Here is a 72,089-nt window from a genome sequence, read left to right on the forward strand (position 1 = left end):
ATAGTTTTTAATTTTTTTAATTTTTCTGAATGAAAGCAAAAATGTCGGAAATATCAGTTTAGATTTGTTCGAATTGGTCAGCTTTGGCACAAATTATGGCCTACACCACGTAGTGGTAATTATACCCTACACCACATGATGGTATAGGTAGTATATCTTTGTGCATTTGTTTGTAACATGGAGAAGGGAGCGAGATGGGCCCATACTTCTGAGGATCTTCATAGAATCACTTGCTGAGTCGATTTATGCATATCAGTCCGTCTGTCCGTCCGACCGACCGACCGTCCATGTATTTTTGTAAACAAAATTCAAGTCGCATTGAAATAAAATTAAAATTTTCCAAACAATCAGGCATGTCACAGAATGTAAAATCGTTCAAGAGTGAAAACGAAAACGGTTTTAGCTTCTCTAAAAAACGGAAAACGCAAAAATTTTGCGTTTTGATATCACTTTCAAAAAGCGGGGTGAAATTGAAATGTTTAGTGATTTTAACGTAAAAAATAAACAGAAGACACATACATTTAACAGAAAATATTCAGGCATGTCACAGAATGTAAAATCGTTCAAGAGTGAAAACGAAAACGGTTTTAGCTTCTCTAAAAAACGGAAAACGCAAAAATTTTGCGTTTTGATATCACTTTCAAAAAGCAGGGTGAAATTGAAATGTTTAGTGATTTTAACGTAAAAAATAAACAGAAGACACATACATTTAACAGAAAATATTGTATTAACCAAATTCTCTTAGAATGAACATGTTTTTGGAATTTATTTTACAAAAAATCTATTATTTTTCTAATCCATGATGAAAACGCAAAAAAATATGCAGAAATGAACGGCAGACTTGTATTGTTGAATTATTGCCATATGTGTTGAAGAAGAAGGTGTAGAAATGTACAACTGACAGACCAAAAAGCAAGAAAGGGGAAAAACAAAAAAACAATTAATTGTTTGGTTTGAGACAGAGCGCTTCAGTCAATCGGGCAAAAATGTAAGTATTTACATACATATTTCTAAATTTTCGTCAAAAACTGTTTATTTAATTTATTTTATACTTTAGGGGCAAACACCGAAACGTTAAACAGGACAAAATTTTTATCAATTTTATGGATAAACATCACGATATTGCCAGGGGCTATGTAAAAGGTGATAAGGTTGTTGTTGATTCCCTATGGACAGAATTGACAGCTTTGCTGAATAGTTCAGGTCCACCAAGTAAAACCTGTAAAGAATGGAAGAAAGTTTGGTCAGATTGGAAAGGAAATGTTAAGGCGAAGATGTGCCATAATAAAAAGGACTTGCGAGGAACTGGTGGTGGTGATATCAATCAATATGTTTTCAATGAACACGAGAACAGTTTAATCAGAATTTGCGGATTGTATAAAAGTGTCGATGGAGTTGGTGGTGCAGTAAGCTTTGCGGATTTTGTAAGTGAATTAGACCTCAGTTGTTCTGAAAAAGAAAACTTTGATTCGTCATCATCTACACATATTCCAAGAACTCGAAAATCAAGTCAATTAGTTTTAAGTGAATCTGAAAACGAAGAGCTTAATTTTTCACCCTCAACTTCAAAACAGACCACTTCGATTTTAAATAAAAAAGATAGACCAAGATCATGCATTCCAGCTGCTTTTAAAAATGTTTCTACATTGGCAATTGATCCAAGAACACCAACATTGGAAGAAAACCGTTCGCGAACACCTATTCAAAAACGACTTAGAAATAAAAGCTTATCGTGTTCTCCGCCATCTACACCAATAAGACAAGTGTCGGGCAGCCTAACAAAAGCAAAACCCACGCCTGCAGTAAAAAGACCCCGGGCAAGAACTCCCTCAAAGCAAGATCTAAATGCGCTTTTAGTTGAGGAAAATTCTCATTTACAAAACTTGGAAAAAATTTGTAAAATTCTAGAAGATAACAGTAAGGAAATGAAAAAACAAACTGAAAAGTTGGACAGACTTTGTAACATCCTGGAAAAAAAGTATGTGGAAGAGCAGTTACATAATATTGAAATGCAAAAGAGAATGCGTGAACGGAACGAAATGAAACTCAAAATAGTTGAACTTGAAACTCTTAAATATGCTATAGAACAGGAAAAAGCAAATACGACTCGTTCTTAACTTTACATTATTTTACACAATGGACTAAAAACAATCTGTTTTTTGTTTTATAAAATGTTTTTTTTTATTATTTAAATGAATTGAAATAAAAAATGCATTAGTTCATTTGACTAGCAATATTATTTCTAATACGTTTGGCTACGTTGTACATATTTATTTCAGGGTAGATGTCCACAATATTTTGGTCGTTTTCAGAATTTTCCTCATTTGTAACAGGTATCTCGTCTTCTCGCAAGCATTGAAGCCCCTGGCATTTTTACTTTTGGTGTTTATATTATAAAAAAACAATTTAAACTCCTTTTTTAATTGTCAATAATTTGTTTACGACTTTTTTTTTCATGGAGTTACCATATTTTTATTTCAAAAATGTGAAATGATTTTTTTTCCGGATTAGTCAAATCGTACGAGTGCTGAAGAAGCAAAAGCAAATCGTAACGATTTGGAAAAGGTGAAATAAATCGATTTCGTAAAACTTCTGTGACATGCCTGATTGTATTAACCAAATTCTCTTAGAATGAACATGTTTTTGGAATTTATTTTACAAAAAATTTTTCTAATCCATGATGAAAAATAATAAAAAGGACTTGCGAGGAACTGGTGGTGGTGATATCAATCAATATGTTTTCAGTGAACACGAGAACAGTTTAATCAGAATTTGCGGATTGTATAAAAGTGTCGATGGAGTTGGTGGTGCAGTAAGCTTTGCGGATTTTGTAAGCGAATTAGACCTCAGCTGTTCTGAAAAAGAAAACTTTGATTCGTCATCATCTACACATATTCCAAGAACTCGAAAATCAAGTCAATTAGTTTTAAGTGAATCTGAAAACGAAGAGCTTAATTTTTCACCCTCAACTTCAAAGCAGACCACTTCGATTTTAAATAAAAAAGATAGACCAAGATCATGCATTCCAGCTGCTTTTAAAAATGTTTCTACATTGGCAATTGATCCAAGAACACCAACATTGGAAGAAAACCGTTCGCGAACACCTATTCAAAAACGACTTAGAAATAAAAGCTTATCGTGTTCTCCGCCATCTACACCAATAAGACAAGTGTCGGGCAGCCTAACAAAAGCAAAACCCACGCCTGCAGTAAAAAGACCCCGGGCAAGAACTCCCTCAAAGCAAGATCTAAATGCGCTTTTAGTTGAGGAAAATTCTCATTTACAAAACTTGGAAAAAATTTGTAAAATTCTAGAAGGTAACAGTAAGGAAATGAAAAAACAAACTGAAAAGTTGGACAGACTTTGTAACATCCTGGAAAAAAGTATGTGGAAGAGCAGTTACATAATATTGAAATGCAAAAGAGAATGCGTGAACGGAACGAAATGAAAGTCAAAATAGTTGAACTTGAAACTCTTAAATAAGCTGTAGAACAGGAAATAGCAAATACGACTCGTTCTTAACTTTACATTATTTTACACAATGGACTAAAAATGGTGGATCCTTACTCTGCATTTGAGTGAGATAAAGGATCTGATGCGTTCCTCAATGTCCGGCGACGAATTTTTTCAGTAGACCGCTGATTTATTCATTACATCATCATTTACAGCAAGTATTGAAGCCCCTGGCATTTTTACTTTTGGTGTTTATATTATAAAAAACAATTCAAACTCCTTTTTTAATTGTCAATAATTTGTTTACGATTTTTTTTTTCATGGAGTTACCATATTTTTATTTCAAAAATGTGAAATGATTTTTTTCCGGATTAGTCAAAACGTTCGAGTGCTGAAGAAGCAAAAGCAAATCGTAACGATTTGGATAAGGTGAAATAAATCGATTTCGTAAAACTTCTGTGACATGCCTGAATATTTATTTGGCTCAAGGACGAACCCTATTGAAATTGGTGAAAACCAATCCAATTTGGATATAGGTCCAATATATATCTTAATTAATTGTACACCAAATGACCAATATCAGTCCAAATAACCTAAATTTTGACACATTCGACCGAATTCAGTCTAGAAGCAAGTACATTAAATTTGGAGAAAATCTGTTCAGATATAGCTATAGCTCCAATATATATGTTCCATTCGATTCGAGGTTTTAAGCCCCTCACACGTGTAATATGCACTCCACAAGAATGATATTTTATAGAGATCGGATCAGATTCGGATATGGCTCTCATATATATCTTCAACTGATTTCGGGTTAATGTGCTATATCAGCCCAAATGGACTGAATTTTGGCATTTCCGACTTAAGAAAAATGTACTTTGGTGAAAATCGGTTCAGATATAGCTATAGCTCCCGATTTGGGGGTTTAAGTCCCTCACATGTGAAATATGCACACTAGAACAGTAATCTTTGTTACCAGATATAAGATACAGCTAAGAAAGTATAAAATTTCGGCAAGATCGGTTTCGATTTGGATATAGCCCCCATATCTTTATCCGATTTCAGTTTTTTTTGTGGCCCAAATAGACTGAATTCTGACACATCCGACGGAATTCAGCCTAAAAGCTTCATGTTCTGGTTTAAATCGGTTCAGATATAGGCATATATCTCATAGATTTTTTTGGTGATTATTAAATCATTATATTTTTATACCCTACAACACCATGTGTTGGGGTTATTATAAGTTTGATTGGGCCAAAATTTATGTAACACCTAGAAATATTGATTTCCCACATAGGAAAGTATATATGGATCTTCCTATCTCGCCGAACTGAGTTGATCTAGCAATGTATGTCCGTCTGTCCATGTTAATTTGTAATCACTCTACAGGTCGCAATTATAGTCCGATCCTCACGAAATTGAAAATGGAGGTGGGCTAGGGTCAGAATAGAACCCTATTGCTTTTGGAGATGATCGCATAATATTTAGGTATTGAAATGGACAAAAACTGAAAAATTTCCTGATTTTGCAATTGCTCTACAGGTCGCAATTATAGACCAATCAAACCAGAAGTTAGCATGGGGCTAGAGCTTAGGGCTGGGCAGAAGCCTTCTAATTTTGATGGTCATCGGGTAATATTTAGTGGGTGAAATAGGCCACAACATTTATGTTAAATAAAAGTCAAAATTTCCATTAAACCGCAAATATTTTTAATACGGGCGAAATCACAAATAGACGAACAGGTGAATTCTGACCGTTACGTAGATGCCGATAGTAAATATATCGGTTGTATATAGCGAAATATATACAATGTGTATATACAAAGGAAGGGGATGTTAGCTATAATGCATATATCTCAAGAATGGCTGAACCGATTTTGACAAATTTTGTCAATTCAGAATGCCCTCTTGGCATAGAAGTATAAAATCTAAAAAAATCGCATAAAAGATGTCAATAATGATGTTAATATAGGTTTTGTAGTATTTTGTGACATTTTTTATTTTTTCATATTTTTTATCGCATGCGATTTTTTTCGATTTGACTTATAATATTGAGGTGTACATTTTGTTATATTTTTTCACCTTACAACACAGGTTGGGGCTATTATATACAGATTGCAATTATCTTCCGATTATCACGAAAATTTTCACAAGGGTAGGGTAAGGCTCAGAAGGGCTAGGCCTAGTTTTTTCAAAGATACCCGCAATATATTTAGGGGTTGAAATGGACCAACAACTAAAAATGTTCCTGATTTTGCATCCGTTATAAAGTATACAAATGGACACGAAATCTCGCATGAAATCAGAGTTTAGGACGGCGGGTGGAATGAACCACTATTTTTGTGTGAAAAAATACCAACAATACTTACAGGCGATATCCGAAATACACAAAATGCGAGTTTCTGGCTTTTTTATGCTGATTTCGTTGACAAATATAGCCAAATATCGTAGACAAGCAAATCATATAGATGAGTGTAAATTTGGAATACAGAGAGGACTCTTACTTTTGGAGATGATCGCAAAATATTCAGGGGTTCAATGAACCAAAAATTAAAAAAAAATCCTGATTACACAATTGAAGCCAATAAACACGCCTGAGAAGAGAGTTAAGGACAGGGAAGAAGTCTAGCATTTTGGATGACCACTGGATTATATTTAGCTATAAAATGGACCACAACTAACAGCACGATGATGTGCGTAAATATTGGGCAAATATTCCTGGTCAAAATGCTAAGGGTAATATGTGGACAGTGCTCCGTGACATAATTTCAAAAGCGAAATCTTCCAAAATGGATTTGGACATAAGGGGGCTTCAAATATATTGTAGTGTTGTAGGGTATCACATGGTCGGCCCCGCACGACTATAGCCTTTGCTTACTTGTTTATTTAATTACTACATTTTTTAAGGTTCAGCCATCATTTTTCAGACTTTAGACATTGTTTAAGTTCTTCCATGGTGGAAAATTCGACTCGAACGAACTAGACATCATTTCTAAGTTTTTATTTAAAGAAATGAAATACAGGTACTACTTAAAAATTGGCATTTTCAATTTAATCATATTTTCCACCCATTGATGACTAATATCCCCAATTTTGTTCAGTGGTTTCAAAAGGGTTAAACAGAATCTGCTTACAAAATGAAATGAAAAATTTCCGGTTTTATGTATTTTGTATTTGACCAAATATTTCTTGTTTCATGTATGAATGGCTTCTTGATCATACCGACCGACCGACAGACAGACGGACATACAAGCCGTTATTGCCATTCCATACGTACGCATATATAGAGACACTCGTTCACAGGCCACAAAATGTTCGTCAGAAGTTAATGATGATCATCACATCACTGGGATGCTGATTGCGTTCTTTTACTTGATCAATAATCTTTAGGGTACCTCTCTGTATTGGAGTTCACTTGGGTATTTCTGATACAAGTGAGTGATTCAGTGTGTGTGTGTGTGTCTGTCTGTTTTTTGGTTTTGTTATTAATCTACCTTAAACAGCTCCGCCCCTACCTCACTCATACTCCATGTTCCCATCATGGTAATGGCGTTCAATGGTGTGGTGTTGAGTTATTTATATATGTATGTGTTTGTGTGATTACATACATAGGTATTGGTATGAGGAGCCCTATTAAATTGGTTCAATGTATTGGTGTTTGTATTAAGATTTTGGTTAACAATTAATGATCATACGCACTAAACTGGCGCGAGAAAATTTGTTTTTTTTTTTTCTTTCTTTTTTCTTTTACAACTGTAATTTGAATTATTCAATGGAATTGAAATGAAATGTATGTATTTTAGGGAACATGCATACATACGTAATTTGAATTTAAAAAACAACGATAACTTTTTCTCTCATAATTGAAAAATTGAGCAATAAGTTATAGCTTGGAGAAGTTTATCAAAACACATAAATGCATACATACATAGGCACATAGGTCCAAATGCCTTTGTTTAGGAAATATATATATGTGTAATTCAGTGAAAACGGAAGCAATCAATATAAATGAATGAAAAATAATTTCACTTTGATATTTGAAGCCTATTACCTCGGTTTTTGGGTACATATTTTTTAATGATTTACATATAAACAGCATGAAAGGGCATTATAGCTATAAAACCAAATTACATAGAGATCTATGTTGTATGTAAACTGTAATTTGTGCAAAATCAGCTTAAACAAGTAAAAAAGCTGTAAATTCGACCGGGCCGAACTTTGAATACACCCCACCTTTTGGAACGAATTGAAAAATTTTCCAAAAAATAAAATTCTTAAAAAATTCTGTTAAAATTTTAAAAATACCAAATATAGCCGTCTATTGGGGTCTATACGACGTGGACCTACATAGGCATTGTTTGTCATAAGCCATTACCATATTCAAAGTCGAAACTTGAAATAAACGTTGAATAATTTAGCTAAAATCATCAAAATATCGCATATAGGGAGGTACCGTTATATCGGAGCTGTGCGAAGACCTGGACCTGCATGTCACAGGCCGTAGCATCCATTACGAACTTCAAATACCACATCTCAAACAATTTCGATGGATATTGTACACAAAATCGTCAAAATACCGAATATAGGGAGGTACTGATATATGGGGCCTATACCTGGACCTGGACCTACATAGATTGTAGTTCTCATAACGAACTCCAAATACATAATTTGAAACAACTCTGGTAAATAATGACGCTAAAATCATCAAAATGCCGAATATTGGGAGGTACCCTTATATGGGGGCTATAGGAAGACGTGGACCTGCACAAACAATTTTCTGTCTTAAGGTGTAGTATTCATTTCGAACTTCAAATATCAAATTTGAAAAAATACCGTTAAATAATGTCGCTAAAATCATCAAAATACTGAATATAGGGAGGTACCCTTATATGGGGGCTACTCGAAGACGTGGACCTACATGACCCATTTACGAACTTAACCTGCCTACTGGAAAAATAAACATGTGTACAAAATTTTAGCCATCTATCTCAATTCATTCGAAAGATAGCGTTATTACAACAGATAGACGGACAGACAGACAGACGGACAGACAGACGGACATCGCTAAATCGACTTAGAATTTTACGCTGATCAAGAATATATATACTTTTTTGGGTCTGACATGAGTATTTCGAGGAGTTACAAACGGAATGACAAAATTAATATACCCTCTATAGGGTATAAAAATGTAAAAGTAGGGTTACAGTCATGCTGGAACTACTATGACAACACTACAGGGTTAGATGAACAAAACTGCAACCAACTTCAGAGTGCTGTCATTTCTAGGCCACTAAGCCATCGACAGCTACTAAAATTATTCCAGTGACAGCTCATTATATTGTTTACTAGAGTAGAAAAGCATTTTGGTGAGAATTTTCCAGAAAAAAAGTTATTCGTGATGGTATTCCAGAGTGATGGTGTGATTTCTCTATATATTTGGCTGGAAAACCACAAGTGGCTATCGTTAGAGCACTGCAACATTTAAATGTGAATAAATCTTTTGTGTCTCGTACCATCGCTTGGTACCGTGATACTGGTAGCGTAGCCCGACGTCAAGGAAGTTGACAAGTAAAGTCGCTTCTTTGATCGAAACCCGCGTCGCAGTGGCCGAAAAATGACTCGTGAGCTGAACATATCGCAATATTCCATTCGGCAACTATTTAAAAATGAGCTCGGGGTAAAGCCATTGAAATTCCAAAAAGTGCAAGAACGTACATCGCAACAGAAAGAAAATAGACTCAAAAGTGCAAAAGAGTTGCTTCGCTTGGCCGAAAGTGGTGAACTGCCGAATTTGGTTTTCTTCGATGAGAAAAGATTTGTTGTCCATCAGTTTGTAAACAAACAAAATGATCGTGTTTTCTTGCTAAAGAGGTCAGCTGAAAATGTGCACCTTCGGTTGGCCACCAGAACTCGAGCGCCTGGAAAGCAAGGTTGGCAGTAAAAAATACCAAAGTGTGACGGTTTCATTGGCCGTTTGAAGGCCATAATTCGTGCCAAAGGTGACCAATTCGAACAAATCTGAACTTATTCTAAAATTTGATGCTATTTCCGATATTTTTTTATTTTTATTCAATAAAATTAAAAAAAAAAGTAACAATTATGGCGTTTGACTTTGTTGCAGTTTCTACATCTCACCATGTATATTTACTTTCAAAAAGCCATGTAAACAATTGTCTGTTAGAGTTTTTATACCCTCAGTCATATGGCTAGAGAGGGTATATATCATTTGATACTGGCAAAACATGCCTCAAATTAGGGTTTTAGACCCTAGATCTCTATGGACCAAATCCGCTATAAATGGGTTATATGATCCCACGTGTAGGTATGCCTCTTTTCCAACACTTCTTCTTGATTATCGGTATCTAGATGTTTTCAGCTACAAATTCAAACGAATCTCTATTGTAATCGCGATCTTTTTCGAATGAATTGAGATCGAGGGTTAAAATGCTGCATATGTGTAATTTCGGGCCACGTTTTTGTATAGTTCTCATATAACGGTACCTTCCGATATTCGGTATTTTGATTATTTTAGCCGCATTATTCACCGGAATTGTTTCCAATTTTGTATTTGAAGTTCGTGATGGGTACTACATGATACAGACCCTATATATATATATATATATATATATATATATATATAACCCCGTCGTATAACCCCCATATAAAGGTACCTCCATTTGTTTCGGTATTTTGATAATATTAGCGGCATTTTTGAATTACTGGAATTTTTGAATTTCGTATTTAAAGTTCGCAATCAATAATACAGCCTATGGTAGAAAATTACTTATGCAGGTCAACGTCTTCGTACAGCTCCCAAAATTTTCCAGTTTCTTCCAAATAATGGATGGCATTAAAAGTTCGGCCGACTAAACTTAGCAGCTTTTTTAACAAAATTATTCGTAATGTGATGTTTGACGTTCTCATAGGACCCAAATCCTGTTTCTTAAATATCTGTAAATATTTGAGAATATTTTTGAATTGCGTAGTTTGCCAGCAAATAAATTCCATTTAAATAAAAAATAGCATCTACAGTTATATGCTAAGGGTCTGATATTTCCTTACTGCCTAAATAATTGTTGTACAATTTGAGCGCTATAGCGTTGTTACAAATTCCAGGTCCAGCTTTAATATATTTCCCACACATTTATTTCCTATTTAGCCCCTTTTTCAAGGTTTTAGGTTATTTCCGTAGTGGAATGAAATAAAATATACGTCTTTGGCGCTCTTAAAACCAACAAACTTCCGAATATTCGAAAATACTTGGGCATCAATTTCCTCGGAGTATTTTTTGCCGACCCAAAAAACAAGCACCCGAATTCTAATTGGTAAAACATAGCTTGTTTTGGCGTAAGCGCTATGGACATAACGGTATTCATTACAACCAACCTCAAACAACTTGTAATAGCCTAATTTAGCATTGAGCAACTAAGAGGAGCATCATTAGGATTTGTGGTCTCTGTCTAACAAAAGCAATGATCACATCATCAACAGAGAGAGTTGGTAGCTATTCATTTCTAGTTGAGCAAAATGAGCACAATTCACTCTTGAGTTGGAATTTCTCTGGGTTTATCCAATGAGGGCTCAATTGATTGGAAACATTGAACAAAAATGAATGATCATCAAAATGAATGAATGCTTGAGTGGGATTGAGTGAATTTGGGTTGGGATTCACTCGAAGGCAGAGATTTGCAATGGCATGGCATTTGTGAGTGTGTGTGTGCTGTAAGGTGTTCAGTCTCAAAAGAGTGTTTTAAGCCAATAACCGACTGAAGGAATATGGTAAAAGGTAGAGAGAAGATGTGTCTGTGTGTGTGTGTGTGTGTGATTGAAGCCAAAATGTTGGGAAGATAACAGTAATAGAGCCAGCTAGCCAGCCAGCCAGCTAATACACAGACAATAAACAATAGCAGCCAACGGCAGCAGAAGCAACAGCACCACCACCACCGGTAGGATAAACACACGGCAAAAAGGCACAAAATTGTCTGTGTTGTGCGTACACCAACGGGGTTCTCGAAAGCACCCTCATACCCTAGTGTCATTTGTCAATCAATAAGCAAACGCAACGGTAGTCAGAGTCGCAGTCGTCGCCGTCGTTGTTCTGCGAGTGTTAGTGGCATAGAATAGAACTAAGAAGACATGTTAGATTAACGAAAATTAAAATTTGCAAAAAAATAAAAATTGAAATTTTATCAAAAGAAATAGTGCGATTAAATGAAAAAATACATGAAATGTATGGCCATTGAAAAATTGGAAAATAAATAATGGATTTGAAAGTTAATTAAATTTATAATCGATAAGAAAAAAATCCATTACAAAAACCCGATTGTGAAAAGTGAGTGATTTTGTCAAAAAAATATTTAAAAAAATTAAAACAAAAATATCCTCAAAAATGGAATTTGAACAGCGTGTACCCTGCATTGAAGGTACCACCGACATGTCCTGTGATAAATGTCACATTTGTGCCAATAACAACAAGAAATACCACCTGTCCTCGTGTGCAACGCCCAGTTACACCTCAAGCCAGACCAGCCATAGCGAGAGCATCAGCATGAGCGATATGGAATTTAATAAAACCTTTCATTGGTTGCCAAACGTTAATTGTGGATTAAGTTCAGCATCTTCAACGCCAGCATCCTCATCATCGTATTTTACCTTGCGTCGCATTTGCATGCTATTGCTTGTGGCCAGCCTCTTCTCGTGTGCCGCCGGTTGTGGTCCCGGTCGGGGTATTGGTGGTCCACGTCGTCGAAGAAAATTAACACCTTTGGTGTTCAAACAGCATGTGCCAAACATGTCGGAACAGACCCTGGGAGCATCGGGCGTCAGCGAGGGTGCCATACGCCGAGACTCGCCAAAATTCAAGAAATTGGAATTTAATAATAATCGTGATATCATCTTTAAGGATGAAGAGGGAACCGGTGTCGATCATGTTATGACAAGGGTAAGTTGAAACCATATTTTTTTTTGAAATTAAGAAGCAAGGTGGCCCAATCAAAAAGTTAAAATAAATTGTTTTAGAAAATTCCCTGAAAAAACTGAGTCTATTTTATGGTCCAATAATGAGATATATCTCCATTATGGATCAAAAATCATAATCTTGGACCCATTAGAAAAAAATGAAGAAGTAAAAAAATTGCAACTTATTTTTTAGCGACCTCACCTTATCTTATCTTTGATTGCTGAGATATATCCCAGGGTACTGCAAGATAAATATCACAACACTTGAACTTAATCGATTGCAGCGCCCGATAAGACTATTAGATAATATAGAAAATGCTTTTTTTATCTAAAGCCTTAGCATAATGATTGGTTGGCACATTTTCGATTCGTGAGAGGTCTGCTGTCGTATTTATTTATTCTTTCATTGAGGGGCATTAAACTTTATGGGGTTAATATTTTTTTTCATTTCATTTATTAGTAAACAATATGGGTATTTATTTGTATTTGTTTACATTCGAGTAGTTGGAAATGGGAGATAATAAAATGAAAAAATGGCATTACAGTGGTTGATGAGTGATTGAACTTGTTACGGAGCTAAGCATGGGGGGATGGAGGAAACTTGGAAATTTAAAAAAAAAAACGTTAAGAGTTTTTGAGGTTCCAAAATTTAACAAATCGAAAAAAATCTTTGCAGGGCCAAAATCTTAATTTAATTTCGAAATGTTTATAACCTCTCATGGACCATAAAAAATAATCTTCCAATTTTCATACCATGCCCTTGATCTCTAAAATACAAAAATATGCCCCTGTACGGCGCGTGGCTGGATATTGACTTACATTTAATGCAAAAATATATCCTTGAAATTATCACAAGACCCATTAATGGTGATAAACCTGTAGTAAATATTAAAAAAAAAAAAAAAAAAAAACAAAATTCTTAACTCCGAAAGACCAAAAGGACACTTTTAAAATCAAGGTTACCGAAGGGAATTTTCTCTTCTGGTAGCTCATAATTTTTTTGTCAAGGTTAAAAGTCACACGACTCGAAATTGTAGAACTGTAAAAGAAAGTAGTATTGAAATACATTCAAACGTTGCATTTAACGAATGACCTCGAATGTCTCTCTTGTAATGCCAAGGACAAGGCCATAAACAAGGATCTTAGTTTTGAGTGACAAAACGTTTTGTTTAACGTGACAATAGGAGTAGTTTTAATGGTTATGTTTTGAATTACTGTGCGATTGAAGGACAAGAACGGTCGGTCGGATGGTATCCTTTAGGAAGAAAAGTTTCAGGCATGTGAGGCAAATTAGAAAAATATTTGAAAATATTTTGTGAGAAGAGTTATGTTTTGGAATTTCCGACAAAGGATTATAAATGTGTATATTTTATATTTTACAGCATTAGAAAAGTCCAAAAGATGTATAATTGTTGCCATGAAGTTTCTCATGAACCTCTCTATTAAAGAGATCTAAATTAAAGTAGCAAATCTGGGTCTATTTCCAGTGGGTTTGAAAATATTAGATAGATGCAAACGTTTAATTAATTTTGATTTTAGGATTTAAATTTAACAGATTTTGAGGACTCATCTCTCCGTTTCCTGGGTTTATGTGAACCAAAGTCTTTTCCCGGCACATGTCCCTAACCCAGATTTTGAGAGGGTTTCCTCATGAAACCCTACTTTAATTCTTATAATTTTAAGGCTCCTTCAATTCCCCTAATCGTATTCTTCATAGCAAATCCTGGGAAAGGAGTAACATTTCTCCCAACCCATCTCGCTCATTTCACCCCCACCACCCCTGCTTCACCTCCTCTTTAATACCCCTTTTTCTTTTCCTCTTTGTTGTTCCGAATTTTACTACCTCTTAACCTTACCTTGCCAAGGAAAATTCCATCTCTCACTAATGCCTTCTAAAATCATCCAAAACATTTTGGATAACATTTAAACATGGAATTGAAAGTAATTCGATATTTATTAACAACATTTAACTTGAGTGTTGTTCGATTCAATCGTTAAAATCTAACGGGTCACAAATGCATACATTTTGAAGAATTTCAAAATCTCCCAAAAAGTTTCAAAATTCTAACCCAAAGAATTGAAACCCAAAATCAAAAAAGCATAACATTTTAGAATATGACACCAATTTTGTGGGTGATTCAAAAGGGAACGGTTGGGAGGGAGACTAATCTGAAAATATCAATTTTTTTTAATTGAAGAAGATAAGCTTTGTGAAGCTGTCAATTTTAATTTGTTGATAAATACTCATTTTTGACATCGTTTGTGTCAGTTTTGTATCAATCACATCATATATTAACGAATAAACTTGGGAATCTTGAAGGCCAGATGAGGGCGAAGGAGGAGAGCGAATAGCTGGCGTTAAGTTGGGATTTGTGTGAATTTTATGAAAGAAGCCTGAAGTAGATGTCGCGATAAGTTTGATGTCTGACTTTGTGGCTTCCCATTGTTTCTTTTGTGTTTTGTTTATTGTTTGGAGTTTATAATTAAATATTTATCAGCAAGAAGCTGAAATGTCAATTAAATGTCAAAATAAATTATTTTTGGCAAGCAAATATCCATATAGAGGAGGATACATGAGAGCAACATGTCTCAGGATTTTTTTTGTTTGGAGAAAATCGAGAGTGAAAAAAAAATTTACAAAAAAAAAAAAAAATAAATAAATAAAAAACCTGCAAAAATCTAAAAATGATTAAAGGGATTGAATATCATTTTCAAAAAATTTTCGCAAAAATGTGAAATATATTCAATCCTTTCCATCATACGAAAAAAAGAAAAATAAAAAAAATAGAAGTAAAGCTCTAACAAAAAGTATGGTCAATGTGATGTCTTCCCCTCCCCCCTATGACTCATTGGCAAAATTTCGATTTGTGAATTGTTTATGCCTCAAAAAACCAATAATGCTCCTCGAATAAAAAGCAAATTGTTTAAAATTAATTTTCCTACAGAAGCCCGTTTTTGTTTGTTTTTCTTAGCGTATAATTGAAATAGGATGAGAAAAGCAAGCAAGCACAAGAGGAAATAATCATTGATCTGATGATTCTAAACAAAAATAAACATTTCTTATTTCAAGTGAATTCAATGATGGACATCAAAGCTTCCTGATGGTCAGTAAACAAATAATGGGCAAAGAGTAGGAAAAAGAAGCTCTTTTTTAATTTTAAACAAAAAATATTTCAGATCGGGGGAGAAAGAGGAAAACAAGTCCCCGTTCCGCAATGGATTTTGTGTACATAACGAGGAATTGAGCTCTATTTGACTTGAAGATCAATTATTCAAATGATTCATAGCTAGGCCTCTCATAAAGTTTTATTTATTTGCTCTTGACCCAATGTTGCCATTATTCTTTTCCTTTAGAAAATCGAAACAAGAGATGTTGCTTTACTCCATAAAAAATAAAACAAACAAAAACGTTAATCATTTATTGGTCTTTGTGTTGAAATTAAATGCTTGTCTCAAACACCAGAAAAATGTTATGGTTTTTTCTATTTATTTTTCTTGTCATCGTTTTGCATTTAGTCAAATTCTGTGGCCATTAAATGTAAAGTTTGTGGCAAAATTGGACAAAAGCATAACAAAAATAATTTCCATCTCTCAGGTTACAAAATACCCTGCCCCAGAACGAGTAGCAAAGCACCTGCAGTTTATAGAACAATAAACTTAAATCTCAGCCGTTGCTTTGGGGTTGCTTTCGAGCCTAAATTACTAAAGTGAATACTGTCATTCAGTCAATTAATCAGTGGTTAAGAGGTAATCAGATATTTTAGATCCTTTGTTGTTTTGGACTTTAGGATAATGAGTTGCTTTAACGGAAGCGAAAACTTATGAAAACGGAAGAAATCAAGGCACCTTTTTGGTATTAATTTCCAAAAACAAAAGAGAGAAGAAAAAACGAAACAAAAACGAAAATCAGGTTAATTGTAAACTTCTGCTCCCTTTCACCCTTAGCCTTCTCAAAAAAAAAAAAAAATAAAAAAAGAGAGAAGGCCTCACAAAACTGCTGTAATGAATTTGTGTTAAGCTCTTTACATGTCATCATTGGTGACCCTTGAGTTTATGACTATGAAAACACTTAAGGGGGTGATGATAAACTTCTCCCTTTTCACCTCGCTCCCCTCCCTCTGTCCTCCTCCTCCACCCATAACCATTAATATTTCTCAATTTCTCCATAATCGAAACCAGAGAGGTTTTCAAAACAAAACACGATCGTTTTATGTTTTTTAACACCCTTCAACCCCTCTCTCGCACTTGAAGTCCTTTTTTCGCTCTCTCTCTCTCTCACCAAACTATGTGTGTGGCATTTTGTGGTGGTATGTCATTTATGTTAATGGCACGGGCACAAGTACCTGTGATTTCCTGTATTACCCTTGATTGTCATCATCATCATCCATACAGATACATACACACATGCGCAGTAAAACCAACTTTAATAAGTTTTTTTTTTAATGATATTAAATTGAACAGCAACAACATCAATTTAACTTGCCTGATCTCCTCTGTAGACGTACATGAAAATTGAAGTTGACTATTTTTAGACTACATAGTTGCATAGATTCTCATATGGCCAAGTTAATGATGATGACCATAATGGCAACATGTTTGGTATTACATTGTTTTGTTGTTGTTGTTTGGGGGGTTTTAATAGTGGCAAACATAAAAATCTTAATAGGTTTTTTTTTTTGTTTTTAAAGACGAAGGGGTTTGCATGTTCTGAGCATTAGGCCATGGGAGGAGTAGAGAGAGAGAGAGAGAGAGAGGAGCATCATCATTACTGGGATCTGTAGCAAAAGGAGAGTAGTATAGTAGTCAGGTGAAAGAAAAAAAAAACTCTTTGTAGCCATTTATAACCTCTCAAGTAGAATGTTAAATATACAGGGTGAGATGAAAAAACCGCAACCAACTTCAGACTGCTGCCATTTCTAAGCCACTCGTCCGACAGCTTCTAAAATTATTCCAGTGACAGCTTATAATATTGTTTACAAGCGTTCAAAAGCATTTTGGTGAGAATTTTCCAAAGAAAAAGTTATTCGTGATGGAATTCAAGCGTGGTAGTGGGATTTCTTTATATTTGGCTGGAAAACCACAAGCTCATTACCGTGATACCGTTAAGGAAGTGGACATTCCTATTATCATCGTGAAAATATTCTGAAAGGAGTATGAAAGCTTTGGGCACGCAAACAGTTTGGTCGCTGACCTTGGACATTCCAACAGGACTCAGCATCATCGAACTCACCCAAGAATGGTTACAAAATTAGGTTCCTCGCTTTATTTCCAGAGCTCAATGGCCACCAAAATCTCCGGATACCAGCCTGTTGGCATATTGTGTCTGAAGTATTTTGGAAATCAAGGTAGGCACTAAAAAATACCAAAGTGTCGATCACCCCCAAGCAAGAGCTTAGTCGGGAATGGGTCAAAATACAGCAAAGCAACATTCGGGCAGCGTGTGACGGTTTCATTGGTCGTTTGAAGGCCATAATTCTTGCCAAAGGTGACCAATTCGAATAAATCTAAACTTATTCTAAAATGTTATGCTATTTCCGACATTTATGGCGTTTGATATTGTTGCAATATTTTCTATCTCACGCTATAGAAACAAATGTAGTTGCTAGAGGCCATTCTTGGAGGAAAGTTTTTCTCTCACGTATTCTGAACTTTGTTCAAAAATAATTCAAATTTATTTAGAATTATTTTAAAATGTTGTTGTTTCCAAATAGCCAAGACTCAAAAGAAAATCATTTTATATCGAACTATTTCAGAACATTTTTGCTACATCAAAACAGTCTTAATTTCTATCTATTTTAAATCAGATTTCTTCAAGTTATACCTTAATTTTCTCTGGCACTCGAAAAAGAATTTCCTGGAAAATATTTTGCATTTCAACCACAACAAAATCAATTATTAACGGCCTTGGTGTCTAAAAATTGCCATTGAGGTCATTCGCTATTTTTAAAAGACCAGATTCTTCCCTGTGTGTACAAACAAGCATCCTTGTTGTCCATCCCCGTGAACCCTTACATGGTGAGATGGCGTAAAAATCAATTTGCCAAAGTAGCATTGATAAGACACCGACACAAAAACACAAACACACACGTACATGTACTTAAATACATTTATAGCCAGTTGGGAAATGGTTCATGTGGTTTTAAATCTATTTTTATGCTTTGTGGTATTTTTTTCCTTCTTCTTCGGCTTCTTCATATTTTTATAACATAGAGCAACGAATTTGTCACACACAGCCTAGTGACTTTTGTCAATGGGTGTTTGTTTGTTGTGAAATAGTTAAATTGTTATTTGATAGGCGTAAAAAAGCAGGCTTATTGTTTTTTATTTTATTTTTTTTTTTTTGATTTCTTTTTGATTGGGTAACAAAACTATAGAAATATTCAAAAATAAAATAAAAATATGTAGAATGTAGTGTTTGTGTTCTAAGTCTTTTGTTTTTGAGAGGGTTTTTTTCTAAAAATATCTGCCGATAAGATAAAATTAAGTAGGAAGGTTTATTCGATATGAAAGGGCTTGTTTTCCGAATGTGGTTAACTTTTAAGGAATTTTTCTTTCTTAAGGTAAAAAGTTTATTTTAAATTTTTAAGAACTTTCTTTAAAAGACTTAAGACATAAGTACCAAGTTTGTGTCTTAAGTCTTTTGTTTTTTTTTTTAATTTTCCTTAGATAATTTTAATATTATTATTTTTTCATTTTCAGCGCTGCAAAGAAAAGCTGAACACCCTGGCCATCTCGGTAATGAATCAATGGCCTGGAGTACGTCTACGTGTCACCGAGAGTTGGGAAGAGGAGAAATATTTACCTGATGTCAATTCGCTGCACTATGAAGGAAGGGCCGTGGATATAACAACCTCAGATCGTGATCGCAGTAAATACGGCATGTTGGCCCGTTTGGCTGTGGAGGCCGGTTTCGATTGGGTCTACTATGAGACAAGGGCCCATATACATTGCTCCGTTAAATCTGGTAAGTTTCAACACAAACACATACAATTTTACACAAACAACCCTTGAAGAATATCTTCGTTCCTGAAAGTGTTAATAAAAGAGCGTCAAATTTAGCACCATTTGCTTCTTTCTCTTTCTTTGCCCTGGTCACTTTGTGGTCACATAATCGGTGTTAATTTGCCTGTTCTTTACATGAATTGACACTTATAAAGCGATTATTTTGCATAATTTAACATCAATTTTCACAAGTTGTGATTCTGGGTATTTAGACACCCTGGCAGATTCCAAGTAGCCCCCGATCGTAGCCGGCCGATGGTCTTAGGCCATAAGCGGTAAATACGATTTACGTGTTTGCTTCATGCAAATCAAATTCAATTAGAAATGCTTAGATAGTTTTTCAACATGCTGCCTGCCGGCCAACCATTCAGCAATGGTTTCAAATCACCCAACATCATTGGGCCAGATGAATGCTGTCTTGCCAAGTGACACAAGAAAACACACTTTTCTTTGGGTTTCTTTATTCGTTTTCGTCTTTTTATATGAAACACTGAAATATCATAGCAATATCTTGTGTTTTGACATATTTAGCTTTGGGCCTGTCAAATCAAGCGACACCCAAAGAGTTTCTCATGGCAGGGCAAAACTTGAAACCTCTCAACTTGGCCAAGGAAGACGACACAAATTCCACAGACGAAGAAGAAGACGAAGAAGTAAAGAAGAAGTCTGAAAATAACCCATGAAGAGTTGAACAGAACTACAGCATCCATGGTAGCTATGGCAGGCACTTAAGCTTGTAGCTTAAAATGCGCTTTCATAGGCATTCATGTAATACACGATGTGGCTCCTGATGACTTTTACTTGGTCGGCAAGTTAACCTAAGGTTTCATGTTGTTTTTGTTGCTTTTTTTCTCTTGTTCTTCTTCTTCTTTTTATTCCCATTATTGTGGTTGTTGTTAACAAACCACAAAACCGGAATACTTTTTTTTTAAAGAAACAAAACACAACAACGTATAAAATCCCAGCTTAAGTATCGGCATCATATCTTTGTTATTGGGGGCCTTTTTGTTGCTGGGTACCGTCTATTCTTCTTCTTCTTCTCCTTCCTCTTCTCCTGGGGGTTTCTTCCTCTTCTTGGGTTCGATAGGCCGGCAAATACATGATAAAAGAAACAACCATTTTATCCAACATGCTTCATTAACAATGTGTTTAAAAATACCTGTTTTTTGTTGTTGTTCACAACAAAAACAATAACAACAACCACAATAATGGTAACATCTGAAGATATATTGACTACAAATATAAGAACAACAACAACAACAAACCAAGCCAGCCATCCAGCAACCAACCAGCCATCATCATCATCATTATTATTACCATTAACCATTTGCCAGCATCTTCTTTTGTGAAGAAAGAAAAAAAAGGCCAAAATTTAAACTGGCTTAAAGAAGAAAGAGCAGCAGCAGAAAGAGAAGCAACTAGCCCATTGGAAATTAATTTTAAAGCCTGTTTTAACAACCATACAACCAGCCCAGTCAGCCATACACCTCTTGATCTTGTTGCTGATCACATGCCAAATACTACAAAAAAAAAATAAGAAAACACAACAAACGACTAACCACCAATTGCACCCGCCAAATACAACAAAACGAACGAAGGTAGAAATAGCTCCAAGTTCGTGAGATCCCTGAGATTGTTGTTTTGCAAAATCTCACGACATCCTTCTCACAGTACAAACTTGTCCATACAACTTGTATGTAAACTGTTAAAGGCAGACAGACAGAAAGACAGACAGAGGGGTATACAGATGGGTCGACAGACACCATTGTAGCGATGCCTTGGGAAGTTAGGGTTTTGGGAGTCAGGGTAATTTATGTGGATATACACTGGGAAAATTGAAAAAAAAATATTTCCTAAAATCCCGAGTAAAAGAAAAGCAAGAGATTTTGAAGGGTTATACGAGGTGTTTTATGCTTAAGAGCTTTTAATTGTTATGCAAATCCTTTATAAAGAGTCCAATGCAGAACTGGGCATAATCATATAAAGAGGTTATTTAAGAGAAAATAAAAATTGTATTTTTCATTATATTTTGCATTTTTTAAAACTTATTTGACACGAATGTTGTCCTAAATAATTATTGAAACTATTTTTTAAAAGAATTAATTGAATAATACATGGACATTGATTGGTTGGTTGTTTTACAAAAACTAAGAGAAATTGATCTTTTAGATCTTTTAATATAGATTTTTTTTTTACAAAGGAGAAATTTCATCTAGGTATGGGAGAGCCCTGGGAGATCTACCTTTCAATTAAAGGTATTTTAAACATAGATCAAATCTTAGACAAATCTTCTGTACAAATTTGCCTTTAATACATAGACGAGCTAAAAGAAACCTCATCTTCCCCAAGATACAAGGTGAGATAAAAAACTGCAACAAAGTCAAACGCCAAAATTTTTACATTTTGAGGTGATCGCAAATTTTCCAAAATACTCCAAACACAATAGTCTAACGAATTGCTATTCGGAGATTTTGGTGGCCTTGTGCGCTGGCAATGAAGCGAGGAACCTCATTTTGAAACCATTCTTGGGTGGCGCGTGCTGAGTGCGATGGTGCTGAGTCCTGTTGGAATGTCCAAGGTCTGGGGCCAAATTTTTTGCGTGCCCAAGGCTTTTCAACCTCCAGAATATTTTCGCGATAATATTCGAAATTTATTCTGATGCCACCATCGGCTGTTATGGCGGCCCACACCATCACCGTGGCCGGCGCTTGAGTTCTGATGGCCAACCGAAGGTGTACATTTTCAGCTTACCTCTTTGGCAAATAAACAAGATCTTTTCTACAAACTGCTAGCTCTTTTGAATCTATTTTCTTTCAGTTGTGGTGTAAGTTCTTGCACTTTTTGAAATTTTAATGGCTTTACCCCGAGCTTATTTTTCAATATTTGCCGAATGGTATATTGCGATATGTTCAGCTCACGAGCCATTTTTCGGCCACTGCGAGGCGGGTTTCGATCAAGTCGCTTCTTTACATTTCGAATCATTTCCGCTGATGTTGCTGTTTTAACTGCCGATACACAAAAGATTTATTCACATTTAAATGCTTAAGTGCTCTAACGATAATCACTTGTGGTTTTCCAGTCAAATAAAAAGAAATCGCACTATCACGCTTGAATTCCATCTCGAATAACCTTTTTTCTGGAAAATTCTCACCAAAATACTTTTGTACGCTTGTAAACAATATAATCAGCTGTCACTGGCATAATTTTAACTGCTGTCGGACGAGTGGCTTAGAAATGACAGCAGTCTGAAGTTGGTTGCAGTTTTTTTCATCACGCCCTGTATGTGCATAGAAAATGTTCAGATCTTCTATACAAGTTCTTCTTTGAAAGAAAACCTTCTAATGTTCTCAGTGGGTCTAGACCCTATGATTACTCTCTCAAAATCTGTGAAATTATTTCCCCACCAAAAAAAAAAAAAAAAAAAAAAAAAAAAAAAAAACATAGTCCGAAATCCCCAGTTAGCCTTTCATTCATTTCCATTTTCTATATTTCTTCTTTTCGAGGAATAATATTTCAAAGGCCGCAGCAAATTAGAAAAATAAAACAAACAAATATTTTTTTTATGATCCCTTTTCGGCTCACACTTCACAACGGCATTATGACAAATGACAAAACCCATTTCCCATTACACAAAATATTGTGACACTTAACCGATATCACTTGACACTTGCTTGAAATATTGATCCTTTTGGGCAACAAAAAAGGATCCCAGGGCACAATTTAACCTAAAAAATTTTGTTTATGTCCATTGTTGCATCTCTTTGATGTAATGTCCAAAGCCGCCACCAATAGCCTACAATTATGTCACATCAATACCTACTGAATATGTGTGGTCCTTGAATGACATTTGACCCTTTTGTGTCTGTGTGTACATATATGAGGTTGGGTAGTCCTGTTTACATTCTTATCATTGCTGAGGTTGGCGTTTAGGTTTTTTTGTTTCGTGTCTTTTTTTCACTCATCCAAAAACTGGAATTTTGGTGAATCTATGCCACGGCTTATGGAAGCCTATATGTGGCCATAAAATATCTCATTGGCGCGGAGTTTGAATGGCTGTCATTGGCTGTTTAACTGGTTTGGGTGTTTTTAGTAATATTTTATTAATTTGGTGGTCAATGTAAGATGAAATTACCCCCTCTCCTTCCACCTTCATCTTTAATGGTTTATTAATTTATGATCTACTCAATACTGCTTCCATGGAATCTGGCATACAAATTTCAGGCCATCACATATTTTACAGCAATCTGGTGAATTGTAATGTGACAGCATTTGTTGGTGTTGTGTGTAAAATTTTGGACGACCCATTAGGCCAGTAGGCCATGTGGTTAATATATTTAATAAAAGATAATCTATCTGTCTACTTGTGGTGGGAAATTGTTTGTTGAGAGGCGTTGTTGGTTTTGATTTGAATGGTAACGCCAAAAATGGTAATCCAATACTAGAAAATTACCTTACCATTTTGCTTTTTTAAGAAAATTTATGAACATCTTAAAAAAATGGTGCAATAACATGGGTGGCCTGCAAACAAAAACCAATTATTTGGCTGATCATTTGTGTTTTCTCGACCATATCAAGATGCCATGTCAGAATGTTAAAAATATTTTGATTTATAACAAGGATAAGAAAACACCCCGCCCCGAAAAAAATAAAAAATAAATTGCAAAACCCACAGAATCTCATTTTCTCATTTTCCATACAAGGTATTACTATTGGCTTAAAACTCTCGTCTTGTTTTTCGTCGGGCAGGTAATCGAATGCACTCATCCAACATGGCTGGTTCGATGGCTGGATTACAATTGCAGCATTCCCATGGCCATGTGTTCGGGGGGTAATGAATATTACGTTAATCTGTTTTGTTTTTGGCTCGAGTTCACAAATGAATGGGCAAAGCCGAGATCCTTAATCTCTTGAGAAAACAAGATCAGTTTACCAAAAGAGGGATGCCGCAACACAAAAAAAAATGGTTACACACACGATCAAAAAAAAAAAAAAAAAAAAAAAAACAGAAAAAAAAAACAGAAACTGAAACTGATATCGATATGCCATTTGTTAGATGGGTTTAGGACATGAGGGAAAGATAATCGACACCCTAAATGTTATCTTTATTTTCCTTCTTCCTTGTTGTTGTTCACGATCCGGCTCAGTTTTAAGCTAGATAGCTAACAAAAGAGAAGACCACAAAGAGGCTAAGATATTGCAATTTTTGCAACAACTGTTAAAGGCTTTTTGACTCTCATAATAGGATTGCAAAAAAGGATATTATTAATGCCAAATTAGATTAGCAGGCCCAGCCCTTGCTGGATTAGTAGAGCAAGCGTGCCGTGTTAGGAGATTATTTTTTGGCTCGTTAAATCCTGAGGCTTAGCTTTAGGGCTGAGGCTTACAGTTTACACTGCGACTTGACTTGGTTGAGTCAAAGAGCCACAAACTAAAGTCAAAGCTGCAGGTGGGAAGGAGGAAAATAAAAAGTATAGAGGAGAACAGAGGTTACTTCACTATATAAAAGATACATACACCTTCCGCAGATTTAGGCCAGGCAAATGCAGCCCCCGTGCCTTCATTGAGCGTAATTCTCTCGACACACAATTAGAGCCATTGAAGAACAGTTTTCTGCAGGGCTGAACAACTCCCTAAATTCCATCTATGAAGAGGTCTTCTCTAGTGTTGGCATTCAATAGATGGGTGTACCTCTAAAAGACAACACATTATAGAATGAAAGGAGTAGAATTCTCTCTTCCTGGGGCCTTAAAATTAGATTAGCAGGTCCGTGCCGTGCCTTCATTGAGCGTAATTCTCTCGACACACAATTAGAACCATTGAAGAAGGGTTTTCTGCAGGGCTGAATAACTCCCTAAATTCCTTCTATGAAGAGGTCTTCTCTAGTGTTGGCATTCAATAGATGGGTGTACCTCTAAAAGACAACACTTTATAGAATGAAAAGAGTAGAATTCTCCCTTCCTGGACCCTTAAAATGGGGTTTATTTGATTTTCTCTCTTCAAGAGAGAGAGAGAGAGAGAGCTTGTGCCAATATTTTCTCTGTGCTCCATAATTAACACTTTCTACAAATTAACATTTTTAAATTTAAAAAAAAAACTATTTCTCTTGAATTGCAATGCTTATGAAATTGTTGTCTTTCCATTACAGATTCCTCTCACACCCCGCATGACAGTGGTTGCTTCACCAAAGACAGTACCGCCCTGACAGCTTCGGGAGAACGCAAAACCATGACCGATTTACGCATTGGAGATCGTGTTTTGAGCATCAACGAACAAGGCGAACCAATATATAGTGAAATTATACTCTTTATGGATCGCAGTCTGGAAGAATCCCAAGAATTTGTGCAAATGACCACAGAGGGAGGCGCTGTGCTCACAGTGACCCCAGCCCATTTGATAATGATATGGAATCGTGAAAAGTCCTTAACGGAATATGTTTTTGCCGATCGTGTCGAGGAGGGCGATCAAGTGTTTGTACACGATGAGTCGGGTGTTCTGAGGCCACAGCGAGTTGTTGATTTGCGTGCGGTATTGAAAACAGGCTTTGTGGCTCCTCTCACAAAAGAGGGAACAATTGTGGTCAACTCTGTGGCTGCCTCCTGTTATGCTGTGGTAAATAGCCAATCATTGGCCCATTGGACTTATGCTCCCATGCGTTTGTGGGCAATGCTAAAATCTTATATACCCTCAACGAGTACTGCTCAAATGCAAAATGGCGTCCATTGGTATGGCAGGACCTTGTATGGCATTAAAAATTATTTGGTACCCAAGTCATGGAGGCATTGATAGGAGCCAAATGAATTTTTTTCAACGAAAAAAAAAACGCCTTTCTAGTTAGCTGTCCAATTTTTGGTGGTTGCCTATTATTAAAAAAAATTAAAAAACGAAAAACAAAAAACCTAGGCTATAAGTAGGAAAAACAATTAAATGGAATTTTTACTACCTGATTACTACAGAAACAAATCAAAATGCGCATGCGCTTAGTATTCTTTTGAAAAAAAAAAATAAATAATACAAAAAACCATAAAACAGGATTTGAGTTGACTTCATGTCCTTGATGAAAACAGAAACCCTTCAAAATCCCACAACAAAAAATTGTAAATTATTTAAAAAATCATTGAAAATAAAACACTATTTTATTTAAAACTCACAGAACATTAAGCAAATATTTGAGTGATAATAACCAATCAAAAAATGAACGAAAACAAACAAAAATAATGTGTAAATATGTATGTACAATAGCCAGCAAATATTAGTGTATCTAAATTAAAATATTGAGATAAAATGAAAAAAAATATTTAAGTCAAAGAAATAAAAACATTTTAGGTGTGTATAAAGTAATAACAATAATTTAAAACAATAAACGCTTGCGTGTATAATTATTAATGTGTATGTTCGAAAAACAAATTGTATATAATTATCGTTTCTACTTCTTTTTTGTAACGAATTCTCTATTCTACTTAATCTATTTTCTCCCTAAAAAAATATTATTTATATAATTTATTATTTTGCAAATGTTTAATCAATTGTATCGATTTTGTTTTTTATTGAATCAGTTAATTAAAACAATAATAACAATATTTTATACATAAAACACACACACACAAACAAATACTAATTTAATGAAAAATAAAATTCGAAAAATCCAAAAAATCAAAATTGTTGGTCTTTTTATTTTAAAATAAGTTCTGGAGAATGTCCTAGGAAATCCAACCTATTATGAAAGGGGCGGAAGGTTGAAATTAGACGACACGTGTATCGGTGATTGAAAGTTTACATAGCAAAATAACCTCATTTTTTAAAAAATTCCGGATTAAGAATTTTCGGAATCTGTGCACATTTTAGCATGAAAAGAGCAAAATTCTCCCTTCCTGGGGCCCAAAATAGCATTTATTGATTTAAATATTTAATTTTAATTTACTAGTGTTGAAATGCGTTAATATAGTTTTAATAGGTACGATAGCGAATTGCCTTCGATGTTGAATTCTATAAGGATGCGCAAAAGTAAACCTGCGATGTTTATACCCAACAACACTATGTGTTGGGGGTATTATAAATTTATTTGGGCCAACAATTATGTACCACCTCGAAATATTGGTCCGCAAAATAGGAAACTATATATGGATCTACCTATCTCGCCGAGCTAAGTCGATCTAGCTGTGTATGTCCGTCCGTCCGTGAAGATAAGCACGAATTATAATGAGAGAACTTCGAGACTGGGTCTATCGTTGTTCGGCTTACAGGTGTTCGGGTCGTGTACGTGGAATGGAGGATCGGGAACATGGCGATCGCAGGTTGGTTAGTTGGGTTATGCTACAGTGTTTTTTGTCAGAAGGTCCTTGAAAAAATATTCTTAAAAATCCACTGTTTCTATATAGCCGTGAGTCTTTTTTATACCCTCCACCATACATATTATTGAGGGTATATGAAGTTCGTCATTTCGTTTGTAACTCATCGTAATAAAAATTTTAGACCTCACAAAGTATATTTACTCTTGATCAGCGTAAAAGTCTTAGACTATTAAATCCTGTCCGTCCCTCCGACTGTTGTAATCATGCTAGAGTCAAACGAATAGAGATAGGAAGGTAAAAGTTTGAATAGATCGGTCTTTTGTGTGAAGACGGGTCAAGTTCGAAGATGGGCTATGTTGGTCCACGATATCGTATAACCCCATATAACGATACCTCCCGATATTCGCTATTTTGGTTGTTTTAGCCGCATTTTCACTGGAATTGTTTCAAATTTCATATTTAAAGTTTGAAGCTCGTAATGAGTACTACAGGCCATGACAAAAATTTTTTTATGCAGGTCCATGTCTTCGTATAGCCCCACGTCCACGTCTTCATATAGCCCCATTCATTTCATTTAAGTGGTATTTTTCGACAGATTTCTTGAATTTATTCAAGATCCTTCAAAATGGTGGAGGGTATTAAAAGTTCGGCCCGGTCGAACTTAGCTGATTTTTTACTTGATTTTGCTACATTCCAAAATCAACTCCATTTTTAAACCGCAGACACCAACAGTGACCTATATGAAATGTCAGCTCTATTTCTTCATCCATATATATAGATCAGCAATATCATTGCCAAATTTCATCGATATCGGTTCAGAATTGGATATAGCTCCCATCCCCAACAGTGACCTATATGAAATTTCAGCTCTATTTCTTCATCCAATACCAAATTTAGTACCTTTCGTTTCCAAAACCACCTCAATACAGGGTGATATAAAACAAACTGCAAGGAAGCCAACCCCATAATTTTTATATTGTTTTTTTTTTTTTTTTTAATTTTATTGAATGAAAGCAAAAAATGTCGGAAATAGCATCAAATTTTAGAATAAGATTTTCGAATTTGAATTTGATTTGTTCGAATTGTTCACCTTTGGCACGAATTATCTCACCCTGTATACTGTTCATCCGATTTGTTATTTTTGACCTCCACAGTCGAAATATGCACTCCGTAACAACTATATTCGGGAAAACATATCAAATATACCTCAGCAATACCATTGCCAAAGTTCAACGATATCAGTTCAGAATTGGATATAGCTCCCATATATATCTTTATCCGATTTCAAGATATGGTTTCATAAAGTCGGTCCCTCCCGACTCTTGGAATTTCTTTACTGTTTTTTGATTTGTGAACATTCATGATTTACATGCGTATGTAAGCATTAAGTTTGCAGCTTCAAAATATCTGCACCTTCAATAATTCTTGAAGGGTCATGGATATTGTAATAACCCGTATTTTGAAAATTGAAACTCGGCTCGGTTGGGTTTTACAAACAATTAATAAACTTAAACTTTATTGGAATTCTGCGCTTTTTTAAGTAATAAGAATAAGAGATTACAATATCAAAACTGATTAAATTCAATCGGATTTACTAATGTTATCGATAACAGAATCATTGTTGCCACATCCCTTCCACCTTTTTCAGTCTTAGCTTCAATGGTCCTTGGTCACGAGGGACATCAGTTCCGCTGGAGGTGTGTGTTGACAGAGACGGCAATGATGGTTGATTTTTGGTGGTCGATGCACTGGAACACGTAGCAGGCTGGGCTGGTTCTGCAATGTCAGGAAGTGGTTCCGTGTTGATTGGAGATTGTTCAGAATGTGGATTTTGTTGATCCGGAAAATATTGAGGGAATTGAGCTTCCGGAATCATTTTCACCATACTTATATTTCTTACAAAGGTTCGTCCACCTCCGACGACTTTTACCTCACTGCCATTTCTTTCAACCACTTCGTACACAGTTTTATCAAAATTTGGAGTGAGCTTATTGGGAAAAATTACGTTTTTCAACAATACTTTGTCCCCTACTTGGATGAAAGATTCCTTTGCATTTCTTACAGTGTCCGCCTTTTCTTTCCCTTTTTGTTTTGAGATCAAATCATTATCTTTAGCAGCCGAATCAATCACTTCCTCAGATAGATCCTCAATACCAGGTATTTTATCACGAATGCGCCTGTTAAACATTAATTCACTGGGGGCTGTGCCCGTAGTTCCATGTGGCGTAACATTATACATTAAAAGGAATTTTTGGATTTCCTCTTTATAATCGTGTTTGTTTGCAGCAGCTATTTTCAATCGTTTTACCAAGGACCTGTTCATATTTTCCACTTCACCATTTGCCTGTGGCCAATAAGGAGGAGTTCTGATAAGAGATATGTTATTTTCTGAACAGAAGGATTTGAATTCGTCGCTGACATATTGTCTCCCGTTGTCGGTTCTAATGGATTTCGGTATTCCAAGTTTTGAGAATATTTCCTTCATTGATTTAATTATAGCGTCTGAGGTTATACGCTTTAAGAATACGACTTCCTGATACCGAGAGTAGTAATCAATTAAAACTAGAACATGTTCGCCATTAGGCAGCGGCCCGAGAAGATCTGTGGCCAAACATTGCCAGGGGCCATTTGGAAATGGATGTCTCTGCATTGGTGTTGGTTTATTAGGTTGTGAAACAAGAAGACAATCATGACAAGCTTTCACAAAGTTTTCTGCTTCCCTGTCTATTAGCGGCCACCAGACTTTCGAGCGGAGACGACGTTTCATTGCGGACTGACCCGGGTGGCCTTCATGAGCCAGATCTAACACTCTTGGTCGTAACGCTTTTGGTATTACTATGCGACTTCCCCGTAACAAGATTGGGCCAATTGCTGACAATTCAAAACGGAAGACATAATAGGGATTTGATGATTTAGACTCCCACGTTTCATTCCCCATACTCGAAATAGCCTCTTGGATGTCGATGTCTTTGGCGCTTTCTTTGCTTATTGTGGAAATATTAAGAGCGGATGGAATTGTGTTCTCTAATACGTGGAAAATTGAATCTTCGCAAGCTGCATCGAAGGAGTGGTCTTCTGAAAGTTTACACAATCGGGATATGGAGTCTGCAATATTTTCTTTTCCTGCACGATATATGACTTTGAACTTAAAAGCCTGTAGACGAAGTAGCCATCTCTCAATTCTAGCAGGAGGTTTCGAAGTCGGCTTGAAAATACTTTCCAAAGGTTTGTGGTCGGTTACAAGTTCAAACTCCAATCCAGCTAGGTAGTAAATGAACCTTTCTACAGACCAAACTAAAGCCAAACTCTCTTTTTCGGTTTGAGAATATCTCTTCTCAGTGGAAGATAAGCTTTTACTAGCAAAAGAGATAATTCGTGGTTCGTCCTCATCATCAAACTGCAACAGTACAGCTCCTAAAGCCACCGGGCTTGCATCTGCTATTACCCGCGTTCTTAATTTTGGGTCAAAGTATGAAAGATTTGGTATTTCGGATAACATCTTTTTCAATTTGCAAAAAGCTTCTTCTTGTCTATGGCTCCAGGCGAATTTTGCATTCTTTGTAAGAAGTATCCTTAATGGATCAGTTATGTCTGCTAAATCTAGTAAGAATTTTCCAATGTATGTTACCAAGCCCAAGAAACTGCGTACTTCCTCTTTCGACTCTGGGGCTCGAAAGTCTTGAATAACTTTAACTTTCTCGGGATCCGCAGTGAATCCCTCTGCTGAAAGTACGTGTCCCAGGAACATTAACTTTTTAGTCTTCCATACACATTTTTCCTGGTTCAAGGTAACATTATTTTTCTTTAAAATTTCAAGGACAGACTTCAAAGTTGTATCATGATCTTCGTCGCAGTTACCAAACACGATAATGTCATCAATATAATTTAGAGCATTTGGGCATGTCGAAAGCATCCCTTCCATAATTTTTTGGAAAATTTCAGGAGCTGAGTTTACCCCAAACATCAATCGTTTGTATCTGTACAAACCTTTATGCGTTACAAAGGTTGTGATTTCACGACTTGATTCATCCAACTCTACTTGATGGTATGCGGATGTTAAATCCAATCTCGAGAAGATTTTAGCGGATTTTAGTCTACTCATAAATGATTCGAATGTAGGCAATGGGTAATTTTCACGAAGAATCGCCCGATTGGCGCATCTCATGTCGACACAAAGTCGAATGTCATCATTTCCTTTAAATGCTATTACTATCGGGGAAATCCATTTACTGGGACCAATGACTGGTTCTATAATATCAAGTCGTAGAGCCTCGTCAATTTTATTGGCAACTTTTTCCTCCAGCGCCACCGGAACACGACGTACTGGCTGCTGAACAGGCTTTACTGTATGGTCTATAGATAACGACACTTTAATACCGTGTATCTTTGGAAAAGGTTGTTTCTTCTCCTCAATGTGATTAACATCTAATCCTAGCTTCAGAACTTTTAATTGTAGAGAAGCTTCTCTCCCCAAGAGAGATTGGTTTCCGTTTTTGATTACATAGAAAGAAGATATTATTTCATTTCTATTACCCACACATATAGGAGCATCAAACACCACAATAACTTCCAATGGATGGTTGGCAGCATATGCTTTGAATTTGTTTGTAGAGTGAGTTTGTATATTCCAAATTGCGGCATCTGAACGTTTCAAAATGTCCCAATCATTCTCGCTGATGAGATTGAATTTACAACCAGAGTCTATGACCATCATAATGTTCTTCCCACCAATTGTGCAGCAAATGTTCTCTTCGTTGTGGTCATTACCCACAACTTTAAAACATCCAAATTCGCGATTCTCGGAAACCGTGCCGTCTTCTTCTATACATCTTACATTTGAACTAGTACGGCTCCTTTTGTAAGGCTCGTTGTAGTTGTTATCAAATCTTCGTTTCTTTGTTTTGCATTTTATAGCAAAATGATCCAACAACGAGCATTTATTACATTTAGCCTTCTTAGCTGGGCACTCAAGAGAATTTGATTGATGTCCTTTTCTTCCACACCGGCCGCACTCAATTGATGTATTTAATTGTATATTCCCTTTTGTGTTGATCTTGTTTACTGCATCCACTTCAACATTGCACAGCAAGCTACGACAGTTTTTGTTTATTTGCTCGTACACTTGGCAAGATTCTATTACTTCCGAGAGATTGTGTTCTTTCTCCAGCAACCTTTTTTTTTAAGTCTATTGGGGCCCATGAATCGATTAACTTATCCTTTATGGAAATCTCTTCAATTTCTTTTTTGGTGCTCCCAAACGAACATTTTACCACCTGTTGTCGCAACCGCATCAAAAACTTGTTAAAATTTTCTCCCTCTATTGGTGTTAGGTTGCGGAACAAATGACGCTCAAACGTCGAATTGCGTTTCGGGGAGAAATATTCATTTAGCTTCTCAACCAACACGTCGTATGTTTTGATCTCTCCTTTTTCATCTCTTTCCACTAAAGCTCCAGGAATATTAAAAACTACTTCTTGTAACTGAGGTCCCCCCAAGTGCAGAAGCTTATTTCTCTTTTTGCCATCATCAGTAATATCTTCTGCAGCAAGGTACAGAGTGAATGATCTTAACCATTTTTCCCACTCGTTGCGTAGCAGCGACTTGTCTATTGAATCACACAGGAATGGTTTCAAAACCTCTGACATTTCATCTACAATAAAACTGAAACAACAATCAAAAAAAAAAAAATTTATTTGCAACATATGTCTACATCATGTTATGTCAGTCCACACCTTCCCATTATGCCGAATTAAATCGGTATCAATCATATATTATGCATTAGTTTTTATGAATTACCTTGTTGGCACCTTAACAAATAATCGGCAATTTAATGCTCATTCACGTCTAGTGAATGTCAGTCGCAATTTAATGCAATTTATTTTCTGCCAATATCGCAACTAATGCCCATTCACTAATTCAACAACTTTTAGTGAAAAACTGTAGCAATTCAATGCCAACTTTGTTTTCTTGCTCCTTTTTGCAATTTATTTCTTCACTCTTGCAATTTAATGCACTTTATGACGTATTTTCAAAATGTATTCTTTTTTCCTTTCTAATGTTTGTAAAATACTTATTCACAATATCATCCCATCTTCGTCGCCAATGTAATAACCCGTATTTTGAAAATTGAAACTCGGCTCGGTTGGGTTTTACAAACAATTAATAAACTTAAACTTTATTGGAATTCTGCGCTTTTTTAAGTAATAAGAATAAGAGATTACAATATCAAAACTGATTAAATTCAATCGGATTTACTAATGTTATCGATAACAGAATCAGTGTTGCCACAGATATAAATCCTGCAACCAGCCAGTCTTAATATCAGATTTTCTTATACACATATATTTCGACAATGTTAACGAAAGTATGCCGTATTTACATGGCAATAACAACACTTGGGTGTAATTACGAAAAATCCCACTTGTCGGACACATGACAAACATCGCGCAACCCTTTGAACCTGTTGTCCATCACTGTTTGTATGCAAAACTAAACATAACGGTTAAAAGAAAACTATACTATATAAGTAAATATTTATGTTACAGCGTGTGTGCACACACAGGTCTTAATGATGTCTGGGCACACTTTTGTCTTGCGATGTGTTAATTTTTAGTTTGGTTAGTGGATTTTAGAGGAATAAGGTTTGAAAGTGGAAAATTACTGAGTTACTCTACCAAACTCTTAAAGTCCCATAAAATTTTCTTTTTTTACATTTGTATATGGATAATTACATCTTTAGATCTACAAACCTATAAGGGTTTATTTCGATAACATTAGAAGTTCTCATATGTTAAAGATTTGCTGTCTATAAAAGTTTTTTAAAAGGGATAATTTCAATTTGATATCTATTTAGAGCAATTTTTCCATAGAAGACTTCTGCAATATATTAAATCTACAGAAGACCCTCCCATTTATATTTATTTCCATACCTTAATCATAAAAAGTACTAAAATAGAGATAAGCCGAAAAAATCTATTCTTCGAAAACCTTATTATATCTGAAGCAAAAACAAGTTAAAAGGCAGCTAAGTTCAGCCGGGCCGATCTTTTATACCCTTCACCACTTGGAAGAAACTAAAAAAAACTAAAAAAAATCCGTCGGAAAATACCGCTCAAATGAAGACTGTTATATGAGGGCTATACGAAGACGTGATCCTGAGTAAATTAAGTCATAGGCTGTAGTAACTGTTCAGAACTTTATATACGAAATTTGAAACAATCGCAAAATTCATAAAAAGACCGAATATCGGGAGGAACCGTTATGTAGGGGATATATGATATCGTGGACCTATTTAGACAATTCTCTTCCCGGGGATAATGTACTCACAAGGAACTCCTTTTGTGGATTTTAAGACAATTCCACTGAAAATTATGGCTGAAATCATCAAAATACCGAATATTGGGGGGGGGGGGGTACCTTTATATGGGGGCTACACGATATCGTGGACATATATAGACAATTCTCTTTTAGGGTCTAAAGTACTCAGAAGGAACTCTTTGTGTGAATTTTCAAACAATACTGTTGAAAAATGTGGCTAAAATCATCGAAAAGCCGGATATCGGGGGTACCCGACCTATATAGACAATCCACTTCCAGGGGATAAAGTACTCACAAGGAACTCCTTGTGTGGATTTTCAGACAATTCCTTTGAAAAAAATGTGGCTAAAATCATCAAAATGCCGATTATCGGGGATACCGTTATATGGGGGATATACGATATCGTGAACCGATATAGCACATCTTCGAAAATACTGATCTGTGCAAAATTTTAGCTTCCTATATTTATTCGTTTTGACTTTAGCGAGATTACAGCAGACAGACACGGCTAAATCGTCTTAGAATTTTACGCGGATCAAGAATTTATATACTTTGTTAGGTTTTAAATTAATATTTCGAAAAGTTAAAAACGAATGTTCCCATAACCATGCTATGTATGGTGGATTTGTTTGTAACAGGCAAAAGGAAACGAGATAGACCCATAGTTCCTTTTGATGATCTGCATAGAATCACATTCATCTGTCCTTGTATTTTTTTAAACAAAGTACAGGTCGCATTTATTGCCCGATCCAAATGAAATTTGGCACAGATCATTTGCTTGGTCCAAGGACGAACCCTATTGAAATTGGAGATAATCGGTCAAAACTTAGATATAGCTCCCATATATATCTTCGTCCGATTTGCCTTTTATTGTGCACTAAACGTGTAATATTTGTCTAAATGGGATGAAATTTGGCACTTACGACCGAATTGAGTCTAGAAGCTAGTGTGTCAAATTTGGTGAAGATCGGTTCAGATATATCTATAGCTCACATATATATTGTTCGTCCGATTTTTTATTTTTGTCCTTCGCAGCCGTAATATGCACTCTGCAACAACAATATTTGGGGAAATATATGAAATACAGCTCAGAAATATCTTTGCCAAATTTTATCGAGATCGGTTTAGATATAGCTATAGCTCCCATATATATTGTTCATCCGATTTGTTATATTTTTTATCCACAACCGTAATATGCACTCCGTAACAACGATATTCAAGGAAATATATCAAATACAGCTCAGAAATATATTTGCCAAATTTTATCGAGATCGGTTCCGATGTGGATATAGCTCCCATATATATTTTTATCCGAATCCAAATTAATTGTGCACCAAATGGGCAATACAAGTCCGAATTTAAAAGATACAAATGCTTCGGCATATTTAGTCCTTTGAACTTTAAATTATAATTATAATCATAGCTTGTGAATTCTCCCATAAAAACTTTTAATTTTTATGTGGAGCTCTACTAAAATTGGCAAAGTGGTGTAGGGTATCATAAAGTCGACCCCGCCCGACTTTAAGACTTTCTTTACTGGTTATATCTTCTAACACTAATTTGACGATGTCTAATAAGAATACCATAACGCTTGTCCTTGAGCTAAACAATGTACATTTAATATTTTCTAGCACAGAGTAATGTTAAAAATTATTTTCAACATAAAGTAGTACAATTTCTTATAAAATGCACTATTATAATTGATCGAGAGAATTCCGCAAATACCAACAACAACAACAAAGAAAATAATAATAAATAAATAATAAAAACTTACCAAAAAAAAGTTGTCATCATTAGCTTGCATAAATCACAGATTTTTTTGAACGATTTTTAAATTGCTAAAAGCCAGAGATTTCTGTTTAATGGAAGTACCGGAGAAAAGATAAACAAACAAAAACTCTCTCACAAAAGCACACGAACTCTTGCCCAAAAAACTATCTTTTTGTTTTCTTATTGAATGCAAAAAGAACGAAAACTAATAACAATAGAAAACACTTTCATTTCATTTTTTGTTTGCATTTATTGAAAATGCTATAATTTACAATTTTTCAATTAGAAATTATTTTATTTCATGTTAAATTTACATTTATATTTGACGAGCACTTTTCACGAATGACCGGCAATAAATTTAAATGACAACTGAAGGAAAAAGACAATAGGAGAAAACAGTGATGTCAATCAACAAGTATTGTAGCGTGATTTAAAGCCTATTTTGCATTGACACTTAAAATATGCGTTTAACCTATGACAAAACAATATAGGTAGACTCTTCTACTGAATCGAGTATGGCAATGCTTTTCTCAAGTAGCCGTCATGTCGGCGACTTTAGCGACTTTATTCAACGGAATTTTATTCAACGGAATTATTTCAAATTTGGTATTTTAAGTTCGTAATGGATGCTACATCTATGACAGAAAATTGTGAAAAAGAAAATTATTCACCTATTTTTTTTCAAGTTTTTAGATTTTAACAAAATTTTTTACGTTTTTTTTTTGAAAATCGCCACATTTTTTCCAAATAGTGGAGGGTATTCAAAGTTTGGCCCGACCGAATTTATAGCTTTTTTAAATGTTAAAATTAAATTTATTTTTATATGTGAAATATTTACGTATGACAAGTGGTTTATTTTACAGAAATATTACAAAAGAGTAATCTCCTATTTTCGGGGTTCTTGGACACATTATAATAGTTACATTTTCCATATATTAACAAAACATTATCGGTGCTGTTTATTCTTGTGTAGTCTTCTAATGAAGTTTAATTGTAAGCCATTATTTTAGGTATTAAAACTCCAAAATAACAGGGTAAAAATGTTGTCAAAATTTTCACCAACCCCCAATATAGATTCTATATAAAATGGCTTCTTACGCTGACAATGAAATAACGCCCAATTCAACTGAACATTTGGGATGACAATTTTATACAAGTATTACAGCAAAAAAGGCTCGATGTTGTCAATTTATATACGTGTTCTAGCAGATTTCAACCAATTTCCACCTTTAAAATATCCATTTTTAAGTAGCTTAACAATCCATTGGTAAATCGGCGAAAACCCACAAATATAATAAACTAGATTTCAGCAATTTAAGAATTTAATATTTTACGACCTTGAAAAAGCTAACTAATAACATTTATGCACACACTAACCTAAAGCGGCAAGAAACTTTGACAAAATATAGCACGGTCATTTACAGAAAAATTGAGGGCAATATACATGGGAGCTATATGTAAATCTGAACCGATTTCGACCCAACTTGAGAAAAGTATTTCTAAGCTGTATATGATACCTCGTACCGAATTTCATTGTTATAGAGTTAATATTACGATTCTGACGGCCTAAATCTGAAATCGGTCGAAAGTTATATGTGGGAGCTCTATACTCTTTCCGATTCGAAAGAAATTCGGCATCCCATCATAACCAGTACCTAAAATGAATTTTGGAAAGTCTACCTCGTCCCTGTGATTTTTTGCCTCAAAAACATGCCACTGACCCCACAGTGCATTCCATAATAAAACCTTACATGAATTCGAGGCTAATAGTTTAGTTTTTATATTCTTTGTTGACTTTTATACCCCGCTAAAAGTAAAAACGTTCATAATAAAGGAAGAACCATGGTACAATAAAAAGGTAAGGTAAAGCTACCAGCTGATTACAATTTTTTTTTCTAAGTGTGCCCGACTTTTGCCAATTTTGTATATGTAGACGAGCATATATATATATATATATATATATATATATATATATATATATATATATATATATATATATATATAACTCATTTAAAAATGATTGAATGAAAACAACTTGTTTCATGGAAATTTGACAGGAGGCGGACATAGACTCAGAGCTGTACTGCTGTAGTCTTACGAAGCTGTTCTACCTCCTTATTGTACCATGGAAAGATGGGAAGAAGGGACTATAAATTTTAAATTTGACAATTTATGGACATCAAATAAAAAAAACGTAATCTTATGATTGCATGAGATTACCTTGGTAATTGTGCCATGTGAAATACATCTCGGGCTTTCAATGAAGTTTTTTAAGTATCAAAAGTTGAATTTAACATTGTCATTGCAAAAGTAAAATTTATATTTAATAAAATGAAGAAAATTGCTTGGGAATAGGAAAAAAGATACTTAAACGCTTTACGCATAAAATACATGTATTGCATTTCAACATGGTTATCTGTATTTCATATTTTATGAAATTGGTGCTTTCAGATTTTTTCATTTTCGCACAATTTTTGCTTCAGTAATTATGGTATAGAAATAATCTGTATTACGTCAGTATTTTCAAAAATCAAGTAAACATGATTTTACTCTCCAAAAAACGCATACTCCTAGTGGATATGCTCCTTCGACGTTGCATTCCCTCGTTTATGCGATTTCTAATTTGTAATTGCCATATTTCGCTTTCTAAGTATTGGCAACACTTTTGTTCTCATCTGTTCCTTTCTTCAGTTGTCAATCTATTATACCAGCCGTTCGACGGCAAATTGTGTTCGTTCATAGAAAACGTTTAAATATATGTGAATATTTGCAAACAAATCACCGGAAACGTGAAAATAATTATAATTTTATAAGTGCCCAACGTCATTTTAATTGAATGTCAAATGTTTCCCAATCAATTCCTTTTTTTAATTACATTTTTTTTCATTGCATTGATTTGCATTTGTTGTTGCTCTTTCCTCATGCACACTTGTGAGAGAATTGTTGTGCTCTTCGTGTTGTCGGTGCTCGGAGTTCCTTCGGTTAAACAGTGATCGTTCGTTTGTGTGTGCGTGTTATTTGGGAGGTAGCATAAAAAAATGATGCAAATTATGTGTCTAAATTATTTAATGAGTTACGGTGGACAAGAGGATAGGCCCAAAAAGGCGATTCTTGTTCGTGTTATTGAAATTGTCGCTGAAAGAGGTAAGTTTTTCTTTGCGATACAGGTTTTTATTATAAATTCACACTACAAATGTTAAAAAATTCCCGAAATCACTCTAGCTTCCGAACGAAATAAAGTAGATTGAAAAAAGTTTACTCAAATGTATGTTATGTCTGCAGGACTTTTGGTATTGAAATGAGGCATGTATAATTTCGTACTGGAAGATCCTAATGGGCACTACAGATCAGATCTTCGTATAGCTCCCCTATAACGGTACATCCCGATATTCGGTATTTTCATGATTTTAGCGACATTATTTATCGGAATTATTTAAAATTACGTATTTGAAGTTCGTAATGGCCCAATGCCGTAATGGGCAGCCTATGACAAAAAATTGTGTATGCAGGATCAAGTTTTCGTATAGCCACCATTTAACGGTATCTCCCGATATTCAGTATTTTGATGATTTCAGCAACATTATTCATCGGCATCGTTTCAAATTTCGTACTGAAAGATCCCAATGGATAATACATCCTATGGCAACAATTTTTGTATGCAGGTCCAGATCTTCGTATAGTCCCCATATAACGGTTTTCATTTAAGTGGTAGTTTTCGGAATTTTTTTTGAAATTATTCAATTTCCTTCGAAATGGTGGAGGTTATTAAAAGTTCGGCCCTGCTGAACTTAGCTGCTTTTTTATTTGTTTGTCAGTTTGAGACATATTTTAAGAACATGTAACTTTCAAATGGTGTAAAAAAGTATTAAAAACTAGGTCCGGTCGACTTTAATAGCGTTTTACTTGTTTTATTTCAATAGAAGCATTCAAGAAATAGTAGTTCTTGTTTTATTTTCAACAATTCCTGTCAAACATTTAAACATTACATTCAGTCCGTTCCAAGAAAGGAGGTTGATCAATTTGGCCGAAGGTCTTTATTGTTCATATTCAGCCCAGTAGGCATATTCTTGAAATTTTGTGGATTACAAATTTGTTAACATTTCTTCTGTAACTGCAAAAAAAAAACAGACAAATTTAAAATATTTTAAAATTTTAATAACTTTTATATCGATAAAAGTTACAGAATAGGCCTACAGATCTGAGTTGGATAGAAATATCAACATGTTCTATTCAAATATTTAAAAAATTGTTATAGTCTGAAATGGGTTCTATCTACTATGACAGGTCATTGTCGGTCTAGGCACGGGAGGCCATATTCTATTTGATACGACCAAACAAAATGCCTTAGACCCTAGGTCTCTTTTGACCAAATTCATTTTAAGACACTTGGAGTCGATCTATGGCTGTCCATCCGTCTGTCTGTCTGGCTAGTGCGTACGATAACGCTCGAGGGGAGTATCCGATTTAGTCCTAATTAGGTCCATCGTCCAAACTAAGACCCAGTTCGGAGATGGACAATTTCGGTCCACCTTTTCTGGTACCTCCTCCACAAAAGGTAAAAATTGTCACATGAAATAATTTAACTCATAGGACAAGAAAGGATAATTTAATTTGAAATGATGAAAATTAAAATATTGATGCCATTGCTAGATAAGGTCCAAAATTGTGAATAATCGCAGCACTTATAAAATATGAAAGAAATTTGAAGACACCCCAATATTTCTAACAAGAAGAATCTGATTGTCTTCAAATTTCGTATATCCCAATATTTCTAACAACTCCAAGCCTGATATGATGATAGGATAGTTGGGACCAATCCTTCTGGTACCTTCCCCAACAATGGTCAACATTTTGAAAAATCACAACTGCTTTGAAAGCAAATTGAGCATTCTATTATTATTTCTACCAATTCTAGATCTTATATGCCAGTGGAATAGATTAGACCACTAATTCTGTGTATCTCACCCACAAGGGGTCAAAATAAAAAAAATTGATTACCGATTAAAATGGGGACATCAACATTTTCCCATATAGTCACATCTCATATAGAGTGAAGAAAGTGCTCGATAAAACCCAAACCTGCCACGTCTTAATATTTATATCAGAGTTAAATCAAATGTGAAGTGTATAAAATTGGTTCAATCCTTCGGAACCTCCCCATAAAGATATACTTATGTCGTCAAAACCGACTGATACTTTTGAACTTGTTATACCCTGCAACACTATGTGTTGGGGGTCTTATAAGTTTGATTGGGTCAAAAAGTATGTAACACCTCGAAATATGGGTTTCCCACATAGGAAAGTATATATGGATCTGGCTATCTCTTAGTCGATCTAGCTATGTTTGTCCATCCGTCCGTCTATCCATGTTAATTTGTAATCACTGCGATCTTCAAGAAATTTTAAATGGAGGTGGGGCTAGGGCCAGAATAGAAGCCTATTGCTTTTGGAGATGATCGCATAATATTTAGGGGTTGAAATGGACAAAAATCTGAAAAATTTCCTGATTTTGCAGTTGCTCTACATGTCACAATTATAGACCAGTCGACGCGGAAGTTAGCATGGGGCCAGAGCTTATGGCTGGGCAGAAGCCTTCCAATTTTTATGGTCATCGGGTAATATTTAGTGGGTGAAAAACGATGCCAATAATGATAGGTATAGATAGATAGATATTTGTAGTATTTTGTGAATTTTTTTTTTAATACTTTTTATCGCATGCGATTTTTTTTAATTTGACTTATAATATTGAAGTGAACATTTTGTAATATTTTTTCTCATTACAACACAGGTCAGGGTATTAATATACAGATTGCAATTATCGGCCGATCCTCACGAAATTATTCACAGGTGGAGGGTTAGGCTAAGAGGGGCTAGGCCTATTGTTTTTAAATATGTCCGCGATATATTTAGAGGTTGAAATGGACCAACAAATAAAAATTTTCCTGATTTTGCAGCCGTTATAAATGTCACAAATTGAAACCAAAGGACACGAAATCGCGCCTGAAGTTAGAGTTCATGACAGCGGGTAGAATGGATCACTACTTTTGTGTAAAAAATACCAAGATTTCCATTCTACCGAAACGCTGAAAATAACTTACAGGCTATATCCAAAATACACAAAAGGCGAACTTCTGGTTTTTTATGCTGATTTCGTTGAGGTATATAGCCAAATATCGTAGACAAGCAAATCATAAAAATGAGTCTACATTTGGAGATTCAGAGGGGCCTCTTGCTTTTGAACATGATTGCAAAATATTTAGGGGTTCAAAAAAAAAAACCAAAAACAGAAATATTTTCCTGATCACACAATTGAAACCAATCGACACGCTTGAGAAGAGAGTGATGCCCTACAATACTCCTCTTATGTCCCTGGTCAAAAACGAAATCTTCCTAAATGGATTTGGACATAAGAGGGGTATTGTAGGGTATCACATGGTCGTCCCCACACGACTATAGCCTTTGCTTACTTGTTTTCATTAAAATTGTGTATATTACGACCATTTTTTTCATTTGCAGTCCCCTTACCTCTATTTTCTATAAGTAGTGACTTGTCGGAAGTAATATTTGCCTAATTTAAGTTCGAATATATTTTTTTAAAATTGTTAATTTATTTTTATTGTTCAACTTGAATTATATGTGTGCAAATGTTACAGTGTGTACAAAATGGGACCATCCTTACGATAGCTAACATCAGTCAATATAAAAATTCGTTCATTATATATTTGTTTGTACATAGTCATGACCTTCAAATATATGTATTTAAAAAATATCAAATTACTTAACGTTCCTCGTTAGAAATATGAAACTTTTGTTATAATGCTGTAATCATAAAGGCACCAAACATAATATCTTCCAATTCCATAGCATACGAAAACAAATTTCAATGATTTATGATACAAATAATCATTAACAAATTATGGTCGTTAAATGTTTGGAGAAAATGTAATCTCCGAAGGAATAATTCATTTATTTTATTCACACGCCGAAAACGTATGCTCTTTCATTTGTCAAATGGCTTAGAAAGGTTCATAAATTGAAATCCTGCTGCGCTGTTCATTATTTCATGAATGATACATGGTTTAAGGGAATTTGTGTTGTTATTTTGCTTTCATTTTAAAAGCCAACAGGCCATACATATGATATTAGAGCTTTGGAAAAAGTGGAACTGCATAAATACTGGTACATTGCAATTTGTCAGCTTAAATAAGTGAAAAAATGACTCAAGTCGATTCAGGTGATTATAAGATACATCACTCGAAAGAGAGAGAAAAAGATACTACTCAACTTTAGTTTTGCTCTAGAGAAATAAATAATTATTTAAGATGCATGTTTAAACTCTTCATGGTTGCTGAAGATGCGATTGTCCTAAAAACACCCTTGACCTATCTAAATATTACAGTAATTTTCATCCAGACCATTCAAAGGCGACAATGGATTTTATGTTGCCCGTAAATATTACAAAAGATGATCACATAAATTTCATGTCCTTTTACACATCCTGTAAGTGACAAAGGGACAACACAGTAGTGTGTATGGTAGCCAAAGGTAGCGGTGTGTTTGTTATAATGTAAATGCTTGTGTGCAATTCTAAAAGATCCTTGACCTTTACCTGCATGAGTGTCCTTGACTAAAATACAAAATTATTAATGCAGATCTATTTAGAGAAAGCGACCTTGAGGGGATATGTCTAATGAAATAGAATAAAAGGTGTTTTCAACCGTTGCTCACACTTATTCCCCCTTTGGTCACGCGTCTCTAACTTTTGACCTTGAATTGAAAAAACGACATTGGCTACCAGATAGCAATATTTCGCTAAGGAACATTATCGTAACCTTGACTGGAGCATGAGTTATTTTGACAAAATAAATATTAACAGTCTATTTTTCAGTTACATTTATCAAGGACGTGTTCATGGATATTTGTTTGACAAGCGTTAAGAATGTAAGCTATATTCAGCCACGCGTCGAATAACAACAAACGATTTGTCAAAGACGCCTCTGTCGAAGAAATCCGTTTCAGAATTTTTAGAGTCAACTTAGCCATATCCTTTTTTCTGCCTCTCCGACAGGTTTACATGATAATTTTCCATTGCTCTAGTTTGTCTAATCTTGGCACATTGTAATATTTTTATCAAACATCGACAATATGGGCCAACTCCTGGCTCTTTATACCCTACACCACATAGTTGTAAGGGTATTATGTCTTTGTGCATTTGTATATAACATGAGAAGCAAGGGAGATTGACCCTTAGTTACTTTTGAGGGTCTTTATAAAATCACTTTCTGAGTCGATTTATGCATGTCAGGCCGTCTGTCTGTCCGTGTATGTATTTTCGTTAACAAAATACAGTCGTATTTATTATCCGATTGAGATCAAATTTTCCAAACAATATTTGTTTGACCCAAGGACGAACCCCATTGCAATTGGTTAGAATCAGTTCAAATTTTGATATAGCTTCCATATAAACTTCAACCGATTTCGAGTTAATTGTGAACCAAATGGCCAATACCAGTTCAAATGACCTGAATTTTGGCACATTCGACCGAATTCAGTCTAGAAGTATTTCATCCGATTTGGGGTTTCAAGTTTGAGTTAAGTGCATAATATGCCCCCCACAAGAATGATATTTGGTACCAGATAACTTAATGAGCTCAAAAATGCCTCTGTCAAATTTTATTGAAATCGGATCGGACCATATATATGTTAATTCCGTATTAGGTTTATTGTGCCCCAATGGGGCCCTAAATGAACTGAAAAGAATGTATAGCTATAGCTCCCATATATATGTTTCATCCAATTTAGGGTTTTAAGTCCCTCACAGACGTAATATGCACTCCACAAAAATAATCTTTGGTACCAGATATCAGACACAGCTCGAAAATACTTCTGCAAAATTTTATGGAGATCTGTTCAGATTCACATATAGCTTCATTATACATATTTTTCCGACTTTACGGTTATTGCATACTACAGAGTTGCCCATATTCGACGGACCCATCTGGCAACGCCATAACTTTTGACAGATATGTCACATCGCTTAATAACATAAGGCGTTTGAAGCGTCAGTCTAAGCAGATTTTTACCATGAACCAATACACGCCACGCGAGCGCTCTGAAATAGTTGAAATTTACATCAACAGAAGAAGTCAATTGTGAAAACTCAACGTGCTTTTAAAGCATTAAAAAATGTGAGAAGCGTGCCTTCTTTGAACACCATTCAGCTTTTATACGAAAATTTTTCGACTGGTAAGGCTCTTTCTAATCCGAAGAGGCCATATAAAAGTCGACCAAGGCTATCGGCCGAGAATATCCCTGCCGTACGAGCCAGTGTTGAGATGTCCCCAAGAACATCCCAAAAACGCCGTTCTCAGCAGTTGGGCATGGCTCGGTCCACTTTACAATGGATTTTTCGCATTGATTTGCATTTGTTCCCGCACAAAATTCAATTGACGCAAAGAATGTTGTCTGCGGACAAGCCTCGTCGATTGGAATGGGCCCAAAGAGTCATCGAAACGACCGTAGATGACGAGCAATTTTGGAACAAAATTATCATGTCCGATGAAACCCATTTCACATTGAATGGGACCGTAAATAAGCAAAATTGCCGTTTTTACGCCACTGAAAATCCTCAGGAGATTCAAGAAGTGCCTCTTCATGACGAAAAAGTCACAGTTTGGTGCGGCGTTAGTGCGAAAACGGTCATTGGGCCGTTTTTCTTCCAAAATGAAAATGGCCATGCTGTTACCCTCAATCAGGAGCGTTATCGCGACATGATGACCAATTTTGTGATGCCAATTATTCGTCGAAAGTGTATGAGGCAGTTCTGGTTTCAACAAGACGGCGCTTCCACCGCACACAAGTCGCATAACAATCGATTTTCTGAAGAATTTGTTTCCGGGCCGTTTGATGTCGAAAAGTTGTGATTTGGACTGGCGGTGGCCAGTAGATCTGCAAATCGCCCGATTTGACGCCGCCTGACTTCTTCTTGTGGGGATATTTGTAGTCAAAGGTTTACGTTAACAAGCCAAGGACCGTAGCCGCTATTCCGGCCGAAATGTTGGCAAAAACGATGGAAAATGCAGCAAAAAGGGCACACTACGTCATCAACGCCAGAGGCGGTCATTTGAGAGATATCATATTGAAAAATTGATGTAAACAAATCTACTTGGAACAAATTAAATGATTAACATTGCCAACCGCTAAATTTTTATTCTTTTTCTTTGATTAAAAAAAAAAAACATGGGTCCGTCAAATATGGGCAAAACTGTATATACGTAATATCAGCTAAAATTTAATGGATTTTTTCATATTAAACCAAATTTTACCATTTGGTGAAACTCCGTCCGGTATATACAGGGAGAGATAAAAAATTGCAACAAAGTCTAACGCCAAAACTTTTACATTTTTTTTGTAAATTTTATTGAATGATATCGGAAATAGCATCAAATTTTAGAATAAGTTTAGATTTGTTCGAATTAGTCCTACGGCACGGCCAATGAAACCGTCACACGATGGCCAAATGTTGCTCTACGGTATTTTGGCCCATTCCCGGCGAAGCGCTTGCTTGAGGTGATTAACACTTTGAAATTTTTTAGTACCAACCTTGCTTTCCAAAATACTCCAGACACAATAGTCCAACGGATTGGTATCCGGAGATTTTGGTTGGTATGATCTACTTCACATAAATTCCCAATTAAAACATTGTTTTGTTACGTGAGCTCTACTAAATACGCATAGTGGTGTAGGGTATTATATAGTCGGCCCTGCCCGGCTTTTGACCTTTCCTTAGTAGTTTTATTTTGTGTAAGACTTTTTAAAATATGATTTTTGTAGCTCGATTTAAGTTTTTTCTAAATAGCTTACGCCCTGTAAAGTTTAAATGATTCCTTTTTGAATGAGTTTATTTTATTTGTAAATAAACAGCTTTTTATTATTCTTTATTTCTAAATCAATAATTTTTCCTAGAAAAATTAAGAAAAACAAGTAAGCAAAGGCTACAGTCGAGCGGGGCCGACCGTTAAATACCCTACAACACTATAATAAACGATACAGTTTATATAGGCGAGATACTCGAAATAATTCCACAAGATATTGTGACAAAAAATAAAAGAAAACCATCAGGTTTCGTTCTCTAATTTTCGAATAATAGCAACTTAAACTAATTTAGTCATTCCCAATTTATTGGTAGATGTTGCACGTAAATGGTCTTCCTAGATCTGGAACCAATATTTCCCAAAGACCTATAACCTCTCAGAAGTGGCAAAAGATTAACATATATTATTGGTTTTTGACTGAAACGCATCTATATGAGATACAGACATTTGACTATATTCTTCAACGAAATCAGCGTTAACGAAATAGTCAGAAGTGCGTCTTTCCTGTATTTGTGAATTCTCCAAAAAGTCACGGGAATGGACATTTTCGTATTTTGTCTACAAAAGATGGCAAACTATTTCGCACATTGAATATTTTTGGGATGGCCATCCAAAACTGCTTGGCTTTGCAATGTCCGGTAACCCCCATCCAAATGTGCGTGAGGATCGGGCAATAATTACGACCTGCTGACAAATTTTGCAGTTTTTTGGTCCATTTCAACCCCTAAATATATGACGATCATCTACAAAAAGAGTAGGCTTCTATTCTGACCCTCATCTTATCCCAATGCAAAATTTCGTAAGGATCGGGCCATAAATGCGACCTGTATATGATATCCTAATATCCTAACTACTTAGTTTTGTTAGCTGTAGAAATATTACCAAATGCTTAATTCAAAATGAAAATATGCCAAAAATATGACAAAATTGAAAAAAATATGAGAAAATGTTACAAAATCAATATTTTCATCTATAGGAGATATTTTTATGCGATTTTTTTAGACGTTTTTTCTTTCCTGCCAAAAGGACATTCTGAATTAATGAGAACTGTCGAAATCAGTTCAGCCGTTCTCGACATATGATATGGTCTATTTTACCCGCTAAATATTATCCGATGACCACCCAAATTGGTAGGCTTCTTCCCCGCCCTAAACTCTACCTACAAGCGAAATTCCGCGTCGATTGGTCTATAATTGCGACCTGTAGAGCAACTGCAAAATCAGGAATTTTTTCAGTTTTTGGTCCATTTCAACCCCTAAATATTATGCGATCATCTCCAAAAGAAATAGGGTTCTATTCTGACCCTAGCCCCATCTCCATTCTAAATTTCGTGAAGATCGGGCCATAATTGCGACCTGTAGAGTGATTACAAATTAACATGGACAGACGTACAGACGGACGGACGGACGGACGGACGGACGGACGGACATACATAGCTAGATCGACTCCGCTCGGCGAGCTAGGAAGATCCATATATACTTTCCTATATGGGAAACCAATATTTCGAGGTGTTACATAAATTCTGGCCCAATCAAACTTATAATACCCCCAACACCTAGTGTTGTAGGGTATAAAAACATGGGTCCGTCGAATATGGGCAAAACTGTATATACGTAATATCAGCTTAAATTTAATGGATTTTTTCATATTAAACCAAATTTTACCATTTGGTGAAACTCCGTCCGGTATATACAGGGTGAGATAAAAAAACTGCAACAAAGTCTAATGCCATAACTTTTACATTTTTTTTTTTAATTTTATTGAATGATATCGGAAATAGCATCAAATTTTAGAATAAGTTTAGATTTGTTCGAATTAGTCCTTCGGCACGGCCAATGAAACCGTCACACGCTGCCCAAATGTTGCTCTGCAGTATTTTGGCCCATTCCCGGCGAAGCGCTTGCTTGAGGTGATTGACACTTTGGAATTTTTTAGTACCAACCTTGCTTTCCAAAATACCCAGACACAATAGTCCAACGGATTGGTATCCGGAGATTTTGGTTGGTATGATCTACTTCACATAAATTCCCAATAAAAACATTGTTTTGTTACATGAGCTCTACTAAATACGCATAGTGGTGTAGGGTATTATATATTCGGCACCGCCCAACTTTTGACCTTTGTAAAACATGATTTTCGTAGCTCGATTTAAGTTTTATCTAAATAGCTTACGCCCTGTAAAGTTTGAATGATTCCTTTGTGAATGAGTTTATTTTATTTGTAAATAAACAGCTTTTTATTATTCTTTATTTCTAAATCAATAATTTTTCCTAGAAAATTAAAAAGATTACCTTCGCAAATGCATTTTATGGCCTAGTTTACATATAATGCTTGTTCTGCTTCGCGATAAAATATAAATAAAACATCTGTTTTAACAAGTGTTAAATGACATCAGAAATTTTGCAATCAACACTTGCATTATGTCAGGTTTCTTGGAAAAGGTTAGGGGATTTTGTAATATATTTCCAGATAATAATAGTTAGTATCGATAAAAAAAATTACAACGGTATTTTGTAGCGTAGTCAAAGCGTTGTAGCAGTGGTTCCCAAAGTTTACTGGGTTCCGACCCATCCAGCAAAAATTTTAAAATTTGCCAATTTACTCTCTGATTTAGAAAAAATTGTAAAAAAATACTGATAATGTCTGTTTCTATGTTTTAATGTTTTCTATTTCCAATGAATCCACAGAGTTTGTAATGTCCAATTAATTTCGGTATTTAGTTTTTATAATGACCATAGCCATAGTCCCGCGGATTACTTGGAGCCTTCCAAAAACAAGTAATATTGGTTTAATTTGAGCAAAATATATACGAATGATGTTAATTAAAACACGAATTCTTCATTTTGTATATGGTATACAGTGTGAGATAAAAAAAACGGCAACAAAGTCAAACGTCATAATTCTTACATTTTTTTTTTAATTTTATTGGATGAAAGCAAAAATGTCGGAAATAGCATCAAATTTCAGAATAAGTTTAAATTTGTTCGAATTGGTCACCTTTGGCACGAATTATGGCCTTCAAACGGCCAATAAAACCGTCACACGCTGCCCGAATGTTGCTTTGCGGCATTTTGGCCCATTTGCTTGACACTTGGTATTTTTTCAGTGCCAACCTTGCTTTCCAAAATACTCCAGATACAACGGATTGGTATCCGGAAATTTTGGTGGCCGTTATGCTCTGAAAATGAAGCGAGGAACCTCATTCTGTAACCATTCTTGGGTGGTGCGTGCTGAGTGCGATGGTGCTGAGTCTTGTTGGAGTGTCCAAGGTCTGTGGCCAAAATGTTTGCGTGCTTTTATACACCCTCCAGAATATTTGCGATAATATCCGGCATTTATTCTGATGCCACGGTCGAATAATACGAGCGGAGAGCGACCATCGGCTGTTATGGCGGCCCACACCATCACCTTGGCCGACGCTTGAGTTCTGGTGGCCAACCGATGGTGCACATTTTCAGCTGACCTCTTTGGTAAGTAAACACGATCATTTTGTTTGTTTGCAAACTACTGGACAACGAATGTTTTCTCATCGGAGAAAACCAAATTCGGCAGTTCACCACATTCGGCCAAGCGAAGCAACTCTTTGGCTCTTTTGAGTCTACTTTCTTTCAGTTGCGATGTAAGTTCTTGCACTTTTTGGAATTTCAATGGTTTTACCCCGAGCTCATTTTTTAATATTTGCCGAATGAAATATTGCGATATGTTCAGTTCACGACGCCTTTTTTGGCCACGAGCTGTCGGACGAGTGGCTTAGAAATGACAGCAGTGTTAAGTTGCTTGCAGTTTTTTCGTCTCACTCTGTACTACATATGTTCGGTTGCTTACCAATGAACAGGCTAATATTGCACATTCAAAGCGGGAGCTTTTTTGGAATATTGAAGCGGTGATTTAAAAAAACTGAGTTTGTAATAGCGTTATCTGTTGTGTGTACGCAAAGAAGGTTCTACTACGTCTCAATTTCTGGGCACAAAACTACTGGTGGGTCGGGACCCATGCTTTGGGAAATACTGGTCTACATGTATAAATCAGCCTTAGTGTATTAAAAATAATGTCGAAGACACTGTGATATGGTGTAAGTAATCTATACCTATTAGTTATCGTTTTTATACAACCCATTATTAGTAAACAACTTTTAAGCAGACCTAATAATCGATATCATTAACAAGAATTGCCTAGTCCATAAAACGTAATGCACTTGGTCTACAATGTAATCAGTATGTCATGCGATTTCTATGAATAAGTGGAAAAACCACACGTTTTGTAATTATCATTTTAGGACCAATTAACTTTGTAATATCAATCAATTACAAATAGGGTAAGTGTGCCTAAGTTCGACATGTCCCAGTAGTCGACAGTTTTGAAATTTAAACTTAAATAACTTAGAATAGAATTGACAAAATAATGAAATAATTGCAAAAAACGTCTCTCTTCATCATTTATTACGAGAGAATAACTGTTTTCGTCAGTGAGTGTCTTCCAACGCGTGCGATAGTGCTTGTTTGTAACGAAACAAGTAAAAAAACATTAAGTTCGGCCGGGCCAAACGTTTAATACCCTCCAACTTATGGTAAAGGAAACATTAGAAGAAATGTGGCAAAACCCATTAAAATACCGAATATCGGGAGGTACCGTTATATGGGGCCTATATCAAATCATGGACCTACACATACAATGTTTCGCCAAAGGAGCTAGAAACTATTATGACCTACAACTACCAATTTTCAGAGAAATTCATGAAAAAATGTGTCAAAAATCATCAAAATATCGAATATTCGGAGGTACCGTGATGTGGCGACTATACCAAAACGTGGACCTATACATACAATGTTTCGCCACACGAATTAGGACCAAAAGGAGCTAGAACCCATTATGACCCACAAATACCAATTTTTAGATAAATCAGTGAAAAAATTTAGCAAAAACCAAAAGCGAAAACTAAATAAAATTTGGAATCTGAACAACTTTATTTTTTAGTAATTGAAAGATTTCACTCAGAATGTTGAAGGATTGTAAAATCGAAAATCCTAAAAGTGCCGACTACTGGTACAATTACCCTACCTTTTGAGCAGTAAAAAAATGTGTTTTTCGGGAAGAATGTGTAAAAGAGTGTAAAAGAGCTGAAGGTCTGAAGGTCTTCTCACAGAAGAGCTAAAGGTCTTCTTCTCACAGAAAAGCTGAAGGTCTTCTTCTCACAGAAGAGCTGAAGGACTTCTTCTAACAAAAGAGCTGAAAGTCTTCTTCTCACAGAAGAGCTGAAAGTCTTCTGCTCACAGAAGAGCTGAAGGCCTCCTTCTCACAGAAGAGCTGAAGGCCTCCTTCTCCTAGAACAGCTGAAGGTCATCTTCTCTTAGAAGAGCTTTGGGCCTACTCATAGTATACCTTAGATCCTTCTCATAGAAGACCTTAGAGTCTTCCCATAAAAGACCTTAAAATTTTCTCATATGTATTCTCATATAACACCTTGGGATATTCTCATAAAAATCCTTAGGTTCTCCTCACAGAATTTATTAAGGACTTCTCATAGTAGTCCTTATGGTCTTCTCATAGAAGTATTTAGGTTCTTTTCACAGTAGTCCTTAGGGGGTCTTCTCATATACGACTTTTGGTTCTTCTCATAGAAGTCCTTAGAGTCTTCTCTCTCTCTCTCTCTCTCTCTCTCTCTCTCTCTCTCATACAATTCTTTAGGGTCTCATGCAAGACCTTTGGGTCTTACTATAGTTGACTTGGGAACACCTTACTGTCTTTCCACAGAAGACCTCAGCGTCTTCTTCTAGGAGACCATAAATCTTCTTGTACTACAGCTTAAAGGCTTTCCCTAGGATGTCTCGTGATCTTATCTTATGATGAAATTCTGGGGGACATAAGGGTCTTCTCGTGGTCTATTCATACTTACTTTCTTCTTCGTTGGGTTTTCAATTTTATTTCAATGAAACAAATAATAATTTTCCAGCAGGTTTATTTATTTTTAAAAATAATTGAACTTCATTACTAAACTAAAACTTTTGGAACTAAGAGCCTTTTGTATCTCCTACCTTCGTTGAGACTCATAATATTGGGGACCGATGAACAGTCGCAACTTATAGTTTCCATCGTGTTCGATTGTTTTGTGGAAGGAATCTAAAAAGAAATAAACAAATCATGGAATTAAAATAAAATTTTCATTTTTTTTTTCAATTTATTTACTTTTTTTTAAATTGGAGATTTTTGAGTTAATTAACAAATTTGCACAATAAAACGCAATAGGTTTCAATAAATCTCTAATATCATAGCCACATTTAGCCAGTCTTAAAACAATGTTCAATAAACTGAAAATGTTGTTGTCACTTGAATTGAAGCCAGCTGTTGTTTCATTCTCCATAAATACTATATCGACCTTTTATCGATCTAACCCATTTGTCTCACACACACACGCACGAGTGGAAGAACCTTTCGATATTGTTTCTGGGTTTATCTCAGCTAACCATACGTTACAATTACGTCAAATTAGTCTACACAAAATGTGTGGTCTAGTCTATGATGTGATGTTCTCGTTGTTGTTGTCGATCTGACTTTTATTGGTTACTATTTTAACTCCTGCTGTTTTGAGATGGCCTAAACAGTTTCTAAGGCAACCACAAAAGAGAGATAATGAAATCAAATTACCAAAAATTTAAGATCTCTTGTCAGGCTCCATCATTTTACAACCGAAGGTAGGGGGTTTTATTGCTGCTGCTGCATACCTTTACAAGAATATGTTCTCTTTATGTGTGCGTGTGTGTTTGAGTGTGACAGTATTTTGTTGTGGTGCCAATGTTTTGACCGCAGTCACACTTTCCATTGTTCGGCGGTGTGTGTGTGTGTGTATGTTGGGTTGTGGACAACCGACATAAAACATGAAAACAAGCTGCTGCAGCAGTTGGCTTCTTGACCGGTTGACTGACTGGATGCTTGGCTGAATGTAATTTATCAAGTTAGCCGTCGTCGTCAGCGTCAAACCGTGATAAAATTAACGATAATTTTTGTTAACCACTTTAATGGTTTATTAATTTATGACCTTTTTTCGGAGATACTCACACACACACATACCAAAAGCGGCAGGGGAACCGTATCATACAACACACAACTTGGTCATAAGAAACATCGTCTCTTAGCTTGGGTTAATACCTTTATGGTGGAATATTCAATCAACATGCATTTTACATCGATATCATAAACGATTAGCGGCCATTTCATGGTGCTGACACGAAAGCGTAACCTTAAGCAACACTTTGTGAGCTTAATTCGATGTGATCGCATGTGAGTCAAAAGTGTTGCTTTGAACTCTGGTTGGATCCATGCGAGCTAAGAAGGTATGGAGTATAGTTAATATGGTAAGAATTGATTTAAAGACTTCAATGTAATAATTTATTCAATTTTGTTTTTTAAATTAAATTTTATCAAAGAAAAAAATAATAAATAAAATACACCCCTAGATATAGTTCTCAGATCTTTTATGCAACTAAAATTTTCTGTTTCCATTGACCACCTTTAATTTGCAAGTGGAGTTTAACCACAACGGTTGTAACAAATATCGGGGGACCCTACATGATACCCTACACCACTACCATATATATCAGATATCCCGTAAGAATATTCATTTATTTTGGGAATATATGTGAAGTAAAGCCTACGAAATATTATGGCTTAAATATTTAAACTTATATATACAGGGATATACATAAGGATGCATTATATAAATTCAATTACAAACAAACAATGCCACAAACAAACATTTTCTTCTTTATACCCTACAACACTATGTGTTGGGGGTATTATAAGTTTGATTGGGCCAAAAATTATGTAACACCTCGAAATATTGGTTTCCCACATAGGAAAGTATATATGGATCTTCCTATCTCGCCGAGCTGAGTCGATCTAGCTATGTATGTCCGTCCGTCCGTCTGTCCATGTTAATTTGTAATCACTCTACAGGTCGCAATTATGGTCCGATCTTCACGAAATTTAGAATGGAGGTGGGGCTAGGGTCAGAATAGAACCCTATTTCTTTTGGAGATGATCGCATAATATTTAGTGGTTGAAATGGACCAAAAACTGAAAAAATCCTGATTTTGCAGTTGCTCTACAGGTCGCAATTATAGACCAATCAAAGCGGAAGTTAGCATGGGGCTAGAGCTTAGGGCTGGGCAGAAGCCTTCATCGGGTTAAATTTGTGTTAAATAAAAGTCAAATTTTCCATTAAACCGCTAATATTTTCAATTCCGGCGAAATCACAAATAGACGAACAGGTCAATTCTAATCGTTACGTAGGTGCCGATAGTAAATATATCGGTTATATGTAGCGAAATATGTACAATGTGTATATACAAAGGAAGGGGATGTAGTTAGAATGCTTGTATCTCAAGAATGGCTGGACCGATTTTGACAAATTTTGTCAATTCAGAATGCCCTCTTGACATAAAAGTATAAAATCTAAAAAATCGCAGAAAAATATGCCAATAATGATGTGAATATAGTTTTTGTAGTTTTTTTGTGAAATTTTTTTATTTTTTTCATATTTTTTATAGCATGCGATTTTTTCAATCTGACTTTTTTTATTTTTTTACCTTACAACACAGGTTGGGGATATTATATAAGTATTGCAAATATCGTCCAATCCTCACGAAAATTTTCACAAGGGTAGGGTTGAGCTCAGAAGGGCTAGGCCTATTGTTTTCAAAGATGTCCGCAATATATTAGGGGGTTCAAATGGACCAACAACTAAAAATTTTCCTGATTTTGCAGCCGTTATAAAGGTCACAAATAGAAACCAAAGGACACGAAATCTCGCATAAAGTTGGAGTTTAGGATAGCGGGTACAATGAGTCAAAATTTTAAAATAAAGAGGAGCTTCTTGCTTTTGGAGATGATTGCAAAATATTCAGGGGTTCAAATTAACCAAAAACAGAAATGTTTTTCCGATCACACAATTGAAGCCAATCGACACGCCTGTGAAGAGAGTTAAGGACAGGGAAGAATTCTAGCATTTTGGATGATCATTGGATTATATTTAGCTGTAAAATGGACTACAACAACTAACAGCCCGACGGAGTGCATAATTGTTGGGCAAATGTCCCTAGTCAAAATCTTAATTTCAAAAACTAAATCTTCCAATATGGATTTGGGCTTCTAACATATTGTAGTGTTGAAGGGTATAACATGGTCGGCCACGCATGACTATAGTCTTTGCTTACTTGTTTATAGATATATTCATACTATGATTGGTAAAAATATTGTTATTGTATATTCGCATTGGTTTTTATTTTCTCAATTTTGTTCAACATTTCTATCCTTTGTGGTGGAGGTACCGGAAGGTGTAGGCCGATATATCCTATATCCACATTATTTATATGGTTAGTAAAAAATATTGAGTTATACGAAGTTTCATAGAATCATTGACCTGATTTGCAAGTTAAAAATGTTATGTTCCCACATGATAGATATTTGGCATATGTCAAATTTGGAGACAATCGGATTTTTTTTACATTTTTAAAAGTTCTGATTTTCCAAAATGTTGACCCCTTGTTTGAAGCAGAAGTGAGCCTATATTGTCCATTTGTGCACTAGATGCAAGTTTAATAATAATATTACGATGTACCAAGTCTGGGCGAAATCGGATACTCCCTTTGAGACAGACAGACGAATGGTCACCGCTAGATCGACTCCAAATGTCCAGAAACGGATTTTCTGCAAAAAGGCCTTATTTCGACGAGGCACGTTTTGGCCGTATCAAATGATACCCATGTGTCTAAGGGTATAAAAAACCAATCATATATTGAGCGAAGTTAGTGCCCGATATGGTTAAAACTTGGTCCGTTCTCTTTAAAATTTGCTCAGTTCTCATAAAAATTTGATTTTTGTTTATATTAGATATTGTATAAATATGGGATATGTGGGCCAAACTTTATGGTTAGTCCCCCAATAAGGGTGGAAGACACATATCTGTCGGAACATTGGCTGAAACATTATTACTTCTTTTTATACCATCCACCATGAAAAGGAGAGTATATTAACATTGTAATTCCGTGTGTAACATCCCTAAATATTCGTCGTAGACCCCATAAAGTATATATATTCATAATCAGCATTATTATGTGTGTCCGTCCGTCTGTCTGTTGAAATCACGATACAGCCCACATTATTTGACGTAGAGCTTAAAAATTTGGCAGAACAACTTGTACAATAGGATGGTTGGTATTGAAAATGAGATATATCGGTCCATTTTTTGTTATAGCCGCCATATGACGGTACCTCCCGATATTCGGTATTTTTGATGATTTTCGCCACATTGTTACTGAATTGTCTGAAAAAGGTCCACTTTTTTGCATAGTTCAAATATAACGGTACCTCCCAATATTCGGTATTTTGATGATTTTTGCCACATTTTTTCACGGATCTATAGCTATAAAAGAGGAAAATGTTTGTATGTTTGTTTGTTTGTAATTTATGGACTCGAAAACCGCTGAACAGATTTTCCTGAAAATTTCCATGTATACTGCAACATCGCCTGAAAGTAACATAGGCTATATACATTTTTGAAATTCCACTTGAAACTTGAGATATAGCATCAGAATCGGAGGTACCTCCTAAAAATTTAGATTTTATATGCACATATCTATTGATCGGTTACAGATACAGTCTCCAAATTTGGAATGCGAAACGGAATTCGGAACAAAAATAAATTTGGCAAATTATATTGAAATCGGTTCAGATTTGGATATAGCTCCCATATATATTTTCGGCCGATTTCAAGCATTTGATGCACCAAACACCTTATGTATCCCCAATTTCAATGAAATTTGAAACGTGTGATGGATTTTATCTAAAAAATTGATTTCCCAAATTATATTGAAATCGGTTCAGATTTGTATATAGCTCCCATATATATTTTTGGCCGATTTCATGTATTTGGCGCACCAAACGCGATATGTATGTCCAATTTTAATGAAATTTAAAATAAGTAACGGAATTGGGAGCAAAAATGAATTAGTCAAATAATATTGAAATCGGTTCATATTTGGATATAGCTCCCATATATATTTTCGACCGATTTCATGTATTTGATGCACCAAACACGCTATGTATCTCTAATTTCAATAAAATTTTGGTGTAAAAGTAAATTTTTTAAAATTAAGAACCATTGACCCACAACGCCTTAGGCTAACAGTAAAAAACTACACAACAATTAGTTTGAAATACGCTTATTACGGGGAAGTATGTTGCTACCACATGTAACTGTACCTCCCGATATTCGGTATTTTGGTCAAATGGAACTTTTCCTTCTTCGATCTCATTGTGTCACTTAATACTCTCGGTTGGCTACAAATCATCAAAGACCCTGGCCGCATTGCTAACGATCGCTGGGTAAAGGGGGGAGGTTAATGGGTGCCAGATCAGTTACTTGGGACTGGATTTCCTAAACCCTGAACAGAATTTTGGCAATGGGATTGCCCCCTTTGTGAGTATATGTTCCTCCGTAAACCCATTATTAATCGTTTCCAAATGAATTTCTATAATTTTCAACATTGGATAACATTATCTTGCAATCTTCTACTAAGTATACCCGTTTTAAAGAAACCGATAATAGAAAATTCTGTTTTGATTTCCTGCTCTCACGTTGTTCATCATTTCAAACATAATTAATTACGTAAAGGCTGGTTATCAGACGAAGAGTAAACAAATGACTTAAGCAACAAACATCTAAAACCAAACACAAGCATTCTACCCTTTGAACCTGTTGCGCATTGTTTGTATGCAAAACAACGGGGAAATGAACGAAGAGGTTCAAAATAAATAATGGTTATGGAAAATTCCTAACGGATGATCCTTTGATGGTGATGAGGATGACGATGATACATGATGACTATCCACACTAATGAGTTAAATGTTTGCCGGTTTGTTTAGGGACCTGCACCGAAAATAAATATTGATACGTCTAGGCGTAAAACTCAAAGATATTCTGTGTTTCTTAAATTTTCAGTTTGGAAATATTGAATAAACAATATTGAAAAGGATCGTGCTCCGGAGAAAATCTATTAAAGAGCTTGGTTCAGGGGTTTTAATATTAACAGGGCATATTGTTTTTTATCGGTAAAGAGTAAGCTAACGTCTTCTTTTTATGCGAGCCGCTCTTTACTCAATGATGTCAAATACAGAGATATTTAAAATGAGAGAGAGAGAGAGAGAGAGAGAGATCTAAAATTTGTCTTCTTATCCCTTATGCTGATTCGTTAGGCATCTCTGGGGAATTCCAATTTCTTGGAAAAACAATCCGTTCTATTTCCAGACAGAAGTGCAATTTTTAACCACAAAAATCAATTATTAACGGCATTGGTTTTTTTTTGTTTTTTTTTTTTTGATGTCTAACAATGACGGCGGGCTAAACGGAATATCCTTAGCATTTGAACAGCGTAAATAATTGGCGGGGAATGTGTGCAAACATTCCTCGTCATTTGTTGCCGCAAAGTTGTTTTGTTTATCAAAGCGTAAAAATCAATTAACTAAAGAGCACCTATCCTAGAGATAAAATGCTTGCAATGCTATGATGCCGGTTGTGGTGGCATGTGGTTTCATATCGTCGTCATTTAGTCTTAATGTTGTGGTATTCGCTGTTCTATTAGCACACTGGGAATTTGTCACAGTTCGCCTAATTGCAATTCATCGCCACGCTGAGTTATTTTGAATACATGTAACCATGCGAACTTGTTGCCGAAATTTTGGTAAGCCCTGAGATATGACGGTGAAGAAAATTTTCCATACGCAAACCAAGCGAATTTATTTCGAGTTCAGAAAGGTTTAAAAAAAAGAGAGGGAGAGAATGAAAACAAGTAAAAAAAGTTCGGCCGGGCCGAACTTTGAATGTGGAGGGTATTCAAAGTTTTGAAATAACTTGAAAATTTTTTTTAAACTTCCGAAAACTACCACTCAAACGAAAACTAGGTTCACGATTTTTTTTTGTCATATGCTGTAGTACCCAATCATATACCGAATATCGAGAGTTACCGTTATATACGGGATATACGAAGACGTGGACCTGCATACGTAATTTTGTGCTATAGGTTTTAGTAACCATTAGGATCTCCCAATACGAAATTTTGAAATAATTCCGGTAAATAATGTCGCTGAAATCATGAAAATACCGATTACCGGGAGGTACCGTTATATAGGGGCTATACGAAAACTTGGGCCGACATGGCACATTTACGAACTTAACCTGCTTTTTGGAAAACTATGCATGTATGCAACATTTTAGCCTTCTATCTCAATTGGTTCGAAAGATAGCGTGATTACAACAGACAAATGGACAGACAGACGAACATCGCTAGATAGTCTTAGAATTTTACGCTGATCCAGAAATTTTGGAAATTTTCAAAAAAAAAAATGGATTTGGAACAATTCCGCGTAATAATGTCGCTAAAATCATAAAAAAAACCGAATATAAGGAGGCTCGTCTATAGAGACTCCACGGCCAGCAGCTCGTCTATAGAGACTCCTCGGCCAGCAGCTCGTCTATAGTGACTTCCCGGTCAGCAGCTCGTCCATAGTGACTCCATGGTCAGCAGCTCGTGTATAGAGACTACCCGGTGAGCAGCTCGTCTATACAGACTTCTCGGCCAACAGCTCTTCTATAGAGACTGCCGGCCAGCAGCTCGTCTATAGAGACTCCCCGGCCAGCAGCTCGTCTATAGAGACTCCCCGACTCGTGTATAGAGACTACCCGGTGAGCAGCTCGTCTATACAGACTTCTCGGCCAACAGCTCTTCTATAGAGACTGCCGGCCAGCAGCTCGTCTATAGAGACTCCCCGGCCAGCAGCTCGTCTATAGAGACTCCCCGACTCGTGTATAGAGACTACCCGGTCAGCAGCTCGTCTATAGAGACTTCCCGGCCAACAGCTCGTCTATAGAGACTTCCCGGTCAGCGGCTCGTCCATAGAGACTCCCCGGCCAGCGGCTCGTCCATAGAGACTCCCTGGCCAGCCACTCGTCCATAGAGATTCCCTGGCCAGCAGCTCGTCCATAGAGACTCCCTGGCCAGCAGCTCGTCTATAGAGACTCCCCGGCCAGCAGCTCGTCTATAGAGACTCTCCGGCCAGCAGCTTGTCTATAGAGACTCCCCGGCCAGCAGTTCGTCTATAGAGACTACCGGCCAGCAGCTCCTCTATAGAGACTGCCCGGCCAGCAGCTAGTCTATAGAGACTCCCCGGCCAGCAGCTCGTCTATAGAGACTCCCCGGCCAGCAGCTCGTCTATAGAGACTCCCCGGCCAGCAGCTCGTCTATAGAGACTCCCCGGCCAGCAGCTCGTCTATAGAGACTCTCCGGCCAGCAGCTTGTCTATAGAGACTCTCCGGCCAGCAGCTCGTCTATGGAGACTCTCCGGCCAGCAGCTCGTCTATGGAGACTCTCCGGCCAGCAGCTCGTCTATAGAGACTCCCCGGCCAGCAGCTCGTCTATAGATGTATCTCTGGCCTTCAGCTCCTCTATAGAGACTCTCTGGCTAGCAGCTCGTCTATAGAGACTCTCTGGCTAGCAGCTCGTCTATAGAGACTTCCCGGCCAGCAGCGCGTCTGGAGGCCGAATATCGGGGGTAACGTTTTATTGTATATAGCCAATCTTCGAATTTGACCTGCCTGCTGACAAACTGATCTGGGCATAATTTTAGCTTCATATCTTAATTCGTTTTGACTCTAACGTGGTTACAGCAGACGGACGGGCAGGCCTAAATCATCTTAGAATCTTACACGGATCAAGACTATAATATTTTGTTAGGTCTAAATAATAATGCGATGAGTTACAAACGGAATGACGAACTTAATACACCCTCCTGGTGGAGGGTATAAAAGGAGTAACGGTGAGGAAAATGTACATATATTCAGAAAGAACTCCCCGAGACCTTTCATTTGAGCCTCGACCTTTAAAAACGCCTATACACATGTCTTTTATTTTTAGCTCTAATTTCATAATATTCTGAGTCATTCCCTAAATTAATTTTTTTTTCATTTTTGTTGCCCAGTGTTATCTAATCACAACACAATCGATATGTCCCCAATCTTTAATCACAATTTCGTAATAATCTGTCCTCTGGACTTATGTGTCTCAGAGATAAGTTATTGAACGACTTATTCTTAAAACCAATCGAACAAACTCACAATACCCACCACGCATAGTGGCGCTAAACATGTATAAACAAATCCCCAAAAGTTTATGTTTTATTGTTTTATAAACCTCCGTTTAAGTATTTAATTCCCATACACATTCAAATACCTAGCGTTAACGCCATCCACTCCTAACATTTTCTACATGCATTCCTTTTGCTGTTGATTTCTTTGGCTCTAGGGAGTTTTATGAATGGTGGATGATTTCTTATCTGACAAATTTTTTAAAGAAGAAAACATTTCACTAGCATTTGTGAAGGAAACTAAAACTGACATCATCACATTTGAAAGTTTATATTCCGAAAAAGGTATTTAACCAGATCAGTTTTCTCCCGTCAAGAAGCCCAGACCCAGACACAAAAGCTAACAATTTTTGTTAACACAATCACAGCAAATATGAGCATACGCAGACATAAACATATTCACCATCAACAGGATCATATTTTGACATTTTATGTTTTTTTTTTCGTTTTTTGGATTATGATTCGTTATGCTTTGTGACCGTGATGTTGAGGTTTGATAATTGTGATAAAATCTATCATAACTTTTAACCCCGTCCAACGGAGAATACATGAGAATTTGTATCTCTTATTTAGAAATACCTTTATGAAAGGTATGCTGCCAGTGAAAATTTTTAATTCTAGATTATGAGTTATATAGAGATTCTCCGGCCAGCAGCTCGTCTATGGCCGGGGACATTAGCTTGTCTAGAAATACTCCACGGCCAGTAGGTGGTCTATAGAGACTCCACGGCCAGCAGCTCGTCTATAGAGACTCCCGTGCCAGCAGCTCGTCTATAAAGACCCCCGGGCTAGCAGCTCGTCTATAAAGACCCCCAGGCCAGCAGATCGTCTATAAAGACCCCCGGGCCAGCAGCTCGTCTATAGAGACTCCCCGACTAGCAGCTCGTCTATAGAGAGACTCCCCGGCCAGCAGCTCGTCTATAGAGAGACTCCCCGGCCAGCAGCTCGCCTATAGAGACTCCCTGGCCAACAGCTCACCTATAGAGACTCCCTGGCCAACAGCTCACCTATAGAGACTCCCTGGCCAACAGCTCACCTATAGAGACTCCCTGGCCAACAGCTCGCCTAATAGAGACTCCCTGGCCAACAGCTCGTCTATAGATACTCCCATTCAGCAGCTTGCTATAGAGAGACTCCCAGGCCAGCAGCTCGTCTATAGAGATCCCCGGGCCAGCAGCTCGTCTATAAAGACCCCCGGGCCAGCAGCTTGTCTATAAAGACCCCCGGGCCAGCAGCTCGTCTATAAAGACTCCCCGGCCTGCAGATCTTCTATAGAGACTCTCTGGCCATCAGCTCGTCTATAGAGACTCTTTGGCCAGCAGCCCTTCAATAGAGACTCTCTGGCTAGCAGCTCGTCTATAGATACTCCCTGGCCATCAGCTCGTCTATAGAGACCGAATATCGGGGGCAACGTTTTATGGGACCTATATGATATCGTGGACAGATATAGCCAATCTTCGAATTTGACCTGCCTGTTGACAAACTGATCTGCGCATAATTTTAGCTTCCTATCTTATTTCGTTTCGACTCGCCTATAGACGACTCTCTGTCCATCAGCTCTTCTTTAGAGACCCTCTGTCCATCAGCTCTTCTTTAGAGACCCCCTGACCTGAAGCTCATCTGTAGAGACTATCTGACCTGCGGCTTATCTGTAGAGACTATCTGACCTGCAGCTCGCCTATAGAGACTCCCTGGACTTCAGCTCGTCTGTATAGACTGCTTGGCATTCAGCTCGTCTATGGACGACTCCGTGGCCTTCAACTCGTCTGTGGAGACTTCCTGGACACCAACTTGTCTCTAGAGACTCCCTGGCCTTCAGCCCGTATTTTCCTCATCCCTGGCCACCAGCTTACATTCCAAGCCTTCATCTTGGAACTTTTCTTGAAACTTGACATTTTCAAAGTGGCACCACTTTCTTGGTTTTGTTATCTCCTTTTTTTCTTGTGGTTACCGTAACTCTACGAAAATGACTCGACGTTCTTTTGTTTTGTTGTTGTCCCTTTTTATTCTCATCGTTTTCTGTTCTACTCCATAAAAGGGGAGCAATAAAAACATAATGAAAACAAATTACCAACAAGTTAAGAACTTGTCAAGACCACACCACACTTAAGTCAAATCCATGTAAATCTTACAAGAAACGATGAGAATGATAAAAGGTACGGATTTTCTGAAGTGGTTCACGTTTACCCTTTTTTTCTGATTGTCGGTCGGTTGGTCTGTCGTTGGATTATGTGAAATTGCTCTTGTAATACTTTATCCGTTTATTCGTCATTGTCAGCGTTAAGGCGAGATAAAATTAACATAATTTTGTAAGCGCTTTAATGGTTTATTAATTTATAACCTACCCAAGAAGATTTGTAGATTGGAGCTGACCGCATACTACAGGGGAATAAAAATTGGGAAAAGTATTTAAGGAAAAGTCGAGGGTTTCTTCATAATTCAAGTTTTATATGATGACAAAGAAAAATCTGGAATTCTCAGGAAAGTTATAAAAAGGCAGAGGACAGTGGTTTTCGACCAAATTATGTTGGCAACTGTATAAGTCCTTTTGGAATGAAGGAAGAAGAAGGGAAATGCCTGGCTTTTGATATCAACTATAAAGTGGAGAAAAATACTTGAATTAGTTTCAGCTTCCATTTGAAATAACATTTCATGTAACTATCTTTTCACATCTTTGTCAAGGCCATGGGAATTTTCTCAATAACATTAAATATTTGGTAGTCAAATATTTGTCCTTGCCGAATTCGAAAGTCACACGGCTGTTAAAGAAAAATGAAGAAGGGAAATGTGTAACAAATCGAATTTCACTTCTTCTCTTGAGATGTGCGATAAAATTCGAGGACAATTCATTGCTGTTGGCTTACACACAACAAAAAGGCCACATTCAGTCTTGAAGGTCAAAGATGTTTAGAATGACAAAGTGTTGCACTCTTTGTGGAAGTGAATGTGTTAATTTAACAATTGAGCAATTTCGAAAAATAATCATTTTTAAGGTAGTTCATGTCCTTTTGATTTATTTATTAACAATTTTATAACTCGCTCGCTAGCATTGTAAATAGCCGATAGGAGTAAAAATTATAGTTGAATTACATTTGGAACAAAATTTGCAAATTCAAATCCGACACAAATTTTCCATTAGAATAATTTATTCAATACTTATTTAATTTAAACAAAAAAATGTTATTTCAAGTCAAAGTCTGAATTATTCCGATTCACTTGAAATTCATATGGAATAAAAGCGAAGTTGGAATTTATTACGAAAAAAAATTGTTTGATTTTTTTTATTCTTTCGTAAAAAAAGACTAACTGTAAATTGTCCAGATAAGATGGTTGATTTAAGATGTATGTATCTGATCCTTGCTTGTTCAGATTCTGCCTTGAAACAATTAATCAAATCTCGCTTTAAACATTTAATATGTTCAACGAACGATAAATGCACTCCAAAGTCTTTCTACAAATCGTGGATGTCGGAACGTCGACCGCGACAGCAGCGGCCTAACCAGCCTCAGCATCAACCATTAATAAATTATGTTCTTGTCATCATAAATCCACGCAATAATGTCTACAATGTTTGGTAATGTCCAACATTAAATGGAATGAATGGATGGATGGATGAATTGAGGGAGGGGTAAAGTGGGGGAAGTAGATGTGTTACTAGCCCCTCGTCCACACAGTATTGTAGAGAGCATTTTTTCAGTTTGTAAAGATTATAGCGTTGCAGACCAATATGAAAGTGGTTGGATAACGATGGTATGATACAACCAACCATGGAGTTTACCCTACACCAAAATTTGTTGAAAACAAACCTGAGTAACAAAAATTAATTACTGCATCCAATTTTTGTTCTAGAATGTCTGACACAGGAGTCTCGGAATTTATTCCAGAAAACCAGTCGAAAAAGACCAGTAGGTCCTGTTCTATAGAAAAAGATTTGGTTGCCCATTAAGACAGTTTATCCATAAAGACTCACTGGCCTTCTAATAGGCTTAGGCCCCTTGGCTTTCCCCTCGTCTATTGGATGCAGAACATAAAGCGAACTCTTGGTGTTAATATCTCATAAATAAAGACTCCTTTCAGGTTCTTAAAAGTAGTCTGTTCTGTTCTTCAAGGATAATCTATAAAAAACCCCATATGGCCCGTCTTTAAAAACCAGCAGCTAATCTATAGAAACTCCCTGGGCAACAGCTCGTCTATAGAGACTCCCCTGGCAGAAACTTTTCTATAGAGACTCCCTTGGCAGAAGCTTGTCTATAGAGACTCCCTTGGCAGCAGCTTGTCTATAGAGACTCCCTTGGCAGCAGCTCGCCTATAGAGACTCCCTTGGCAGCAGCTCGCCTATAGAGACGCTCTGGGCACCAGCTCGTCTATAGAGACTCTCTGGGCAACAGCTCGTCTATAGAGACTCTCTGGGCAACAGCTCGCCTATAGAGACTCTCTGAGCAACAGCTCGTCTATAGAGACTCTCTGAGCAACAGCTCGTCTATAGAGACTCTCTGGGCACCAGCTCGTCTATAGAGACTCTCTGGGCACCAGCTCGTCTATAGAGACTCTCTGGGCACCAGCTCGTCTATAGAGACTCTCTGGGCACCAGCTCGTCTATAGAGACTCTCTGGGCACCAGCTCGTCTATAGAGACTCTCTGGGCACCAGCTCGTCTATAGAGACTCTCTGGGCACCAGCTCGTCTATAGAGACTCTCTGGGCACCAGCTCGTCTATAGAGACTCTCTGGGCACCACCTCGTCTATAGAGACTCTCTGAGCACCAGCTCGTGTATAGAGACTCTCTGAGCACCAGCTCGTCTATAGAGATTCTCTGGGCACCAGCTCGCCTATAGAGACGCTCTGGGCACCAGCTCGTCTATAGAGACTCTCTGGGCAACAGCTCGTCTATAGAGACTCTCTGGGCAACAGCTCGTCTATAGAGACTCTCTGGGCACCAGCTCGTCTATAGAGACTCTCTGGGCACCAGCTCGTCTATAGAGACTCTCTGAGCACCAGCTCGTGTATAGAGACTCTTTGGGCACCAGCTCGTCTATAGAGACTCCACGTCCTGCAGCTCGTCAATAGAGACTCCACGGCCTGCAGCTCGTCAATAGAGACTCCACGGCCAGTAGCTCGTCTGTAGAGACACAGTGGCCAGCAGCTCGCCTACAGAGACTCACTGGCCAGCAGCTCGCCTATAGAGACTCACTGGCCAGCAGCTCGTCTATAGAGACTCACTGGCCAGCAGCTCGTCTATAGAGACTCACTGGCCAGCAGCTCGTCTATAGAGACTCACTGGCCAGCAGCTCGTCTATAGAGACTCACTGGCCAGCAGCTCGTCTATAGAGACTCACTGGCCAGCAGCTCGCCTACAGAGACTCACTGGCCAGCAGCTTGTCTATAGAGACTCACTGGGCAGCACCAGCTCGTCTATAGAGACTCACTGGGCAGCACCAGCTCGTCTATAGAGACTCATTGGGCAGCACCAGCTCGTCTATAGAGACTCACTGGGCAGCACCAGCTCGTCTATAGAGACTCCCTGGGCACCAGCTCGTCTATAGAGACTCCACGGCCAGCAGCTCGTCAATAGAGACTCCACGGCCAGTAGCTCGTCAATAGAGACTCCACGGCCAGTAGCTCGTCAATAGAGACTCCACGCCAGCAGCTCGTCAATAGAGACTCCACGGCCAGCAGCTCGTCATTAGAGACTCCACGGCCAGTAGCTCGTCAATAGAGACTCCACGGCCAGTAGCTCGTCAATAGAGACTCCACGGCCAGCAGCTCGTCAATAGAGACTCCACGGCCAGTAGCTCGTCAATAGAGACTGCACGGCCAGTAGCTCGTCAATAGAGACTCCACGACCAGCAGCTCGTCTGAAGAGACTCTAAGGCCAGCAGCTCGTCAATAGAGACTCCACGGCCAGTAGCTCGTCTATAGAGACTCCACGGCCAGTAGCTCGTCAATAGAGACTCCACGGCCAGCAGCTCGTTTACAGAGACTCCACGGCCAGCAGCTCGCCTATAGAGACTCACTGGCCAGCAGCTCGTCTATAGAGACTCACTGTGCAGCACCAGCTCGTCTATAGAGACTCACTGTGCAGCACCAGCTCGTCTATAGAGACTCACTGTGCAGCACCAGCTCGTCAATAGAGACTCCCTGACTTTCAGATCATCTCTAAATACTCCCTTGTTATTAGCTTAGAAGACTAGAAGACTAAGGCAAAGACTTCTTTAAAGAAAAACAAAAATAAGACGTAAAGGTCTTCTAGAGGGTTTTCCATAGACGAACAGGTGGTCTTCTATAGAAGCAGACCTGAGCGTCTTCTATAGAAGCGGAGCCGAGGGCTTTCCATTGATGATTACGAGGTCTTCTGTAGAATAAGACCAGTGAGTCTTCTATAGAAGCAGATAAGAGTGTTCTATAGGAGAAGGCCAGTGTGTCTTCTATAGAAGAAGAGCAGGGGGTCTTCTATGGAAGAAGACCAGCACGTTTTCAATAGAAGAAGCGGACCGAGGGCTCTCCATAGATGATTAAGAGGTCTTCTGTAGAATAAGATCAGTGGGTCTTCTATAGGAGCAGAGAAGAGTGTTCTATAGGAGAAGGCCAGTGTGTCTTCTATAGAGGAAGAGCAGGGGGTCTTCTATGCAATGAGGCCGGCGTGTCTTCGATAGAAGAAGAAGAGCGGATTGACTTTTATAGACGCAGACCAGTGGGTTTTTATAGAAAGACCAGAGGTTCTTCTATTGGCAAATATCTATAGAAACAGGCTGGTGGGTCTCCTATAGAAAAAACGTCAGGGTATTTTATGAGCAAAAACCAGAAGGTCTTCTATGGAAGAAGACCAGAGGGTTTTCGATGAAAGAAGATCATAGGGTCTAGGGTAAGAAGGCCAGAGGGCTACTTATGAAAGAAGGCCAGAGGGTCTTCTATGGAAGAGGACCAGCACACTTTCCAAGGAAGAAGATGACCAGAGTATCATTTATAGACGAAAACCATATGATCTCCAATAGAAGACTATAGAGTCTTCTATAGAGGTAGATCAGAGGGTCTTCTGTAAAAGAAAAATACCAGAGGATTTCACATGATCTATTGGGGAAGACTAGTGAGTCTTCTATAGGACCTCCACCTCCTCCTGGAAGTCTTCTGCTATAGGTGGAAACTGGAGAGTCTCATTTTATAAAGGAAGTGAGCATGATCTTCTTTTACAGAGGGAGACAGGTGGATGTTCTTGTATGGAGCAAATCTTGAAAGCTCTGAGGCAGGCATAGAACTTTTCAATTTTGCAAGCGTTCTGTATTGGAGTTTTAAAAATGTTGTCAAGTGGTTATCCTTTGCGATATTGCCATTCCTCCCATACTTCATATGCTTTCCTTTTCCATGCAAAACTCTTTGGGGTGTCATATCATCAATTCCTATAATTTGACAGCCACAAACCTAAACATGTCAAAACATCACACATACACACATTTGCACACATGCCATACATATCCTCCGCGGAGGCAAGATAAATGAAATGAATTTGAAAACCGAAGAAAGATTTGTTGCAAAATGAAAACGAACTACATGTTGCATGCCGACACAACGGGTACCATACATCTGTCCAGACGACATACCGACCAACCATCCGATTGTCCATTTGAGTCATTCTCAATGAGCGTCTTATTGCTCAACATGTTTCTACATTCATCTTTCATTTGTCGGCCGTTGCCTATGCGGCTGTGCCGCTTTCTGACGGGACTCTTGAGTTAAGCAAATGCGTGTTTCAGAAAATCCATCCGTCTGAGCATTTCTAATTCGATTTGATTTGGGGTAGACACAGAGAGACGCTCAAACTCATGCGCACAAATTTAATTTACGCCTTAAAATCATTGCCTCCCGAAAGGTGTCAGCCGAGGCAAGATAGCAGCGGCTCATATCCAATTCAACCAATTGCCTACGCTTGTCTTCTGTCTAGACGCAAGCCATGCCATGTGTTGGATTCACTAAACTGGCCAACAGCTCACTGGCTGGCTGGCTGACTGGCCGGCCTGTTGGGTGCCTATCTATCTGCCCGCCTGCCTATCATCTAGCATGTCTATACCAAGAATCACACACACACACACACGCACACACCCTGACACTCAACTTGTTTTGTGGTAATTGATGGTAAACATGCAAAATAATGCTTGTTAGTGTCAATTCCTGAGAAGTGGGAAAAAGAAAACATTCCCAACCACCAAATCTATCTAACATACGTAACGTTGATGCCAACGCAACCGGTGGCGATACCAACCGACCGACTGACAACCAGGCTGTCTAATTAAGGCGCATTATCAGCGAAATACAATTTCCAAGGAACGACAAGCAGGCGTTCCCCCTCAAAGAGATAAATGTGTAACTTTCATTCATTGTTTCGGCTGTGGTTAACACTTGCTTTGTCCGTCAAATTGGTGCTTATTCTGTGGGGGATTAGTTTGAGGGAATTTCGATTATTTGGGAGGAACAATAAAAATGGATTGGTGATTCATTGTTAATCTAATACCTTAAGCCAATGGTCTCGTCAATCAAGACACATTTTTTGGTGTTGTGAAATTCCAAAAAATTACCGACTAGAGTGTAGAGGTGTGGAATTGTCAATTCTTTATGGTACTTTGGCCATGCCGATGAGAAAACCAGTAAAGAAAGTCTCGGGCGGGGCCGACTTTATGATATCCTACACCACTTTGCTAATTTAGTAGAGCTGCGCATAACAATTAAAAGTTTTTATGGGAGAATTCAATCATACACGCTATGATTATAATTATAATTTAAAGTTCAAAGGACTAAATATGCCGAAGCCTTTGTATTATGTATATCCAAATCGGAACCGATCTGGATAAAATTTGGCAAAGATATTTCTGAGCTGTATTTGATATATTTCCCTAAATATCGTTGTTACGGAGTGCATATTACGGCAGTGGGTAACAAATATGACAAATCGGATGAACAGTATATATAGGAGCTATAGCTATATCTGAACCGATTTGACATACTACCTTCTAGACTCAATTCGGTCGTAAGTGCCAAATTTCATCCGATTTGGGCAGCTGTATTTGATATATTTCCCCAAATTTTGTTGTTACAGAGTGCATATTACGGCTGCGGAGGACTAAAATAACAAATCGAATGAACAATATATATGGGAGCTATAACTATATATAACCGATATCGATCAAATTTGGCATACTTATTTTCAAGTCCAATCTGATCGTACGTACAAAATTCCATACTATTCGG

General features: G+C 36.8%; 2 protein-coding genes across 2 annotated transcripts; both read left to right on the plus strand.

The window, feature by feature from the left end:
- The first annotated feature begins 527 nt into the window (after positions 1-527).
- LOC131801221 (uncharacterized) lies at positions 528-2,605 on the plus strand. Its single transcript, XM_059119530.1, has 2 exons — positions 528-988; positions 1,058-2,605. Coding segments are annotated over exons 1-2 (1,062 nt in total). The 5' UTR covers positions 528-986; the 3' UTR covers positions 2,118-2,605.
- Positions 2,606-11,348: 8,743 nt separating this feature from the next.
- On the plus strand, positions 11,349-27,006 carry LOC101889971 (protein hedgehog). Its single transcript, XM_005179393.4, has 3 exons — positions 11,349-12,393; positions 19,110-19,374; positions 25,558-27,006. The coding sequence occupies exons 1-3, from the start codon at positions 11,842-11,844 to the stop codon at positions 26,193-26,195; spliced, it is 1,455 nt and encodes a 484-aa protein (XP_005179450.2). The 5' UTR covers positions 11,349-11,841; the 3' UTR covers positions 26,196-27,006.
- Positions 27,007-72,089: the final 45,083 nt, after the last annotated feature.

This window comes from Musca domestica, unplaced genomic scaffold, assembly GCF_030504385.1.
Source record: "Musca domestica strain aabys unplaced genomic scaffold, Musca_domestica.polishedcontigs.V.1.1 1, whole genome shotgun sequence".
Lineage (NCBI taxonomy): Eukaryota > Metazoa > Arthropoda > Insecta > Diptera > Muscidae > Musca > Musca domestica.

Excerpts from the sequence above, each read along its gene's own strand:
- LOC101889971 (XM_005179393.4), top strand. The coding sequence starts at position 11,842 with ATGGAATTTGAACAGCGTGTACCCTGCATTGAAGGTACCACCGACATG. Across the intron at positions 12,394-19,109 it reads TCGATCATGTTATGACAAGG|CGCTGCAAAGAAAAGCTGAA; the intron begins GTAAGTTGAAAC and ends TTTCATTTTCAG. Across the intron at positions 19,375-25,557 it reads ACATTGCTCCGTTAAATCTG|ATTCCTCTCACACCCCGCAT; the intron begins GTAAGTTTCAAC and ends TTTCCATTACAG.